General features: G+C 39.4%; 1 protein-coding gene and 1 pseudogene across 1 annotated transcript; one reads left to right on the plus strand and one right to left on the minus strand.

Moving 5' to 3' along the window:
* Window positions 1-273: 273 nt before the first annotated feature.
* Window positions 274-26,224, plus strand: kctd12b (potassium channel tetramerisation domain containing 12b). Its single transcript, XM_038299099.1, has 2 exons — window positions 274-1,164; window positions 24,903-26,224. The coding sequence occupies exons 1-2, from the start codon at window positions 321-323 to the stop codon at window positions 25,463-25,465; spliced, it is 1,407 nt and encodes a 468-aa protein (XP_038155027.1). The 5' UTR covers window positions 274-320; the 3' UTR covers window positions 25,466-26,224.
* Window positions 26,225-42,406: 16,182 nt separating this feature from the next.
* Window positions 42,407-46,569, minus strand: LOC119792449 (annotated as a pseudogene).
* Window positions 46,570-72,089: the final 25,520 nt, after the last annotated feature.

Genomic DNA, 72,089 nt, shown 5'->3' on the forward strand with positions numbered 1-72,089 from the left:
TCGTTAGAAGCTGTTGTGAAAGCGGAGGATTTCCTGCGCAAAGAGGCTCAATTTCATCCTTTTAGTTTGTGCGTAACGGACAATGATGCAAAGGATCTATTAGAAACAGTCGGAACCATGTTCTAGCAGACACACAGAAACTATTTAGAAAGTGCAGCGAGTTTGTTATAGCGTTTATTTTTTATTTTTTTTTTGTATTTCTAAGACGCACAGAGCGGTTGCGTATCATCCAGTAGTTTTTATCCGCCGCGGCCACAGCGCCTGTATCTCAGCTCAGCTTTTCCATTTTTCTTTTTAAATATCCCTACAAAACTGCATCTATGGCTTTGCCGGACAGTGGTTTATGTGGGGAGGAGGTCCCTTTCCCAGAGATCATAGAGCTGAACGTTGGCGGCCAGGTGTACATAACGCGCTACTCTACCCTCACCAGTGTGCCAGACTCTCTGCTGTGGGAGATGTTCAGTCAGAAGTCATCCAAGGGGCTGGCGAGGGACACCAAGGGGCGTTTCTTTGTGGACCGCGATGGTTTTCTGTTCCGCTACATTCTGGACTACATGCGGGACCAGCAGCTGGTTCTACCGGACCACTTCCCGGAGCGCGGGCGCCTGCAGCGGGAGGCTGAGTTTTTCCACCTGCCGGAGCTCGTTAAGCAGCTGGCGCCCAAAATAAGCAAGCAGAACTCACTGGGAGACGAGGGCTGCCCCAGCGACCCGGAGGACTCCTCACCTGGGATCGACTCAGCGCGCAGCCTGGGGTCCCTGGGGGCCGCGGCCGCCGCGTGCGCCAGCCTGGTCCCCAGCGCCATGGACGGGAAGCGCTCTGGGTTCATCACCATTGGCTACCGGGGCTCCTACACTCTTGGCCGCGACAGCCACACCGATGCCAAGTTCCGGCGGGTGGCTCGGATCATGGTGTGCGGGAAGACCTCTCTGGCCAAAGAGGTGTTCGGGGAGACCCTAAACGAGAGCCGTGACCCAGACCGCCCCCCTGAGCGCTACACCTCCCGCTACTACCTGAAGTTCACCTTTCTGGAGCAGGCCTTTGACAAGCTGGCAGACGCAGGCTTCCACATGGTGGCCTGTAACTCCACAGGAACCTGCGCCTTTGCCCACGAGCAGACAGACGACAAGATCTGGACCAGCTACACTGAATATGTGTTCTACCGTGAGTGACATCAGCGGCTTTATTCCCCTGGCCCCCCTCCACCCTGCCTCCAACAGACCCCCCCTCTCCTCCAGCCATCCCCTCTCTGATGGCTTTGGTCCAGTAGATGTACAGTGCTAGATGTTGTGTCCCCCCCCCCCCCACCCTACCACTTCATTTTACTTTGCAGCTTCCAGCTCTTATCCTTTGAACAGTTCCCAGCTGCCGCTCTGAATCTTCACCCCCCTTATTCCTGCGACTCCAATCCTTCAAACCCAAATCCATCCTCAGGTCCAGCTTTATGCCCTCTTCCATCGCCTGCTCATCTAGTTATAGTCCCCAAAAACTCAGCCGCAGCAATCCCCCACCCCTGTCTGCTCAGACTGATACCTTCTATGTATTCTCTTTTGTATCCCTCATTTGAATATATGTTCCATTTGTCCTGGTGAAGCACAACGACGTATCCAACAGCCAATTTCTTTCTTAAAAAACGTGCCCTGAGTGTGCCTATGTGACTATTAAACTCAGTCATAGGGGGGTTCAAATAAAAGGGCTGAATGAGTTGTAGTCATGCACAAAGCTTACTCAAGCAGATCGGACTCTCTGCAGCTTCTCAGAACTAAATAACCAAATAATTGGACATCCTATCAGCCTAGAGGGACATGAGCATCCCCAGCTCAAGATAGGAGTGTAATCTAATTTCCTTCGTTTTAAGAAAAATATTATTTCATCAAATGTTTCTGGTATTGTTTGGTTGGGGAATGTGCTCTTGTCAATCTGCATTTTTTTTCTTTTTTTTTTTATGGAAGAGGTTTTCTATAACATTGCAGACTAAAGTAGAAAGCTGATTGTGTGGAGTTTATATGTCAGAAGGAGGCAAATATAGAAGCAAAGAAAAAGTTTAAATAGAAAAAAAACATATAGAATAAGAAGCATTTATTAACTGTTTGATTGATTGAAGATATTTACAGAGATTAGAGGAAACAAATGTATTAATTTTGTTCTCTAAAATGTATTTAATTCAACATTAAAGAGATTTTTTTTTCTATATATATATAATAATATCTGGTACACCGCCGCTTCCTGCTTTACCCCCCCTCTGAGCTGGCTGTGTTTTGAGAAAAAACATTGATATTCTCAATAATCGGTTCAGTATTATTTGGTGGTTCTGCATATTTGATGATGGGGCTCGCTTACTGTAAGCGAAAGCCCAGTAGAGAGGGTAGGATTACCCTGAAGGCAGACAAAGCCAATTGTCGTCTCACCACAGTAGCAATGGTTGCTGTAAATACAGCTTTGATGAGCGGAGTACGACTTAAAGGATAGTTCTGTTTCTTAAGAGAGGTTCTATTAAATTTAAAAATCTCTTTTTGTTTGAATTTAACTTGAATCCAGATTAATTTCTCCTGGAGGCTGAAGCCAACAGTAAGACCAGAGCAGACTTCTACATAATGCACAAAAATTTGTTTTCTGAGCCTTTAAACTCTGGACAGAGACATGGGAAACAGAAGGAGGCGCATCACCGCTAAATTTGCAGGAAAATATAAAGAACGGATCATGTACGGTTTTAGATCAGAATAACTGCCTGAAATGAAAGAATAGGCATAGGAATAAAAAAAAAAAGATTTCTGTGTACTTTTCCTTCATTGTCTTGAAGCATTTGATTCGGTATGTGGAAGAAAAATATATGCTACCATATGCTACCTCTATTTCTGTGTAATTATCATCTGCTTTTTGTAAACTTACCCAGATCGAAGGGGACAACAATTAAAAGGTTTATGAAATAGTTTACGCATAAACTGTCAACATATTTTAGAAAATATAGTTTAGGGAACCTGGAAGAATCCACTTCGGTTTTGGCCCCTCTTAGATCAGCCATTACCTTTAGCCTTTGGGTCCAGCTCTTTTTGAGTAATGCGAACTGAAGAACCAAGAAAGTTACCTATTTAGTCTAAGTTAAGCTTTATTACCCATTGATAAACTTTTAACGGGACCACACTTTAGGAATCTTTAACTATCTTTTTAAATTGTAACACTAGGGCATCAGATTTAGCATCAGGACTAAAACACTTAAAGCAACTGATTATATAAAAGATGTCCAAGGGTTCTGCTCAGTGGATGTTCCAGGACACTAGTGACCTAGAATTAATAACAGCATTGTGTTTCAGTGTGATGAGGTGTTTTGGACCCTGTAGTCAGTGTGTTAAACCTGTTGCCGTGTGTAGCTTACATTGGGAATCACTAGAAAGAAAAGTGATTCATTGAATATAACTGGTTTATTTTTTCTTCAAAACAAACTACAAAAATTAACAGAGTGCTGTCTGAGAGTGTAAAGGCCACCTGCACCTCTGTTAATTTATTCAGTCATTAAAATGTTGCTCAGTCATAAAATAAACCGAATTTCTACTTAGCGTTCCTCAATAAAACAAATCTTTTTGGAAGGGAGCCCTACATCTCATTAAATGTTTAACTATCTCCCCTCAGGCTTCGGTTTCCATAGATCCATCTGTTTTCTCTTGTTTTATTTAAATTTTTTTGTTTGCGCATGTTTTTTTCCCGCTCCATTTTGTTTTTCTCAGCTTGGTCTCATCGAGGACTTGCATAGGAGACGAGCAGATTACAAAACCCTTGTTTCGTGGCCAATAATTGACCCACTTACAACACACGGTCCAAACTGTGAAGACGACTGGATTCAGAGTTCAGGCACTGGGGAACCTGTGTGTATTTAAGGCTTCCTGCCATGCAATGGTTTACCCCTATCTGCAGAATCTAAACAGATTTTATCTCCAGTATTTTTGCCAGAGAGCTTTCACAGATAGCAAAGATTAGGCTTCAGCAACAAATGTCATTTCATGAACTCTTATTTTCCTTTTCATCTAGACATGATTAATGCCAATTATTTCAGCACAATACCTGTAAATTAATCTCAGTGTGGCCTAGATAAACACATTGCTGATGAGCCCCAATAAAGTTGTGAGGAAGAAGAAGAAGTGGTCCCCTTCGGGGCTAACAGATGATTTTTGAATGAGGCCAAATTTTGTCCTCAGAGAAGAGGACAGGACAGCAAACAAACACAGCCGCAGGCAACATTCCTCTAGCACCCATCCTCTGCATGCTATGGCAACAATGGAGTACCAGGGTCAGTTATTAGCACACGCATGGAAAGACGGGCCCCTAGCGTTAAATTCTAGGCGCCGCCGTCCGTCTTTACCTCCAAGAACAGCCTCGAGGTTCAACATTCAACAGGACTGTGGGGAGTGTCTGCGCTTACAAGTTAAACAGTGATGTACACAGGGCCACACTGTGATGATGAACTGCTTTTCTTTTTCCAACACTGTTGTGAAACGTTCCTGAAAACTGAAAGATGCCTGCTTGTCTGCAGTACAGGAAGCAGGTTCGCTTTGTGTTTATCCAGTGTCACAATAAAGACATTTTACAATGACAGCCGGCTTCTCTGTCTCTCTAAAATAACAAATGACAGAATAAAATGTACTATTGACGGTGTTTATGAAAAAAAGAAAGACATTGTGCAGCACTTTTAAAAAGCTTTCATATCGCTTTAACCTTTTCATATTTTGTTACTTTATAAACAGGATTTTTTTTTTATTAAACAAGTATAAAGATCATTGCTTTTATTTAGTTTTGCAGATTAATGTGCCATTCCACTTGTGCTCTGGCTTTATGTTTGGGGTTGTTTCCGGCTGGACAGTGACCCCCCCAGGGCTTGGTGACAAACTGCAAACAGACCTCTTGTGGCTGTCTTTCAAATGTAAACCGATTCAGCTGTGGATTTCTGTTTATTCCTGTAGATCTTCCATCATTCTTGGGTAAAAAGTCACATCTTGGTAGGTTTACATTTGTCACATCTTCCTATATTCCTTAGACTCAGAGATGCTCAAAGTTTAAAATGTGACTTAATGTCTGCTTTATTCCTTGCTCTTTGTGATGCTTTTGAAAAATGTCCTCTAATAAAACGTCCAAGGCCTTAAACGAGCAACTGGACTTATCCTGATATTAAATTGCACTCATTTGGAGTCAATTCAACACATTTAACACTGAATTCACTTTTCTGTGTTGCCTTTTATTGAAGGGTATCAGGAAAAAAAAGGTGAATACAAATGTGCACCACTGTTTATATTTTTATTGGTAAAATATTGTCTTTTTTTCCTTTACCTATGTTCTACATTAAGCGTATTTCATAAAATATTATAATAAAGAGGGAAAACATTCAGTGGGTGTTAAGACATTTTGAAAGCAATGTAAGACAATTTTGTTTTAGTCTGTTTTTGTGATCAAACCAATCGTCGCTGCAGGCAGCTTCACTCCTTTCATCTCAGACGGATTCTCTATTAGCCAGCTGGGTCATTTCTCCTGTGTTTGGGAAATGAAAGGATGGTAGAGGAGGAGAACAGCGAGGCATGCACATGCCTCAAAGGAAAGGATGGGGGGGAAAATGGGACAAGGCGAATTGGAATACTTGGGTTGAAGTGAAAGAAATCTGGAAGGCTATTTAACTGTCAAAGATTTGCTGCTCCCAGCTGATCTCTCTTCTTCAATAGCTCCAGCATTAGCTGTCCTTTTGTTTAGAGACTGTCAGGATTGTACTGATAAAGTCCTCACAGGACGGTGCTACAATGGGCTTCTTTGCTGTTTACCACTTTAGTCCCGGTTCAGAGATTCTTTTACCAACAACACATGACACACTATCAGCTAGAGCCGGGGTCAGGGGTCGCAACCATTGTGATGTTATTCCTGAGGTATACGAGGGGCGTTCAATAAGTAATGCCCCGGACCCACTTCCAGATGTTTGATCGACCTGAAATTTTGCATGTGAAATCATTTAAATCTCTATAGATTAAATATCAAATTACAGCTCTGAACTAATTTTGGTTTCTGACTTACAGGTGTTCAAACTGAGTCAAGTCTGTGTTTTTGCATTTGAAAGGACGCACCCAACAGGAGACGTTTGATCAAATGAAAGTAACTTATTGTGGTAATGTCCCATAATATAACCTTGTAAAACATTTTGCAAGGTCATATGACGGGCATCATCACCATAAGTTACTTTAATTTAATGAAAAGTGTCCTGTGGTGTGAGTCCTTTCAAATAGAAAAACCGGATCACTGCTCGACTCTCAACAGGCTCCATTTCAGACTTTACTCAGTTCAAACACCTGTCAGTCAGAAACCACAAATAGTTCAGAGCTGTAATTTGCTATTTAATCTATAGAGATTGAAATAATGTCACATTCAAAATTTCAGCTGGATCAAACATCTGGAAGTGTGTCAGGGGCTTTACTTATTGAACTCCCCTCGTATGGAGGGCCAAAATATATCATACAATACATCTCAAAAATGTGACATATGTGTGACATTTATTCATTTTTTATCTAATATTAAATTCAAATATTAAATGTCTAAGTATATAACTACAAATATATTTAAAATTAAAAATATTAAATGAAATTTAAAATAATAAATGTGGGTAAAATTAATATTGACCTTTTGTTAGAAATCATTTTAAAGTAATTGGATGTATTTTCAGGGGGTCACCAGCCTGTTGCAATAATATTTTTGGGGTTACAGGGTGAAATGTTTGTATGAGAACTTTGTGGAACTTACCAATGAAATTCATTTGAAATATTTTAAAATTCCATTTATCTTATTTTTTAAGGTGAATCACTTTATTTTTATTTTATTTTTTAAATGAAGAACCCGAAACAGTTTTAGAGAGGATTTTTTTTTTTAAACCTGCATGTTTCAATGATGGAACGTTTTCGGAGTCAAACAGATTTTCTTTCTTTTGCACAAACTTCTGACAGTTTAAAGAAGCTTATCAGGGTTGATCTTTGAAAATTGTGGTCCTGGTTCCAAAGCAAATCAGCATCAGATCCACAAATTATAAAGACATCAGATGATTGTTGAGTTTCTACATATTTCTATGGGGTCAATGATGTAGGGCTACTATGATAACACAAGCCCTTTCAGCATAAAGAAAGCGTATAACATGAAGATGTACCATCTTTATGTTATTTTTTTTTTTTTTTTATAATTACCAAAACAAACAAGAATGTTTGCTGATTTATGAGCTGATTGGTATCCTGGCCCCAGTTTCACAAATTAGCTTTGTTTAAAGTCAGCCTGATTTTCATAAGGATTAATTTTTGTTTGCTTGTTTCTTAAAGATAATTTAAGCTTCATATTATGTATTGTTTTGTCAAAATATCAAATTTTCACACAGCATCTGAGCAAGTGGTGAGAGGCTTTTTAAAATTAAAGTGACAACAGCCTTTGAAAATATCAACTTTTTTCTAAATATCTTCTATGGATGAAAACGTTTTTGAATTCAATCAAAGAAAAGCTATTTTATCAGATTTATTTTTTAGGTTTTAGAACAAAGTAAAAACGTCAACCTTTAACAAAAAGGGAATCATTACATTTTCATGGATTCAGTCCGCAGGGGGAAAATAAATGACAAAAGAAGTGTCCATGGCTGAGAAGAATGATAATGAGGGAACAAAAACAATGTTTATCACATCAATTACTCACTTCTGTTGTTAAAATTCTAAGTAGAGATTACATTAAAAAAATGCAACAAAAAAATGCTAGACTAGCCATCAACTTGTATGAAAATTGCATCGTATCTGAGAAAAAACTGTTTGCATATTTGTCAAAAATCTGTGTCCAGTTGACGTCTTGAAATAAGGGAAAATATTCTTAAAGATCATTGAGGGATTTTAGGATTATGCAGCTTTATTCTTGCTGAATGAAATCAGAAGAAAAAAAATAGATTCATTGATAAAGTGTGTTTGCTGCGCAGGACGTCTGCATAATAGAACTTCTTTTATAACTTTTGATTGATCCTTTAAATGTCTTTGAACAGCACTTCATTAAATTCCCGTTTTACCATCTCAGCAAAATCCCAGACATTTTCCAAGTCCTCTGGCAATTCTCCCTTTGCAGTATTGAATTCTAACTTTCCCTCCTACGCGCTGCTTTTAATAATTCATTAGAAAAATTATTCAGAGGTTTTCCAAACTGAAACTGCTTTGAGTCATTTGGCATCAAGGTTGTAAAACACAAATATACTCTCACTTCTCATGTACATAGTGGGGGAAAAAAGATGTGTTTTTCAGTCAGTGTGATGATAAGATCCATCGCTGTGGGGATGAAATGTCACTTTCGTCTAATCTGTGAGTCAGCTAAAATGCACCTTTTGAAGATTCCCAGGCCGTATGATTTTTTCATGAATGTACACATCATGTGTTACAGTATCAACGCAGACTAAGTCACTGAGTCATCCTCCCAGCATCTTATTCCGACTGTACAGTCAGATTGATCTTCATGTTGTTGTTTTTGTTCTGTCAGAGCATTCTGCTGCTGACCATCTGTGACTGTCTGCTTACCTATGTTTTCTGTCAGTCTCGATGCTTTGCCTGCTGTCAGATCTGGATACCAGCTCATCCTGGCGCCATCTTTTTTAGTTCTGCCCATCTTTGTGCTTACGTTGGTTTTTGCAGAAGAGGTCTGAAGGGTTTGTTGGTCAATGCATTAGACGGGTCAGAGCTTGAGTGCTAGGACAGACAGGTGGGGAAGGGGGAGGGGGCAGAAACAGGTTCACTCCCTTTTCTTTCAAACGTGCTGAAAAGGCAGCTGGCATCTCTAATCCTGAACCGACACAAACATGCACAGAGGGGGGGAGGTTGGTAGGAGGAGAGAGTCTCTGGTGTGAATCTAATGACTCGGAGCTGTGAGTTTTTCGATGTTATTATCTGTTTTCCTCTCAGTATTTAAAAAAAAGAGATAAAACTTCTAAAACGACATAAAAATGACTTTTTCTTCTTTATTCTTTCATACAACGAGAATTTAGCATATGAGCATTGGTGGTTCTAGACAGAGGCCATTTGGCCCTGGCCCCTCTGCCTTTATGACTACAAAAAATGGTCTCTTATATCAATTTCATTTTTCTTACATTTACAATTAATATTTCACTTATGATTCTATCAGTGTTTCTCAACTTCTAGTTCTGAATTTAATTAAACTGATAATTTTTATTTCAGAAAAGTCCAAAACCAGCTATTTATGAATCATAAATGCACATTAAAATCATATTCCAATGAATATCTATAGTCTATTCCCAAAAACTATATAAAAAAATATTTTTAAACCCATATATTTCACTTTGCTCCAATATATTACTGAGAAAGGAGGCAAGTCTTATATCTTAAAAATTTTCAAATATGTTCTCTTAATTGTTACACCTGTAGAAATGCAGAAATGCAAAGGGTAATTAAATTTTTTTTTTTACATTGAGCCCTTGATTTTACGTTAATACATCATGTTCTACTCACTCATATGAGTTTTCTGTCATTTGGAGCTGTTCTGAAGATACTCCGTTATATCCAAGTTAATTCTTCCTACGGGCGACCAGGTTGAAGACTTAAAATAAACTTTTCATAATTTATCATTTATGGTATTTATGGTAAAGCATTCATAACATGTAGGCGAATCACTGTCCTTCAGACATCCGCAGTTATATTTTTGATATTTATATCTTTTAAAAACAAAGCGGTGCTTTGGGTGAGTAGAACATGATGTAATAACGTAAAATCAAGGCTCCAATGTAAGAAAAAACCCCTTTAAGGCACATTAGTCCTTAAATGTTTTGCTTTTTTTAAGAGACACATTGCCTGCAGGCCACATTGCTATCATGTTAAAATGATGAGCAGAACCCAGTTTTTATTTTGACAGTAAGTTTGCTCATGGTGTTGCATCACCAAACGTTCAGCCAATAAGGTGACATCACCACCTTTGACTAGGAGTAGATTTTTACTTGGTAACTCATCATTACAATATTTTGTTTTTCCCATTGTTAATGGGTTTAATATTTTGTTTTACAATATGAAATAAAAATGTTCAATTGAGATAACATCAAATTAGAATTTAACTAAATGATGCGGACATTTTACTTCTTTTAGATCAGAGCTGCAAGTGGTTCTTTGGTTCTACGCCTCACTTAAAGCTATAGTGGAGGATGTTCTTTTTCAGGGTGGATCATTAAACTAAGGTGTCAATCATTTTGGTGATGTTTACGTGAGGCCGTCCTACATAGTCGTCCCCATTTTCACTTACTGGTGGTGAGTCTGACATAGTGGGAAAATTGCACATTTTCACCTCACTTGTATGAGCGATGCAAACAATAAATTTTAACAAAGCGTGCATGATGAGAAATGGGCTAATGCACGCTCCCGCACGCATTTATGGCAAGTCACAGGGTTGTGCATGTGCATTTTTATTTATTTTTTATTTGGAGAAGGTGAGTCATTACAGAATTCGCAAAAATCCTCCACTATACCTTTAATATATGAAATGATGAGCTTTTGTCATCATGTTTTTTCTTACTTTTTATGTACACATATATGTGTTTGTAAAAAAAAAAAGAAAACAACCCTCCCCCCGGTGAATTTGATCTATAACTGACACTGCTGAGTGTATACTTCATCATCATAGTGTGACTTCTGAAGGCTCATTTGCACATATATGTAAGCTTCCATGAGCTTTAGCGACATCATGGTTCAGAAATCCTAGCATGTATGCAGACAGAGACAGAGTACAGTAGAACTGGCCTGAGGCATCTTCATCTCGCTGGTGTTGCGTTATTTATAGTGAGTCGGTTATTTAGGCCAGATGTGAACCTGATGTGTCTGCTGCATGGGCACGCACACATGTTCTGTCACCTTAACTTCAATGTCGTATCCTGCAAACAGCAACTGTCACAGAACAGACAGCAGCCCAAAACAATAAGAGCTATCAGCCCTCATTGTTTCAGAGAGACAATGCAGTTAATGCAGGAAAGTGTAGATTAGGAAACATAAAACAGATGTGAAATTGTGTGAGCAGTTTTGGGGACAGGATAAATGCAGACATCTTCTAGCCAAGGCAGAGAAGGGTTGATGTGGGGTTGTAACTGACAGCTGGAGCAATGGGAGGCCTGTTGAACTTCTGCTTAACTCAGTTACAGCTGCCATTAGAGACATGTTGCTTCATTAATCACAGAAAGAATCCGGTTAGTAAACACAACGCTGTCCTGATAAATGAAACTATTAAATATTCACTTTTTTTTGTCATGAAGATACAAAGTTAGGGTGACATAACTTCTTCTGTTAAAAATAATTATGCCATATTTTTAAATTTTCTTTTGTTTGTATTACATTTCTTGAAGTATATTCAGATTTTTCCTAAAAGTCAGCTGAACCAGACAAAGAAATAAATCACAGTAAAAGGAAATAGGATTCTAAATACAATTTCAAATAAATACTGTAATTTAATGCATTGTTATGCTTAAATTTTTTTAATCTTCATATATATATATATATATAAAAAAGACATAATCTTGTACAAAAAACCAACATGGAGGAAGATAGAGATGAAATAGCAGGAGTGCAAGACATAAAGGATGATTGCAAATGATTTTATTTGTATTGTTTAATCATTGCACAGATACAGTTAGATAATAATTATTGTAAAAATATTCAAATATACTCAGATTTTCCCTAAAAGTCAGCTGGACCAGACAAAGAAATAAATCACAGAAAAAGGAAATAGGATTCTAAATACAATTTCAAATAAAACATGTCATTTAATGCACTGTTATGCTTTTATTTTTTTAATCTTCATATATAAAAAATACATAATCTTGTACAATGAAAACCAACATGGAGGAAGATAGAGATGAAAAGGCAGGAATGCAAGACATAAAGGATGATTGCAAACAATTTTTATTTGTATTGTTTAATCATCGTGCAGATACAGTTAGATAATTATTATTGTAAAAATATTCAATATTTTCAACCAACAATTTTTAAGAAAGGAAACTCATATTTAGCTGATATAGGTCCAAGTGTTTATTTCCCCATAATATTGATAATCATAGCTCACAGAAAATGAAAAATCTATTTCAAATTGATGACATGCTTGAAAAAAAAAAACATAAAAAAAAAGCCTCATATAAGTTGAATATTGTAAATTCTTTTTTTAGGATTCTAAGTGGCCTAACTGTTTTAGGCTAAGGTAATGTCATTCCTAATATTTTTTCCTTTGCTTTAAAACAAATAGCAAAGATATTTTGCATCTGGAGTTGCGTAGGTGACATTCTTACATAAATAGGACTTTGAATTGACCTATTCCAATCCAAATGTTTGTAAAGCAATCTAATTTTATCCACCTGGGGCCTTGGAAGTGATATGAATGCTTGGATTTAATGACTCAGAGGAGCATAAATCAACTCAATTGATTTAAATATTATATATCTCTGCACTAGTGTTGTTCCAAATAACAACACAAAAAGCGCCTTTGATGAGAGTTTCGGGTCTTATTTCCACCGGAACCAGGATCAAAGGTGGACAACGTCATGGGGTTTGATTACATTCACTTCAATCACTGAGAGATAAAGGTCGAAGCTGTGGTTTAACGAAGGAGTAAGATGTCAGATGTGTTGTTAGGACGGGATTCACCTCAACCATCTGGAACCCTAAGAGTTAATCTGACATCTAATTATCAGTAATCTGGGCAGCCAGGATTGTCCTTGTTGCTGCCGTTAAGAGTATAGACAGGCTATAGTGGGCTGCTGAAAGAGAACAACAAAAGAAAACTTTGTGTATTCAGGCAGCATAAATAGGACGTGCTTTTTATTTTATAATGTTGAAATATATTCTAAATAATACAAAGCACACTGGTTTGTTAGTCATTTATGCTGGGCTCAAAATATGACTTCAAGGTTTTCTCTTTCTCTGCTCCACCCTTTTCCTCCCATGTTTGCTTTCCTCCATTTGGCAGCTGCACTCGGTCTCCAGCTGTTTACGTCAGACATTTCCTCCACATTATGTAGAATGACAGATTTGTAATTGCTCCGAGACTTGTGAGTGCACTCTGGAGGTTTTGATACAGGCAACTGTGCTTATACACCAGCATGTCAAGCGAGTGTGAGGAAGACATTATTATTATTACCGTGTCTTATCACCCCCCCTCCCACAACCCCCATATGTATTTGCTTGACAGAAATTAATGTGAAAAGACAATGAATGATTGAGCTGTAGGAGGTTGGCCTCGCACTGTTATTAGACACGATACAGATCATGATACAGAAACAGAGTAGGAAATTAGAGCTGAATATGTTGTGATTACTATGGAGACATGGTGCATTTACCAAAACGCTCCTTTCACATTTCCAACAAACTGGTCATAAGTATCCTTTCACACAAAAAAAGCTACTTTCACTCTATGAAACCTTACTATGCATTTATGGAGCTGCGGCTGGGTGCACTTTCATGATGGCGTTACCATAGTGATGGCGATGTCCTCTTGTTTGCAGCCCCCCCCCCCCCATCTGAAGGGCCACATCACCTGTCGGTGGCTGAGGTGAATTTTAAAAACTTACCTCGGAGTCATTGATTAGGTCATATTGACTCAGCTGCGGTTCGTGTTCACACTATGTTTAGATCTGGGTTTCACTAAATTAGCTCAAATTGAGCTATTGCAAACAAGTTTAACATTTGCATTTCTTTTGGTACAAAATTTCTTCCAAACAGCAGGATTTTTATGAAAAATAAATCAAATCTCAGCATTTCAATGACAGGTTTTTGTGCAACTGTGTGTCTAAAAAAACAGCTAAATTTGTTTTTTTAGAAAATGAAAGTTGCACAAAAGAAACGAGGAGCTATTTGACCTGGAACTGCCTGCCTTTAGTGCTGGCAGGGACTCCTCTTCCATTGTGCAAGCTACTCTCTCCTAACCCCATTCCACCAAAGCTTATTCTGCTCGTGCTCTGCTGCAGGGGCATGTGCTTTCAGTAGCCATAATCTGCCAAGCTCTGCTCCCAGCACTTTCAGGCAAGGATCTCTGGCAGCACATCTTCCCTAGGAGATGAAGCCCTGCACTGAACCTGCTTTAAAAACTGTAGTAGGAGAGGTGCAACTGAAAGAATAGCAGACCACAAAAAAAAATGAAAAATGGTTTGTAAAAATAAATTTGAAGCTGCTTTTCCTTATTTATAACATGAATATGTTCTTTGGTCACATAAATATGATAAACTGCACATTTTAACTGATTTTTTTTAAAACAGGAAATGTTTTAATATTGTTGAAGTTCAATTTCCACTAGTCAAAATAATTTATGATTGGTCTCCTACCATTGCGTAGGTGTTGCTTATTTTAAAACAGGATAAAACATTTGCTTTGTTATACCTAGGCTCAAACATTACAGCACGTTTCAGGTTATCACAGATTGAAAGCTCCTCCAATGCAGCTTCAACATATTTTCCTTTTTTCCTCCCTCCAAGGCAACACCAGTTAAATGCATTTGGTAAAATCAATACTGCATCTTCATTGTGGTAACATCCAGCATCTATGAGCTTGGATTCTTATGTCGTTATCAGGCACAAATATAGACAGCTCCTGTGCTGCAGGACCAAGACAATGTTGTAGCAACAGCAATAATCCAACGATAAATAACTTGATCAAATACTAATTTGATATTTTCTGTTTTTACATGAGCTTTCAGGACATTAATTGTGTATTTGACTTATTTTATGTTGTAGTTTGAGACTGTGGGAAAAATAAACATGACTCTGGAAGACCAGGATGTCACACACTGACAATGATCATAATAGGAGGTAACTATGTTGCTTATTATTTCTGAAACCTAAAATAATACCTGATTGTGTTCAGCAGTGACATTCAGTCTTCTAAGGAGCCTGTTTTTTTTTTCTCTTGTTCTTTGCGGTAGCTCAGCAACATAAGTAAACAATTCTTCACTGTGGCCATTTTGGCACAAAGAGGAAGTAGCAAAAATAAAAACCTTTCTTTAACAATTCAGCCTTCGATTCTTAAGCCATTTTCTTTATTTCTCCAGTATTTTACAATGGAAATGGAAAGTTTTTTGTAGGTATAATCCCCTTCAACTTTAGGGCAGGGGTTGGCAACCCATGGCTCAGAGCCGCTTGCAGCTCTTTAGCGCCTCCCTTGCGGCTCCCTGGACCTGTTTCCAAAATTTATGATCATTGATTTTTTTTTTTTTTATGGTGTGCAGGAGGTCAAATTATCATTCATTGTTTTCCAATGCTGTAAAAATTTGTATAATAAATATATTTCAACAATAAATGTAAAAGTTTCTTTCAAAGAAAATTTGCATCATAGCCATAGAGATCAGTGGTCATAGCCTACAACACGTTTCAGTGCGGAGCGGCGCCAGGTAAATAAAGCGATGGGTGTGTCTTGGACAGGAAAAAAAGGACCTGATGAGAACAGATGATTCAAAGAAGAATAGAGCGAATCATTTGCTTTCATTATCAATGCGGAAGGATTGCCTGCATGTTTGCTTTGTAACGAGAAGTTGTCAAATAATTAAAAGAAGTATTTGGAGAGGCATTTCCAGAGAGGGCATCCTAAATATGTAGCCGACCACCAAGTTGGGAACTTCTGGATAAATTAGAGGAGAGCAAAGATTTTTAAGGGCAAAGAAATTTAAGAAGTGGATTGCATCTCCAAACTCCACTACTTCTGCTCGTTTTGTTGCAAAAATGGAAAACCGTTCACAGATTGAACAGGTAGCACTCTGATGCAGGGATGGGAAGTTTCTTAAATTTTTCCACAAATCCTCAAAATAAAAATAACACTAGGGAACGCTGGTGACAGCGCTGGTGACTCCTCCCAACAGAAACATGTTCAACATAGAAAGATTCCTTTATCGTGTTTCTAGAATTTTGTCAATGCACCAAAACCTAAACTGCGCGGTGATACTGTGTGTGTGAATTCCACGCGTTGAGAGCGTTCACTGCTCACCTCATGCTACTATGTGACATTTGCTCCAGGATAAACATTTACTCATGAATGCTTATTATATATTTAGGCCCACGTAGTCCTTTTTTATAGTGGGCTAATACACTTAGAGCCCGTGTTTTCATACAAGCCTCATATAAGAGTTTTACATTTTTGCAGCTCCAGAGAGATTTATTTCTTAGTTTTTGGTCCAAAATGGGTCTTTGACCAGTTTGGGTTGCCGACCCCTGTTTTAGGGGCATGGTTAACTCGAACTGGTTGAATTTGCACACTGAGCTTAGTTTTAAGTGTAGCTGCAGATATAGAAACTGGCAGTCATGTCTGTATATTTTCTGGTTCCTTAGAAATATGTCCATAATTCAGTTATTAATGAAATACATGACAAAGTAAAAGGGCATCTAAACTCAAACTCAATTACTTGAAAAATAAAGCTTAATTCCTGTAGGTAGGTAGTAAGGCTAACCACACACAGCCTTGGGTTAGCAGGTGGTGTTCCACCATTGTAACATGGCCATTTAGAACAGTTTGCTCTGTGTGCACAACATCGGAGCATTGGTGGTTCTTCTTTATGGGGAGTGGCGGCCTAGTGGGTAAGGCATACTGTAGGGCTTTTTAGCCCACTGCTCCCAAAGGGAATGGGTTAAATGCAGAGAAGTAATTTCGCTCTGGGATTATTAAAGTATAAAAAACAACAACACAAAAAAAAACTACGGATGTGACAGAAAAAACATCTGTTTTTTTAAGAAAAGCTATTATGGCAGCTAATCGTTGAAACTTCAAACAATAGAAACAGCTATTTGGGGGCATAAAAAAGGGCCATCAATCTGCAACCTGACTGTTACGGTCACAGAAAAAGCTATTGCATTATGGACTGTGATTGGTCCGCTCTGTTTTAGACCAGTGAATATTAAGTCTCCCCGTCCAGGGTTCCACCATTACTCTTCCTATTTTAAACAGAGAATGAATCAAATATATCTTAAATTATAGCCCCTATCTCCCGTTTCTTACTCCTGTCCTTCACCTTTTGCAGGTTCAACAATAAAAACTTTATCCAGGGTAGAAGCGAAGACTGCTGGGCTGAATGCAGACAGCCTTAAGGAAATCACTACTGGATGAAAATACACATGAATGATGCTGGTCAAATTTGGACTACAGCCTTCTAGAAAAGAATGAAAAAAACACCAAAAAAGTTACATAAAGCTAGTTAACGCCAATAACCCAAAAGGGTTCATGTGAAGTTGTGTTTTTGTTAAACTTCCTGATGAGAGCTGTGCTTATACGTCATGCAAAACATTATGGGCTACTCTATAGCACCTAGGGGCAGCTAGGAATGTCAGAGGGTCGTGTCCCTACCCAATCCCTCCCTGAAGCACAGTCCGTACCATCAGCTCATTTGAGAATGCACATCCAGATAAACATCTGGGGTTCCTTAAATAATGCAATTTCGGTACTAAAAAACTTATTTATATCCTTAAATCAGTAAAGAATACTAATACACATCTTTAAAAAGGACAATTTTGATGTTTATATTTTCTGCATTTAAACTGCTTCTCTGACGTCATCATCGGACATGCTCAGAGCAGTCCAGCAAAATATGATTAAACCATGTTTATCTGCATATCACTTGTTTCTTTCTTTAGGTTATGCACTATATACCATAAGGTTAACAAAAAAACAAAAAAAAAAAACTGAAAAAGACTGGATTTATGTTTATATCCACATCCCAAAAAGTATGCTCCCGGAAGTAGCACAGGATCCCATTTCCAGTACAGATCGGGCACAGGGGAGCGGTAAAACAGAAAGGATTTTTAAAGGAATTTATTTTCTCAGGAAATACATTATAATATGCTTACTATTTTTGGGGAGGGAAAAACATAATTTAAGCATTTTTTTACAAAATAAAATCAAGGGCGACCCGAATGTAAATCTGGTTGCACATGTGCAAATGAGCTGATGGTATGGATCATGCTTCCGGTACGGATTGGGCAGTGACAGTGACATAAATTGATAAGCACTAGGAAGCATTCTGCTTCCTGATTCTCACTGCTTCCTTACTGCCAGCCCTTTCAGGTAGAACTAATTATGGTGACAGCTGAAATACTTCGGTTTTAACTTTAGTGTTCTTAAAGATTTAAGTTATTTGGACCAAGCTTGAAAAAGAGGCACATACCAGAATCCAATTTAAAATGTTAAACTGTTTATTTGTTTTTTTTATTATTATTTTTATACTGTTTACATTTTCTATTTAAATTAGAAACACTTTACATTACATTTGAGCGTGACTATTTTAGCGATAATCAAAAATAAATGAACAGGCTATATCCTTGCCGGCAATTACATTGACAGCAGTGACTTTCAGCATGTTCTCTTTCAGACTAGAGCTATGAAATTTACTTTATAATGTTTTACAAAGTGACATAATATCCATCCATCCATTTTCTGTCAAGCTTGATCCCTTCTGCGGTTGCGAGGGGTTCTGGTGCCTATCTCCAGCTGTATGACATTATATAAACCTAATAATGGTTTCTCTAATTTCAAGAAGCGTCTTATTTATCTTCCATGTGATTTTTTTATGAGCCTGTACGTGACAATGTTGTACATGTAATACAACTTGCAGCAATTTCAGGTAAGTCTATTAAAAACCCACCGAAGACACATTTGCAAACCGAGAGGCGTTAAACCCAGGCAACAGGGACGCGTTAGCGTTGCCATTAGTGGTAATGATGGTAATGAAGGGATCTGTCACACTAAACAGATGGGAGAGGCTAAAAGACACAAGGAACGAGGGAGGGGAGAGTGTGTGTCTGAGTGTGGGTGTGTGTGCAAAAAGGCTTTAGCTTTTGCGTACATCCCTAGAGAAGTGGCCCGTGGAAAAAAAAGTTGAGTGCACTCTTTTTTCAGTTCTCCTCCATACGGCTTAACAGTGGAGGAAAGCATGGAACCCATCCCCCAGTGGATTATTTCTCTGACACTGTTAAGCCCCCCCCATACTCCCACGTCCAGGCATTTCTGAAACACATGTATTCATTATGAGAGACCCTTAATGCACCAAACACCCAGGCAAAGCACACCACTGGAGAACCTCTTCCCTTCCAACCCCCTTCTTTATCTGCATTGTTCTTCTGCAAATGCCTTTTATTTATCCCATCATGCACAAAACCGTCCACACACACCCACACTAACGCAAACAGTAAGCACACTTGGGTTTATCTGTGCACGCCTGAGAAAACAGAGAAGACAGCCAGTTACTCTGTCGTACCGGCTGGAGAACTCCGTCATTTTCAGGTGTTCAGAAATCCGAGGCAGAGAGAGAATTATTTGTGACCACTTCCTTGGACACAAGCAGCTTTTCCAGTTATATAAGACAGGTTGGTGAGCCCTTACAGAGGAAAGCAGGCCACTCTTGTGTTTGCAGGGCGTGTCCTCAGCTTGGTCTGTGGCATATTGCGTCTTTGCATGAACATCCATGAAAGCATGTGAGAGAGATTAGCTATTTGTGTGCCTTCTCTATTATGCAGCATGCAGCATTTTTGTGTGACTGCTTCACAGAGAATGGGAACGCCAGTGATTTAGAACTGTGTGCCTGTGACTCCTCGGATGATGCATGAACAATGCTTGCATTATCAGCTCTCTGGGTGTGTACCAATGTCCAAACTCATGTGAATGATTTGGAAAGAGTTCTTGAACTTAGGTCAAAGCATCCAGACTCAAAAACACACTCACACACACATAAAGTAATCTGAATTAAAATAAAAACATTTAGACAACACCTGTTAAAGTTTATCTACATAAAAAACATACAAAAGTATGCAAAGTATTTGTTCTGTTTCAAATAAATTATTTGGCCCCATGGAACTTTTTGACCTTTTGCCACCTTTCCGGCTTCAAACATTTTTTTTCCAGAAGAATCAACAAGTGGAACTAAATTAATTGGATATTTTAAACATTTTTATCAAATAAAAAAATGGAAGCCCCTTTACTTTCAGTACAGCTATCTCTATCTAGAAGTCCATTGAAGATCTCTGATTTTGGTAAACAAAAAAAGTTCCCAAGTTTTAAACATCCCACTGAGCACTGTTCAAGCGATAATATTGAAATAGAAGGGATATTATAACAAGTCTATGAAGACCCAGCCGTCCCTCTAAACTTTGAGCTCAAGTAAGGAGAAAACTGATCACAGTTGCAGCCAAGAGGCCAATGATCACTCTGGGTGAACTGTAGAGATCTACAGCTGAGGTGGGAGACTCTGTCCATAGGACAACAATCATTGTAGTCAGCAAATATCTGACCTTTATAGCAGAAAGCCATTTTTTAAAGATATCCATAAAATGTCTGCTTTAAAGTTTGCCACAAGCCACCTGGGAGACACAGCAAATATGTGGAAGAAGGTGCTCTGGTCAGATAAAACCAAAATCAAACTTTTTAGCAAAAATTCAAAATGTTATCTTTGGTGTAAAAGCAACACAGTTCTTCACCCTGATCAGACCATCCCCACTATCAAGCATGGTGGTGGCAGCATCATGGTTTGGGCTTGTGTTTCCTCAGCAGGAACAGGGAAGATGGTTAAAATTGATGGGAAGGTGAATGGTACCAAATGGGCCAAATGCATAAGTGGGCCGGTTTAGATGGAAAAATGCCAGGGCTGAAAATCGTTCCCAGTCCCAGCCTGATCCAACCTCACTGAGCTCCACCTGTTTTGCAGGATGAATGGACAAAAATTTCCATCTCTCGATGTGCAAAACCGATAGAGACCCGAGTACCCCAAGTGACTTGCAACTGTAAAAGGTGGCGCTACAATGTATTAACCCAAGGGGGCTAAATAATGTTGCAAACCCAATTTATCAGTTTTATTATTTGTTATAACAGTTCAAAATATGATTGTGATCCCACTTATCTTTCATCATTAAAGCTGCAGTCTGTAACATTGAGGAGAGAGCAGACTTCGACTGAAAATTTGAAGAAAAACAGGTTTCACGCCACTCCCCCACCCTCTCTGCTTCACTCATTCCCCACCTCCAAGCTCCACCCCTCTCACAGCATCTGCGCGGCTACCACATGCAACCAGAAGGCGTGTGTGAGCTGTGATTGACACTCCATCAGACGCTCCTCTGGCTGTGATTGGTTGTTTTGACTCGTCCCGAATTATTCTTTCCAGATTGAAATACAGGCAGTAGGCGGTACCAATTGAAGCAGTTTTTTTCACAGGTTACATATCACATGTACTGCTGTCTGGGCATAGGGACAGTTTTAGCCAATATGACAAAAAAGTGATTTTTAAAAACTTACAGACTTCAGCTTTAATCATATCTTTATGTTTAAAGCCTGAAATGTGGCAAAAAGTAAAAAAAGTTCAAGGGGTTTGAATACTTTTTCAAGGCACTGTAGAAAAACAAACACAATATCACTCCAAAAAGAAATACTGCTACAACTTAAAGGAATTGCCTCAATTGGTAGCAAGTAATTGAATTAAGTTGATCCAACTAACTGAATAAAAATGAGATCTAAATTTTAAAGATGCAATGTATTTGTAAAAAACAATTAAAAGCCATATTTCCTTTTTTCCCCCTTAGAAAAATGAAGCACTATTTTTTTTAATCAATGATGCATAATCCCAGTAATAAAAACAAAAGATTGAAATTTAAGATAGGAAATATGCTTATATGTGTAAACAAAATCTTGTGGTTAAAACATTTTGCAAGGCGGTAAATTGATGGAAATGCTTGACAAATCTCACATTAGAGTAAAATAATTGGTTATCCTCGTCCCTACAGTAACCTTTAGTACACAGAGCACATGAGTAGGACTGCTGTATACGCTGCTGTTTCCATGCATAAGACACCCGTCTTTGGATAGAAATAATATAAAAGAACTATCCTGAAATTTCTTCTTTAAAAGTGACAAATGGAAAGTATGCTCTGACCTATGGATCTACTCTGAGGTGTTTCACCCTTAAAGAAGTAAAACATATACAAGAAGAGAGAATGTTATTAGTCCCCAGAGTCTCTCGGGAAGTCAGAGGCAACATGAAGTTTGGTTTTCAAATATCTTGAGGTGCAGAATGTAGACAACCTCCTCTGCCTGAAGAGACCCCATCAGCGACCTGCAGGTTCACAGTGGGATGAATGAAAAATAAACATGTAATGAAAATTTTTTTAAGTTTTATTCAGCAGCTTTCATCCCAATTGTGCCGCTACTGTTTCTTTCTGATAGGCACACAAGCAAAAAGTGATGAGTCTGAAAAAAAATGAATTTGTCTTTTACTCCTAGTGTACTTGATATGCTATTTCCACACGCTGTGATGCTTTTTTATCACCATTATGATCCAACACACTATTTTAACACACTCTTTCAGTACCATGTGCTCACTTTAGTTCTCACACAGTAACAGGAAGATGAAGGTTAAGATGGTAGCCAGCCAGCAATTATTTGATATTTTCTTCACTTTTATTATTTTTTTATTATTATTTATTAGTACCTCTTATTTAATGAAGGAAAAACCCACAATGGTCAAAAAAATGATTGAATCTGACAAATATACCAATACATAAAAACTCTATGGAAATGAGCAAATAAAAGTCAGACGTTACTTTTCAACCATGCTTATAAAGAATAAGTTCAAAAACAGTCCTGGACATAAAGTCATGGTACCCATAGAAATATAATGTGACCAAATAGATATGTTAAATCAAGATGTATTGATTTATGTATGTGACCTTAACATTATTTTGTACAGCAGTGCAGTCTAGTAATGCAGGTTAACAACATTAATAACATATAATCCAGATCTGATCTGTTGAGAGTTTATGATATTCAGGGTGTGATGATAATAGAACATAATTTGAGAGAAAATGAATACTTCCTATTCAACATGATAAATTTAAAAGTTTTACTATGCAATCTAAAGCAATTACCACAAAGCAGATCAGCTGTTCAGCCTGAGCATACTGAAAATCTTTGCTCCAAAATAGCAGCATTGCTGATGTAAAAATTCACGCAACTCTGCATCTAGCTATTTTACATCTATTGATTTGATTGCTGGGTCTGATGGTTTTTAATGATGATAGAAAAGTTTTCCCATTATTTGAAAACTCCCAAGCTTGCTGTCACCCTGAAGTACTACAGTAAAGGAGCGTAGAGCAAGTCCTTACACAGGTTTAACTGCAAGACTGAACCTTTTTAATGTTTTCTGAGCCGTAGAAACTTTTTCTCTCAATTCTAGACAATGTCTAAAGAAAACATCCTGAAACCCAACTGACCACTCCCATTTATATTTGGGTTTCTGCCCGGTGAAAGGAAGACGTTTTACTGTCTACTTATGTTGGTCTTATATTATATTAATAACTAACTTAGGGTCTAAAGCCATTAACATAAAGATCTCATATAAAATGCTGCTGTATCTAAACATGTGTTAAATATTTAAAGGAGGAATATGGGTTGATAAGAGAGCCTCAGACAGTGTCTCTCAGATAAGATAGTCTGTAGATGGATTCATATTCAATATGTCTGCATATTATATTATATTATATACACTATATTGCCAAAAGTATTTGCTCACCTGCCTTGACTCACATATGAGCTTAAGTGACATCCCGTTCCTAATCCATAGGGTTCAATATGACGTCGGTCCACCCTTTGCAGCTAGAACAGCTTCAACTCTTCTGGGAAGGCTGTCCACAAGGTTTAGGAGTGTGTTTATGGGAATTTTTGACCATTCTTCCAGAAGCGCATTTGTGAGGTTGCACACTGATGTTGGACGAGAAGGCCTGGCTCTCAGTCTCCGCTCTAATTCATCCCAAAGGTGTTCTATCGGGTTGAGGTCAGGACTCTGTGCAGGCCAGTCAAGTTCATCCACACCAGACTCTGTCATCCATGTCTTTATGGACCTTGCTTTGTGCACTGGTGCACAGTCATGTTGGAAGAGGAAGGGGCCAGCTCCAAACTGTTCCCACAAAGTTGGGAGCATGGAATTGTCCAAAATGTCTTGGTATGCTGAAGCATTCAGAGTTCCTTTCACTGGAACTAAGGGGCCAAGCCCAGCTCCTGAAAAACAACCCCACACCATAATCCCCCCTCCAACAAACTTTACACTTGGCACAATGCAGTCAGACAAGTACCGTTCTCCTAGCAACCGCCAAACCCAGACCCGTCCATCAGATTGCCAGATGGAGAAGCGCGATTCGTCACTCCAGAGAACGCGTCTCCACTGCTCTAGAGTCCAGTGGCGGCGTGCTTTACACCACCGCATCCGACGCTTTGCATTGCACTTGGTGATGTATGGCTTGGATGCAGCTGCTCGACCATGGAAACCCATTCCATGAAGCTCTCTGCGCACTGTTCTTGAGCTAATCTGAAGGCCACATGAAGTTTGGAGGTCTGTAGTGATTGACTCTGCAGAAAGTTGGCGACCTCTTCGCACTATGCGCGTCAGCATCCGCTGACCCCGCTCCGTCAGTTTACGTGGCCTACCACTTCGTGGCTGAGTTGCTGTCGTTCCCAAACACTTCCATTTTCTTATAATACAGCTGACAGTTGACTGTGGAATATTTAGGAGCGAGGAAATTTCACGACTGGATTTGTTGCACAGGTGGCATCCTATCACAGTTCCACGCTGGAATTCACTGAGCTCCTGAGAGCGACCCATTCTTTCACAAATGTTTGTAAAAACAGTCTGCATGCCTAGGTGCTTGAATTTATACACCTGTGGCCATGGAAGTGATTGGAACACCTGATTCCAATAATTTGGATGGGTGAGCAAATACTTTTGGCAATATAGTGTATATATATATAATTTTTTTTTCATTTGTTACAGCTATACAATTTCAATTATATGAGTTCAAACATTTCTTTTCTGTCTCTCTTGGTGATGTTAGAAAGAAATATAAACTTTTACAATGTTTATTTCAATAGTTTTTTTGTCATCCACAGGAAATTCACCTTCCATTTCTGAGGCAGTGACCACAGATCTACCAGCTCCTGAGGAAGTGCTTCCTTTCAAACCTTCTGCTCCTCTCTCTGAATCGACCAATGTGGAACTCAGCAGCACTGGCAGAACCAAGAGCCTTCCAGAAACCAGCTGCTGCTCTACTCTGGATCTTCAACATCCAATCCCTCCTCCTCCACCTCCTCTTCTTCTTTCTGCAGACATTCCTGACCTTCCACTTCCATCACCCCCTATCCTTCCTCCCCCTCCGCTTTCAACCAAATCTGCTTCTACCTCGAGTCCTCCTCCTCCTCCTCCCCCAATGCCTCCCCTCAGAGACAGCCCCCAACGTCCCACCACCCTCAATATAAAGACGCTGCCACGGTCCACCGCCAGGGAGAATGGTGGCCCTCCACATCGGGTGGATGAAGATGAGGACGAGAAGAAGATGCTGGAAGAGGATCTGAAAAAATGTATTGAAGACTTCAAAAAGATCCGCTTGCCCGCAGCGTTTCCTGACCGCAAGAGGCACTGGCAGAACGACCTGCTAAAGAAGTACAATGCGTAAACGAGTTATTTCTCGATCTGATGATAACAAACCCAATGAAACGTTCTATAGACTGCTGGGACAGGCAAAGACAAGATGTGGTATACAGATTTTTCCTGTGTTGCTTTTTGTTATAACACCTCAATAATATGATTAGATAAGGAAAATCTTTGTAAATATCAAAGTGAGTCTTTAAGGAATCATTTAATGTATTCACAGAAAAGCTTTCTGAACCAGTTATGTCCAAAATAAAAATTAAAAGCCTTCAACTCCTGATAAATAGTTACCAACACAGCAGCAACAACTGTTACTAGGTGTTTGGCATCACCAGCAGTGAGTCTTTTACATTGCTGTGAAAGGATTATTGTCTATTCTGCTTGCAGACATCTCTGCAGGTTTTATGTGCACAGATGGTTTGTTTAACAACATGCTATTCAGATTTAAGTCCAAATTTTGACTAGACCCGTCCAAATTGTATATTTTTTCAGAGCTATGTAGAGCTGGCCCACCAATGGGCCTTTTGGATACCTTTCAAGCATGGTTGATCTTAAAGAGTTTCAAGCCAAAACTTTAAAGAAAATATTTAGATAAAAAGCAGAACATAAGAAAAATTAAAAACATCTTGACAATTAACAACTGTGGTGGTATGATGGCCTGGGGCTATTTTGCTGATTAGAGACCTGAATGTCATAGTTTAAAGGAATTCTAAATGTTTTCCTTTTTATTTTTGCAAGTTTTGATGCAACTTTTTGAAAAGACCCGACCTATCCACTTAGAAAAAAAAAAAATGCACATGCACAACCCTGTACCCGCTCCTGAGAGGGAACGTGTCATAATGGGCTTTAAAGATCTGACCCACATGCAGAGAAACACTCAGGGACCAAGGGTAAAAGTTTAACAGGTTTATTGTAGGTTAGTAAACACTGATGAAGATTGAAATTGGAAACAATGCTGGAACTCAGCGGACTTGTGAACTGGAACCGGAAACTCTGAAGGGGAGATCACAGTGATCAGTTCAGGGACACTGGGAAAATAGACTGAGGCTTGAATATTGCTGGAGAGGAACTCACTTTTCGGGGGCTCTTGGTTTATCCTTGGATCCAGTTTGTGGGGGTTTAATCCAAAGAAGAGGGAACTCATTGAAGAGCAGACAGGCAGACATGTTGGAACCAGAGGACTAAAGGAGTAGACTGTCACTTGGTTTTCCAGGAGTGGACTTGATCATGTGGAGTCAGTAAATCCTTCCAGGGGTAGAAGGTCCAGGCTTATCCAGTAACACAGGAAGTCTTCCTGCCGAAGAATAAAGACAAAAAACAAGTTCAGACTAAGAGAATCAATGCTAAGGTTAGACTCTGATAATCTCAGTTTGGCTAGAGTACCCAATACTGGCAAACAGTCTGGCATCGAGGTGGTGACAGCCCGCTGCTCAAGTACTCCTCTGGTAATGACCCAACGAGCCGCAGGTGTGCAGGGAGGCCAAAATAGGGCACCGCCTGGTGGTGGAGAGAAGAAAACACAAAAAAACAAGTCACACAAACTGGAATCCTAACAGAACGCCTATTAAACGCCTGCGAGAGCGTGCACAAGTCTAGTTCTCCTTGTGCACGCTCTGTTTGAAAAGTTGCTGTTTGCATCGCTCATAAAAGCTTACTTTCCAAAAGAAGATTTGCTATTTTTTTCACAAGACTCACCACTAGTAAGTGAAAATGGGGATGATCACGCAGGACAGCCTTACGTAAACATATCACCAGAATGATTAACAATTAGGAGGACCACTTATTTAGATGATCCACTCGGAAAAGGAACATCCTCCACTATACCTTTAAGATCAGAACAACAATTTTATTTCTTGGTCTGGGCCTCTCCTGGATTAATCTTAAATGTCCTCTTTGAGCAATTTTGATAGGTTTGTTCCTTCTGGAAAGGTTCACTACTGTTCTATGTTACATTTTACTTCAAAAAGTCTCAGGAACGGTTCTGTAATCTTTCCTGACGGATTTTACTCTGGATAGTTTTGATTTTAAAAGCTGCTTGGTAATCTGAAACATCTCAGTATAACAAAAAAAAGCTTAAACAGAGTCAACATGCAATGGGGAAGGAACCTTTTCACAACAATGTAAACTGTTTAGAGAGTGTAAGCAAGTTTACTTCATATAGAGCTCTAAAAAACATTTCTACGGTTAGAGGAAGTGTTATGCTCAGCTTAATGTGATGTCAGTTATCAGACATTCATGCTTTCTTCTGTGTTATGTTGGCTGATCAAGCAACTGGAAAATGCTGACTAATAGTCAAGCTTTACAGGATTTGACCTTAATGACCCAAAATAAAGAAAAGGAATGAGATTTCTGGAGTTAATCTCTATGAGCTCACCTCATCAATATTATATGGATGGCTTCAAAGCCTTTCTACTGCTCTAATACATGAGCTCCATATTTTGCCTCATTCTGTGTTTATCTTCCAGTTAGCAATGGAAAGAATTCAGAGAGAGAGAGTGGAGCCTATCAGAAGCAGAGCGGGTAATTACAGGCAGGGCTGAATGTGGAATAAGAATGACAGTAATGGCTAGATGAACCACTGTGCGCTTCCGTTTGTTCCTCTGTCTGCACTGCATAAAATGAACAATTACCTGGTGTCTGTGCGTCCTTATTTTTTTGTGCCTTCATTGTGGGAAAAATGTGATAAGCAAGTTCGTATGAAATGAAAGAATAATTGCCTTTTGTCTTTTCAGTTGTTCTGAATGGTGCATAATATGCATGAAGCTCAGTAGGTGTGGCTAAGTAGAGCAGACAAGAGGAGAAAAGCAGCTCGTGAGGAACAATCTGAATTGCTTTAAATGTGTGCAGGAGCCAAAATATTGCAAAGAAACTGTGACAGCTGTTCCTCACAGAGTTGCTTGTGACAGTTCAAGTTGAAATCACTGTTACTGTGGGCATGACGGAAGTACAGGAAAGGTAAGTTTATTTGTATAGAACAAGACACAGATTATATTATTACAGATAAGTAAAAGGAAAAGAGGCAAAATATATACATGATGTCAAATGCAGCAATACAAAGTTTGATGCTTAAGAGCTACATCAATTTAAACCTATGTAATCACTAGTCTGTAAATGGTTGGAAAACCTGATGGAAAAGCACAGATGAGAAGCTTCTTTCTTGGTTTTGTTGGGTGGTCATGGCCATTCTTAATCTGTGGGGGCAGTTTTCAGGGTCCCTATGAGGAAAAGATCTGTTCTTGGGGTGGGAGTTCGGCTTAGGACTACACTGTGAATTGGGTTTAGGTAAGGTTTAGGGTTACGTATGTGCTGGCAATATTTAGGGTTTAGGGCATGGAAGTCAATGCATCAAGTAAAATGAAATAGAAACAGCATAAAAATAAAACAACAAACCGGTCCCTAGGCGTAATCGGAGACAATGACACACGAAGTGTGCTCCTGATGTCCAGTCTGCTCCGTAGCTTTGTTTTCGTCGCTGTAACCACAGAAAATCCCGCTTCACAAAGATAGGATGTTACAGATGGGATGAGTCTTGAACTGAATTAACCTGTGTCAAGAGGCACAGATGCACCGACTGATGTAACTGGGAGAGAATACCGCAATTTTTTATATTTTTCAAAATAAAACATCACTCAGACTCTGATCATTGCTAAATTATATATATATATATATATATATATATATATATATATATATATATATATATATATATATATATATATATATATATATATATATATATATATATATATATATATACACTATATTGCCAAAAGTATTTGCTCACCTGCCTTGACTCACATATGAGCTTAAGTGACATCCCGTTCCTAATCCATAGGGTTCAATATGACGTCGGTCCACCCTTTGCAGCTAGAACAGCTTCAACTCTTCTGGGAAGGCTGTCCACAAGGTTTAGGAGTGTGTTTATGGGAATTTTTGACCATTCTTCCAGAGGCGCATTTGTGAGGTCGCACACTGATGTTGGACGAGAAGGCCTGGCTCTCAGTCTCCGCTCTAATTCATCCCAAAGGTGTTCTATCGGGTTGAGGTCAGGACTCTGTGCAGGCCAGTCAAGTTCATCCACACCAGACTCTGTCATCCATGTCTTTATGGACCTTGCTTTGTGCACTGGTGCACAGTCATGTTGGAAGAGGAAGGGGCCAGCTCCAAACTGTTCCCACAAAGTTGGGAGCATGGAATTGTCCAAAATGTCTTGGTATGCTGAAGCATTCAGAGTTCCTTTCACTGGAACTAAGGGGCCAAGCCCAGCTCCTGAAAAACAACCTCACACCATAATCCCCCCTCCACCAAACTTTACACTTGGCACAATGCAGTCAGACAAGTACCGTTCTCCTGGCAACCGCCAAACCCAGACCCGTCCATCAGATTGCCAGATGGAGAAGCGCGATTCGTCACTCCAGAGAACGCGTCTCCACTGCTCTAGAGTCCAGTGGCGGCGTGCTTTACACCACCGCATCCGACGCTTTGCATTGCACTTGGTGATGTATGGCTTGGATGCAGCTGCTCGACCATGGAAACCCATTCCATGAAGCTCTCTGCGCACTGTTCTTGAGCTAATCTGAAGGCCACATGAAGTTTGGAGGTCTGTAGTGATTGACTCTGCAGAAAGTTGGCGACCTCTTCGCACTATGCGCGTCAGCATCCGCTGACCCCGCTCCGTCAGTTTACGTGGCCTACCACTTCGTGGCTGAGTTGCTGTCGTTCCCAAACACTTCCATTTTCTTATAATACAGCTGACAGTTGACTGTGGAATATTTAGGAGCGAGGAAATTTCACGACTGGATTTGTTGCACAGGTGGCATCCTATCACAGTTCCACGCTGGAATTCACTGAGCTCCTGAGAGCGACCCATTCTTTCACAAATGTTTGTAAAAACAGTCTGCATGCCTAGGTGCTTGAATTTATACACCTGTGGCCATGGAAGTGATTGGAACACCTGATTCCAATAATTTGGATGGGTGAGCAAATACTTTTGGCAATATAGTGTATATTAATCCAGGAGAGGTCCATATGATCAGAGTCTGAGTGATGTTTTATATATATATATATATATATATATATATATATATATATATATATACATTTTATTTATTTATTTTTTTTGCGGCCCAGTACCAAATGACCGAAGGACCGTACCGGTCCGTGGCCCGGTGGTTGGGGACCACTACCATAAAGGATAGTGCAACTGCCTTGACAATGATCTTTGCTAATATAGTAGACTACAATCAATTTTAGCCTATAAATACGTATTGTTAAAGCATCTTAATAAGAAGTCTTTATAGGAGCTTTGTTTGTTTTCAGGGTATTTACGAAAGTTTGGCCAAATGTGAAGGCAGCAGAATTTGAACTTGATGTTGTTTCCTTCAGAGATAAACATCACATGATAAATATTTAACCAGATGCAATCAGGACTCTGAACACAAAAGAAAAGCAAGTTATCAGAGGTGGAGAAATGTTGTACTTGAGATGTCACCTAAACTTTGTCTTTTTTCAAAAGTAAAGTAAGTACAGTGTTTTTCAAAGACAAAAATAATTTCCTACCAGAATGATGTCTCCTTAATTAATAACATTAGTGATAAAATTCAGGAGTCTGCTTTGAATGTAGGACTGAGGCGACTTTAAAATGCTTCTTGCACAGTCAGATAACTGATTACTTGTTTGTTTACCACAACTGTCTTGTTTATGACACAGAATCCTAGAAAAAATGTTCCAGGTCCACAGGATGTGTGAGGGACAGCATAGGAAACAGCTTTAAGGAGCAACGCTGTAGTCATTCAGCTGACTGCACATCTCTGAATATATATTTACTCATCAAAAGCAACAGCTCTCCTGCTGGCTCATTATGAATAAACGGTATTGAATAAACGTGTTATGACATCTTATTGAGCAAATACAATTTGACTGTTCAGAGAAAAGTTTTTATGAGCTCTGCTGAATGAAATCAAGGTTTAGAATTTGAATCACTCTTAATTCGAATGTTTGTCATTAAGGACAAAAAGCGCCAAATTTCAAACCTAAAAAAATATGACTAAGTATGCGGGACTTTATTAAAGCTCTATCAAAACATCGGGGGCTTTAATTTTTTAATAAAATGTTAGTCCTGTTAAAAATGGACAGCCATTACCTCATTGTTAAAGCATCATATTATTAAGTTTCTTTCATACACTGTTAATTGATAGTTGTTTGATTGACTTGCTTTTGCTTTCTACTCACATCTTATGGAGCCTTTTTATTCTTTAGTGCAGTTCAAATAAATGATCTGTTGCAGGTTGTCTTTTTTTCATCTTCACTGCCAGTTAATTACAAAGATGATATTTAGGATGACACAAAGAGCCCTAATATCACACATGGTTGTCTCCTACAATGACCAACATAAAAATGCTTGAATTGCTTTCAGGTTCTGTACAACTTCTGTGGCTTTGTTTGAATAAGCACTGACTGTCTAGTCCTCTTTAGGTTCTTTGCTGTTTTTCTTTTACCAGTCGTTTTTTTCGGGCATACAGTCCAAACGTCTTGAACCACTCATCCTTTTGACAACCTGTTTCATCTCAGCCACAAGCAGCAAATTATATGCTTGCGTTTTTAGATTATTAATACTTGAAACCAACATTTCTGAGTTACCATAGCAACCCTGAGTACCACCAATGGTATATCAAGTACCTCAGTATGAAGCAAATGGTTTTAATGCCTTGATCACAATCCTTTGAACCTGTTTAAATAACAACTTTAAGTGAATAATTATCCAGCATTATTTAAATGTGTTTTATTTTATAGCAAACACAGTGACATCCATCCATCCATCCATCCATCCATCCATCCATCCATCCATCCATCCATCCATCCATCCATCCATCCATCCATCCATCCATCCATCCATCCATCCATCCAGGATTTCGATAATTATTACTTTGGCATGGTATAAATACTTCCTCACCAGAACACAAACATTTTTACTTCCTACTGCTTATGTTATTGTTTCTATATATATAGTGAAAATAAATTTTAACTGCAAACTAGAAGACAAGGAAAATTTGCCCAGTTGGAGCACTTTTTATTTATTTTATTTATTTATTTTTTTAGAAAAAACTTGTTAGTGGCAACTAGTTAGGGGCATGGATGAAGAAAAAGGGGCTAAAAAATATTGCGGGTGATGGATCAAACCTGAGACCCAAGCCAATTATCAGTCAGCCCCTCTTTATTAGATTTTAAATGTTCATGTTGATTTTTTTATTAGCTAAAATTTTTTTTATTTTTTAGCTCTATGAAGGACTGTTTATTTCAATCTTAAAATTTTAATTTGGATCTAAACTAGACCAAGTCAGTATGTTCTTTTTTCTCTCCAAATACAGTGAGCTAAAGAAGAAAATTAACAAAATTTCTGTGCATAGAAAAAGTATATATATTTTGAATTATTTAATATTTGTTAAGTGTAAAAACTTCACTTTAACTTTGTACTTAAGTAAAAGGCAGAACCTGTAACATTTCTCTTTAACTTAAGGAAATAGGTTCAATCACCATTTTTACTTTTAACAGAGCTGTTCTGCATAAAGTTGTCAATACTTTAAGTTGAGTAAAGATTGTAAGTATTAATGACACTTCTGCTGATGACAGTCCAATCTATTCTCCAAGTGATTAAATAGTGATTACTGACCAGCTGTGGACAATGCTTTAATGGTTTCATCCCAACATTTTTAGGCTTTTATTAAAACAAGAACAGGACAGTGATGGAAAACAAATTTTCCTGTTTTTAGCAGTTGCACCTTGGAGATTGTGCACCCTTGTTCAAGTATGGACTGTAAAAACCTGCGGCTTCTAATAAACAGAACATTTACTTCACAGACAGGATTAGATACTCAATAAAACGGGCCTCATTTCTAAACATTTAGAACCACACAAAATTCATTTCTAGACACACCAAAATCTAAGACACGATACTAAACAGAGTGACAACAGTTAAATATAAGCAGCAGTTTTACTCACCTCCAACTGATGCAATAAACATGTCCTGATATATAAATCAGTGGAGGAGAAGATTGGCTTTAGAACATCTTTGCAGCTTCACATTTTATTTCTGATGGTTCCTTTTTTATGCTCATATCTAACACTGTTTTTTTTTTTTTTTGCTGGAGTTCCTCCTTCTATATTTTTCATCTATATTACATTGGTATTCCAATTCCTCTTGAATTTAAAAACCTCTTTGATGTTTTCATCCGTGTCTCCACTATCCTTTCTATTTGTCTAGAAATAATCAGAGAAGCATGAGACCATCAGATTGGTGGTTTTATTAAGAACAAGATGGATATATACGCGGTAGACGTAGAAAAATATTTATATGTGATTTAAGTGTCATAATAAAAATCTGGTGAGCAACAAGCAACAAATATCATTCACAGCTTCTGCCACAATTACATTGATTATGGTCTTGCTGGATGCTGTTTTTCTTTTTCTATGTTATGGTCATTCCAATATCTCCCTCTGACTCTTCTGAACCTCATTTAGTCAAACTATTGCCTTTACTCTGCCGTGTTCCTGTTTAGGTGTAATGACGCTGTCTTATCTTGGAGCGTCTATTTGTGCTGCACCTCATTTCCATTGCATATAAATTCCTGCTTTGTAGATAGAGTTCAGCAATCCTAAAATGTTGGCTGAGAAATAATTGTTTACCGTTAGATAAACAGAGCAGTTTTCTTTAGGTGCATTGCTAACATCTAAGCTACAAAAGCTACACCCTCTTGCTCTGAGTAGAGGGGGATTAGTAGTAGATTAGGGTTTGTCACAGCCTTAAAGACTGTCTTAACAGCAGGCTACTCTTCTTGGAAGATAAACTGTTTCGACAGTTTACGCCACTAAGTCAGTCTTAACTAAAACATTTCACAACAACCCAAACATTTAGTCCTTTTCCAGCTGGCTGCAGACTGCAGAGAAATTTCTAAGGAGGCATTGCTCTTAGACAGTCATTAAAGAGCATTGCCTTCATTAGCTTCCTTTTTCCTGGTATTTTTTATCAGTACGGTGTCAGCGCTGTGGCAGGGTTCCTGGGGCTCAGATCTGTGGTGTCATTACGCTGCATGTTGAGTCAGAGCCCATGCTGTGGATCAAAAACCAGTCTTTCAGATTCAAATTTCCAGTTTACAGTCACAGATGCCACAAGTTTTATACAGACAAATAAATGCATCCCTAACGGAGTAGTGTCTAATTTGAAATTTAGCTTTGTCATATAAAAAAGGCTTTCATTTCCAAATTCTCTTTTATCTTTTGTCTCTTTCTAGTACAACTTTTGCGTGCTGGTCTTTCGACTTGTTACGGATGCTCCATGAAAATTTTATCTCTGAAGTCGAAGCAGGCTGAGCCCCGCAACAAAGGCGATCCTTTTCCTTTGAAATATGGAGGTAAAGCAGTTTGGTGGGTTAAGGGAACACAGAAGAACAGACTGACAAAATATTACGATCAGTAAGATCAATAGAAAGTACAGCAATAATCATTAGCATTAAACAGAAGCACTGAACACCAGGTGGGTTTCTTTAGTAACGTCTTGAAGCTGTAAGTAGGTTTAAACATGATGTTCTGTCAGGATAGGCTTTGATTTTTAGGCAAAGACTTTCCTTGATCCTGGACTTCCTTCACTTTAATGATGCCATCTTTAACAGAAGTCTCCTTATGGAGATGGGTAATCACCACGAAATAGAGACATGCTGTTCATCAAGTTATTAAAACAAGAATCAGAATGGACAGTTATGAAGGTTTGATTTATAAGCCTTGAGTGAAAAAGGCTGGTGTCTTAGAATCATCCATGGCATTTTTAGCATCTATATTCCAAACTGATACTTCACTCATTTCTATTTTCTTTTTTACTTTCATATTTTCCTCCTACATTTACATAAAAGACCAGATTTCTTTGAAATGGACAGTAATGCATTTACATCTAATTTCTTCACGGCATGAGTTATCTTCAGTCAACGCTCTTGATTATTAAAGAGAAGGCTGAAAGGGATCCTTTCAAAATAAATTAAATAAATAAATAAAGAGTAATGCTCAGAGGTTTGTGAGATTTTTTAGTATTTCAGCTGTCAGGAAAAGTTTCCCACTTAAAGATTTTGTGAGATGAAATGCGGTTTCAAGGGAGATACACTGTTAGAGAAGAGACGACCATAATTATTGGAGTTTAGAAGGGATTTCAGAGAAAGGCAGAATTTCCGAGACAGCAACCAGTTTGCATTTTCATTCTGCAGTAATCTTTTAAAGCAGGAGGCGTCCAAAGTGAGGATGGCCAAAACTAATTTATTATTTATGTTTTGCCTCCAGAAAAAAATCTAACTTTTAGCTATCTAACCTGTATGTAAAAACTGTTTATTAATATAGAACATTTTATTTATTTCATTATTTTATGTAATTTTATGTAAAGCCAAAAAAAACAACATCTATTGTAATCACCATATTTCTGCTTTTATTTAATTTTTTAGTAAACAGAACCTCAGACACCATCCCACCCCCACTGATTAGCATAGGCCAAATACAGCAAGAGCTAGCTGTGTTCCCTCCAAAAACAATGCAGATTTTGAGGAGAGCTTTAAAAACTCAAGGAAATGAAAATTAGACATGTTTCCATCCGAGCTAATTAACAAGGCAAAGCAAAGTGTAATGTTGTCATACGCTGATGTTCTGCCTAGCTGTAGTAAACAGGAATTTGAGATAGAAAGCTAGCACGGACCACAGATCAGGTTTTTATAAATGGGTTGTATTTCGGCAAGTTTTATCGACTTTATTATGACAGCTAATATTAGCGATGGTTCATCACAGTTATTGAGAAAGAAATATGGGCGTGCAGGTGGAGCATGACTCATGTACAAAGGCCTTAGTCCTCAACGCGGCTGACCCGGGTTTGTAACCAGGCCTGTGGTCCTTTGCCACATGTCTCACTCCCTCTCTCATACCCCCTTTCCTGTCAGCCTACTGTAGAAAACAAAAACCTAGCCACTAGTGCTGCAAAAACTCAGAAAAAAAATGAAAGAAATGTAATTCTAATAATGCATACCGGACAATGGTGGTGGAAACAGCTGATCATTCATGTGAGGTAAACTTATTCAGTAAATAAAATATTTAATCTGCTCTTTAGCTCTTGTTGAAAAAAGGAAAACTGTAGTTAACATGTTTTTGTTGAATAGAATTATGCTGTTACCATCAAGCTCTAGCATCCATCCATCCATCCATCCATCCATTAATCCATTTCCTTCCTCTTTATCCTTGGTCAGGGAATGGAGGCAACAGTCTAAGCGGAGATACCCAGACCTCCCGATCCACACACACCTCCTTCAGGTGCTCTGTGGGGCCCCTGAGGTGATACCAGGCCAGCTCAGAGACATAGTCCCTCCAGCTGGCTCCTTTCGATGTGGAGGAGCAACGACTCTACTCCGAGCTCCTCCAGGGTAACTGAGCTCCTCAGCCGATCTACATTCCCAACCTCACCTATGGACATCTGATCTGGGTAATGACTGAAAACAAGATCGTGAATACATGCAGCTGAAATTAGTTTCCTTTGCAGGGTGGCTGGGCGCACCCTTCGCGATCGGGTAAAGAGCTCTCGTAACGTTATACTTTAAAATCAGCCAAATAAAAAGGTTGATGAAAACACGTCTTGTTGTTTCTAAGCATACATCTAAGCATCTAAGTTTGTAACTCCCCATATAAAAACAACTTCTACCCACAAAAAAGTAAAAATATATATTTTTTAAAATAACTTTTCATATTTGCAAAGCTTTACAGATGTATTTCCTACTAAAAGTAAAGATATTAAACCTTGTTTGTTTAATTTCTTGTGAGAAAAAATCAAAATGTTACAACAATTTTCATTCCCTTTTTTTCTTGAAGTTATTTTAGTGGCCAGTTACTTCTTTCAAATATTTTTACGAGGCCAGCTTAGAGACCTAGTGACCTCAGGTGATTCACCTTAATTTAACCCAGCTTGGTATATTCTTCAAAATATTGAAGATATGAATAATAATCCTATTATCATTGTTTTTGTTTCACCTTGGGTGACATTTCTTTCAGAAATTTAAACAATGATCTTGATTGGTTGTGACACTTGTTTAAGATGCAGATCTTTTGTTTGTACCTCCAAATCATCTGATAAGTCCTGTTTGTGTTTCGTTGTAATTGTTTTTTTTATCAAACCAAGAAAGGTATTTTCTCATCTCCTCTACCAGCGTGTTCTCTGCACAATGATCATACCTGCCCTCTGTGTGCAGGACTGTTGCAATTTCTGTCAGCCTTTGGAACACACAAAATAAATCCCATCTGTTGCCAGAAGCACCAGCTCGGTCCTCATTTAAATAAGGTGGTCAGTACCAGTTCTGAGCTAATTGCACATGCATTTTTTGTTTTGTTTGCTCAAGCGATTTTATGCACCTCTTTTGGTGTCTTAGTAAATCACTCCTTATGTCAACAAAACCAAAAACCAAAATCAGTTCAAAATACTGCAAACCCGCAGAGCATGACATGCCACACTGTAGCAGATTGTGTCTCCCATGAGTGGACTCTTCAAGAGATAAGTGCTAAAACAGATCATTGTAGCCTGAAAGAGGAAACGCAAGGTCAAATGTGAGTAAAGGCGGACATAAACATTATGTCACATTATGTGACATAAAATTGTAGCGGACATAAACATTATTTTAAACTGACATTTTCAAAACACAACTTGTAAAAGAAAAAAAGAAGTTTCTACTTGTTTTTCTACTTCAAGATACTGTTAAAGTCCAAAGGCTGCATCTACTCCTAGCAACCACCTCTGGGAACCTGAGTCTCTCACGGATCAATGCTGAGTCTCTTGCACGTCACTGATGGTTTCTCAGGAAGCCGAACTTCAGCTGTTTGTGTCCAGGAATAGCTGATGACAGTCCACTGGAGAAAATAGAAAAAAAGAGGAATTAACTTAGTAGGCCTCATCCTTTCCACCAGGGATAATGTAGTGTCATTCTACTTCCAAATTATAACCCAGACTTGGAAAAACAGCTGTTCCCTGTCAGTTTCAACACATCCTTAAATTCAACTTTCACATAAAGTGCCGTGTATAAACTGTATAAACACACCATCCACTCATTTCTTTCATTTCCCAAGAGCTTTTACCCTTTAACCATTTTGAATTGTAGCACACCTACCAGAAAGTTAAATTTTATCTGACAAGAGCAACATTTCCCACATTTACTGAGTCCCCTACATTGTTGTGTGGAAAACTCTGACATAAACATTTGTGGGGCTGAAGACTAAAATCTGTCCATTGAGTGACATTCCCACCTGAGATGCGGATCCTGGCACCTCCTCCAGAGCTGCGACGTTACACAATGTTAAAAGGCTCAGAACATGAATACTTTCTGGAGGGCAATGTAAATAAACTCCACTGAAGGAAAGATAAAACAATCCCCCATACCTCTTATAGTTTTTAGATTGGGGGTTTGTGGGTCCTTTCTCTGTGTGTTTGCAAATGTATGCTAGTTTAAGGAAAACATTGAAAATCCAGACCACATTTCTCACCAAGTGTGGCTTTGGCAAACGTGTCCCTGCACTTAAATGTTTCTTAAACAACAACGTGTAATTTGATGGAGAGTGAGGAAGGCTGGTCATGCATGCAGCCAGTGACACATGCTGTGGATGGAGGCAGTGAAGGGAGGAGTGCCAGAGGGAATGTGTCAGACTCCGTTCACAGCTTTTCCATTTCCATCATTAAAACCTGGAGCCTAATCCATGCAGCTCCTTTAATCTCTTAATTCTGTGCCCATTTTCTCTGCAGACTACATTCCTGTTCCATTCTCTCATTCTCTGCCACTAATTCATAATCATCACCTCTAACACATAGAAACTCCAACAGTGTTTCTCCCTTTCAACCTGGAAATCTTTTACAGAGAATCGTGCACATTTCTGCTTGTGTCCTTGATTGTTGTCAACCCCTGAGCATGACTAATAGTATGTAAGATGATATGTAGCAACCACGCTATGATGAGGGGAGGTGGTATTATTTGGATGGAAACATCAGATGACGCGATTACCAAAAATGACATAAAAGAGCGAATTTGCCGGGTGGCACGACAGATGGCCTGACAGTCCTATCCGTGAGCCAGAGAGCTTCGCCTGCTACTTCCACTGTGGAAAACATGACATGGCTGGTATGAATGTGAGGCACACTGCTACACTGCTGGGTTTTCGCAGAGACTACTGCGTGACTGGAGTCATCAGTGCTCATGGGAATTATAATTTACCAAATATAGAAACACATATCCAACAGGCTAAGCCTCCTGCAGTATATAACTTATTTATAAGATATTGTAATAACTGTATGAGTGCACATCAGAGCTGTAAAAGCCTGCTCAGCACATAATTTGCCTTGATTAAGATTCAGCCTCATCTTTTGGACAGCTCAGCCGCTGATTAATGCTTTCTGTGGCGCATATTGATGCACAGTGTCCTCTATAATTTCCTCCATTTTCCAATCCATTGAATGTAGTTTTAAGCATAGCATTGAATGTTACTCTGCCCATAGTCTGCTCCTTACATGTGGGTGATTGTGGATGAAGAACTGTTTGGTCCACACTTTCCTCCAACTGGCTTTGTTCTTCTGCTTGGTGACCTACAGAATATTAATCAGATCAAACTACACTGAAAAATAGAAACCCTGAAAAATAGATACCTTGGGTGGATCAGAAAATCGTCTGACTTGAGGCAAAGCTTTCTGCAAGTGAAGCTAGTTTCTAAAACAAACTCTGGTCTGTTGAAAGCAGAGTAAATTTTGCAGGTGTGAATACACCCCTAACACATAATAAGCAAAGCACTTTATCCAGTGAGAACAAATCAGCTTCAAATCAAAACAACGGTCCTTCTTTTTGAAGCATTCTCAAAAGCAAAAACAAGACCCTGAGACCAGATACGCTCCTCTCCATGACCATGCATTGAGATCCCATCTATGAAGACTACAAACAGGATGAGTGATATGAACCAGCGATGAAAAAGTCCAACCTCCACTGAGAACAAATCTGTAACAAGTCTTCAGATCAATAAAAGACATTTGGAATGGTCGACCAAACTCCCTCTCAATGCAACTCTATAGGGAAAGATCTGAGCCAATCGGAGCCTACTTTTCCAACGTCCAAGAGTAGCCTTCCCGATGAAGGCTTTCCCATAGCTGGAAAACACTCATTGGTCCTCATACTGCAAACATAATAAAATAATTGTATTTTTTGTGTAGACTGAGAGATATAAAAAAAAATAAATAAATAAATAAATGGAATCTCCTTGATCTATTGCAAATCTGACCAATAAGTGAATAAAAGTACAACTGAAAAATCCTAAATAGACAATAGCAAATCCAAACAGGTAAAATGCAGACTAATAAACCTCATAGAAAAAGTTCAATAATAAAAACCCAAAATCATTATTTTAATGGGAACAAACTTCTATTTTTGGTTCTTTGTGTGCTACGAACAGAGCAGAATGTTCATGAATAGGCTGTGTGAAGATTCTCTAACAATCTTCAGAGCAATGTTTCTGAGTTTCCTCTTAAATGTATCCCTTGACCTTTCACCCCGCTCTCCTCACTATTCTCTGCAGGACCTTTTGTCTTAATATCTTCAGCTGTCTTCAGGTGTTGATTTTTGTGAGAATTGGCGTCCCTTCAACCAGGCGAAGCAATCAGAGATCCCCTCTCTATTCTGTGTTGTTGCTGATGCTGAGAAATATATGCTTACCTCCAGCATTTTTGTCCCCTCTCTATATTGATAACTCAGCCCTTCCTAGATCACAGAAACGAGAGAGAATGCTGACATTTAACGCTAATTAACCTTTAATCCTACTTGCAGACACTTCACCTTTAACTGCATTTTTAAGATGGTTAAATCTCACTTCTGAGTACCCATAAGCTGCTGTCTTATCTGAAAGGCAGCCTAAACACTAGCATAGCGGATATTTGGGAATATAGAGAAACATGTTCTTGAGGATAAATACATATTTTTCTTACCTGGAAAATCAGTTCAGATAAATTCACTCTAGGATAAATTTTGTAATAACCTCTGTTATAGTAGAAACCTGCTTCTTTCCATTTTCTGGTGCAATCGGAAGCAAACTTGGAGCAAAATGTTCTTGCTGTTATTGTTGTCCACACCAATCTGCCTTTCTCTGCTTTTAACACTTTTTCAATTGTGTTTTTGGAACCTACCGTCACACAAATCAAGATTTGTGAGTCAACAAGTAATTTTAAATAGTTTGGTTATCTAACATAACCCCAGTTCTTAGAATAATATGAGCGAGGTGCCTCGCTATGGGATGCAGCCTCCTGCAGCCCTGATAGAAGCATCTATCTCAATCTGCCAATCCTGATTGGCCGGTGGAAGTGCCCGTCATACGCCACGCCCCGTAGCTCTGACTACTAAAGCGTGTGCGGATCCCGGCACTCCAATTCAACAAGCAAACCTCTTCTCGCCGCCCTGCAAGAAGGGTCGTCTGGCGAGACACCTCGCTCATATTATTCTAAGAACTGGGGTTATGTTAGATAACCAAACGTTCTTTTTCATAATATTCACTCGGTGTCTCGCTATGGGATATGGTAGCTCCCGTATTGCCAGACAGCTAATCGAACAAGAACCGGCCGATGGGGAAGGTCCGCAAGGTCAGTTATGACTCTAGGACCGCACTGGCCACGCACGGTCCAGACACGTCAAGCATGTAGAACCGGACAAAAGTCAGAGGCGAAGACCAATTCGCCGCTGAACAAATGTCCTGAACGGACACTCCCCGAAATAAAGCCCAGGACGCAGCCATCCCGCGGATAGAGTGTGCACGCAGACCCGCCGGGGGCTGCAGACCCCTGCTTCCATATGCCAAAGCTATAGCCTCCACCACCCAGTGGGCGAGGCGTTGCTTTGTGATCGGCTGTCCCTTAAGGGGCTCCGCCCAGGAGACAAAGAGCTGATCACTCCTCCTGAAGCTCTGCGTCCTGTCCATATAAGAGCGCACGGCTCGAACAGGGCCGCCTCGTGTGCGCTCGCTGTTCACCTTGGGAGGCGGCGAACGCCGCTAGCTCGATCGGTGAACAAGAACCAACCACTTTAGAAACAAAGGCCGGGTTGGGCTTCAGAACCATACGCGTGTATTCCGGGTCGAACCGGGTACTTGCGGGGTTCACAGAGAGCGCATGAATGTCGTTGACTCGTTTCGCAGAGGCCAGGGCCAGTAACAGCACTGTCTTGAGAGACAGATGTTTAAGACTGGACCCCAACAACGGTTCAAATGGGGGTCCCTTAAGCCCCTCCAGAACCACCGACAAATCCCATGGAGGCAGCAAAGGTCTGGAGATGGGGAGGAGCCTGCAGGCGCCCTTCATAAACCGACAAACCAAAGGGTGTTGGCTCGCCGTTTTGTCTCCAAATCCTATATGGCATGCTGCTATAGCTGTCAGATAAACCTTAACGGTGGAAAAAGCTTTTCCTTTATCAATCAGTTCCTGTAAAAACGACAGAATCGCTGGTACAGAACACTGAAAAGGAATGTAGTCCCGTTCAAGACACCACCGCTCAAACAGTCTCCACTTGGAGCCATATAGGCTCCTAGTAGAGGGAGCCCTGGCGTTTTGGATAGTAGTAATTACACTCTGAGGGAGTCCCGTAGTGGTTAAATTAAGCCACTCACGGGCCAGGCCCACAGCTGCAGTCGCTCCGGGTGTGGGTGGAACACTGTCCCCGCACCCTGCGAGAGCAGGTCCCTGAGCAGCGGCAGCTCCCAAGGCTGGGCGCACAGCATCTGGAATATCTCCGCCAGCCAGTGTTGCGCTGGCCAGTGCGGAGCTATTAGGATCAGTTTGTGATTGAATGCCCTCACTCTGGCGAGAGTGGGGGGTATCAGGGCCAGCGGTGGAAACGCGTATAGCAGCTTGTGCGGCCAGGCGTGCGCTAGTGCGTCTACGCCCAGAGGGGCATTCAGAGTGCTCAGAGAGAAGAACAGCTTGCATCGAGCGTTTTCCCTGGACGCGAAAAGACCTATCTGAGCGCGCCCGTAGTGCGCCCATATCTGCTCTACGACCTGTGGGTGCAGCGTCCATTCCCCGTACACTGGCGCGCCTCTGGACAGCAGGTCCGCACCCGTGTTCAAGTCTCCCGGGACGTGCGTCGCTCTCAGGGAGAGAAAGTGGGCACTGCTCCAGAGAATCAGGTTGCGCGCCAGATTGTGCAACATGCGGGAGCGCAGGCCCCCTTGGCGGTTGATATACGCCACTGTTGTCGTGTTGTCCGTCCTCACCAGGACATGGTGACCCGAGAGGAATGGGAGGAAGTGTCTCAGAGAAAGAAACACCGCCGAAAGTTCGAGAAAGTTTATGTGAAGGCGCTGGAGGGCCTGGCTCCAGCGACCCCTCACAGAGCTGCCCTCGTGAATGCCGCCCCAGCCTGATAGGCTGGCATCCGTGGTTACCACTTTCCGGGACGAGACTGTGCCCATAGGCACCCCTTGGGTCAGGAAGGACGGGGCTCACCAACAGCGCAGAGCTGTTATACAGTCCGCTGTGACCGTTATCCGCCGTGCGCCATGACGCACGGGTTCCATTGGGAGCGAAGCGACCCAGCGCTGAAAGTCCAGCATGTGAAGCCGGCCGAGGCGAATCACGAGGATGGCTGAGGCCATCAGACCCAGCAACCGAAGGCACAGTCTGAACTGGACAGACCTGTGCAGACGGAATTGTGCAAGGCACGCTCTGAAAGTCGTCACTCTTTCCTCTGACAGGCGGGCTGTGAACGGAACAGAGCGCAGGGATAAACCCAGAAAGCATATCTCTGCGTTGGAGATAGGTGGCTTTTCTCCATATTTATCACAAAACCCAAATCCATCAGGTGTGTTGTGACAATGTGTGTGTGAACCCTGGCTTCCTGTTCTGACTGCGCTAACAGGAGCCAGTCGTCTAAATACGTGGCCAGACGTATCCCCCGGCGTCTGAGCGGGGCTACCGCGGCCTCTGTGCACCGTATGAAAACCCTCGGGCTGAGAGACAGACCGAATGGTAGAACACGGTATTCGTAACACACCCCTTGAAAGGCAAATCGGAGATATTGTCTGTGAGGGGGATAAATGGGAATGTGGAAATACACGTCTTTCAGATCCACGGACGAAAACCAGTCGTTCGGTCTTACTAGACGCAACAGTGCTGCATGTGTCAGCATCCTGAACTTGTATTTCCGCAGGAATTTGTTCAGGGCTCTTAAGTCCAGAATAGGGCGGATTCCTCTCCCCCCCCCGTTTGGGGACGAGGAAGTATCTGGAATAAAACCCTGACAGACTCTGTTCGGGAGATACGACAGAAACTGCTCGTTTGTCTATCAGAGAGAGAATTTCCTCCCGTAAAACTCGAGCTTATTCTCCCTGTGCATGTGAGTGTATTACACCGGAGAAGCGGGGAGGGACAGTGGCGAATTGAAGCCTGTATCCCCGGGAAATTGTGCGCAACACCCACGGTGGAGCTGCTGCTGCTCTCCAGCTTTCCCATCTGAGAGAAAGCGGGGGAACATATTGCGGCTCCTGCCCCGCGCCCCCCTGTGGTGGAACCGAGAAATGATTCTCGGGCACCACCGGAGGCACGGTGGGGCGCTCTGCAGGGGGCTGAGCGGCCACCCTGCTTATGGAGAGAGCATTGTCTGTTTTGGCTTTTTTTATTATCTGCACCCTCGGCTCGTGGCCTGGCTGTGACAGATTTATTATTTTTATTTTGACACCATTTTTTCTTTGAACAAGGGTGTGTGACTGTGCTTGTGGACATTCCGCTCGGGGCGCAACCGCGCAGACCTCCGGGGCGATGTCCTTCTCCTCGCGGACTGGCTCTGGGATGGGCAACGGTGGCGTGGGGTGCGCACAAACAAGCCAAAACGGTGGGCCTGCGCAACGGGGAGCGGCAGGCTGCACCAACTGAGGAACTGGCGGCTGTCAGGCCGCCCTCTTTTTCTTCCTTGCCTGTGGGACCGAGCTCGCGGCGGCTGTGGGCGGCAGCGGCGGCGTAGCGGTCATGGAGGCAGGTTTCCCCTGCCAGCCGGCTCCGCGCTCCTTCCTCATCGGAGGGGGTGGACCTGGCGGTGGTGGCCGTCTTGGTATCTTAAAACGCGGCGGCTGGGAGGCTGCTTGCGCAAAGGTTTTGCACTGCACTGGAGGTGAAGGCGCAGGGGCTTTCCGAGAGAGACAAAGTTTGAGGGCCTCGTTGTCCTTTTTCTTTGCCTCACATCTTTGCTGCATTGTGGCCAATGCAGAGCCGAAGATGCCTTCAGGGACGATCGGCATATCCAGGATGTCATCCCGCTCCCTGTCGGTCAGGTTAGCGAGACTGAGCCATCGCGCTCGCTCCTGGACGACGAGGGTTGCCATCACCTTCCCTGTGGCCTGGACCGAGACACGTTGGATACGGAGAGACAGGTCCGCGATGACCGCCATCTCCTCCCACGCATCCGGGTCTTGCTCCTCAGCAGACGCGCCAAACAACTCCGCTTGGTAGGCAGTGAGGATGGAGAGGGCGCTGAGGGCTCTGGCCGAGAGGGCTGCTGCTTTGTATGCCTTTTCGGTCAGCGCAGACTGAAACCGTTCGGGCTTAGCTGGCAGCGTGGGGGGCCTAGGGGAAGCTGCAGACAGCTGGCTCACGCTGCCTGGGCAGAGGTGCGCAGCTACCGGGACTTCCACCAGAGGCATGGAGAGGAGGCCGTGGGCGTCCATCGCCTCGCAGTCGAGGGATGCTGCGCCCGAAATAGGGCTCCTGTTGCTGTATGGGCAGCTAGTCCATGTTTTGGAGAGCTCCGTCAGCAACTCGGGGAAGACAGGGAGAAGCTGCTTCACCGCATTTCGTGCCAGGGGAAGCCGTTTGCCTTCATAGCGGGACCGGGTGGGCTCCGCTATTGCGACCGGCCAGGGGATCTCCAGCTTCTCTGCCGCGCGTTTGCACACGTCGAGCAGGTCCACATGGAGGGAGGGAGCTGGTGAGCTCGCTCCCCTGTCTTCCTTGGCGGAAGGGCACGGCGGTTTAGGCTTCTCAGGCTGTGCTGGGGCCATGAAGGTGTCATCCTCTTCCTCGTCCTCTGATATGAGGAACGAGGTGTCGTCATCCTCCTCCATGGGGCTGACTTTCAGCACGTCTTCCTCGGGAAACGGGGGGGCATGGAGCTGCTCGCACTGGGCACCCCAGTTGAGTCAGTCTCCGGAGCTTCCCCAGCTGTGTCCACGTCCTCCTCCGCGGCTGCACCTTGTGCGGCGGTGGGGAGGAATGGATCACAGTCCGAGACGCTAAACTGGCGGGCTAGCCTGCGTCTGAGGCTCTTAACCGTGAACACTTTGCAGTGTCCACAGGAGCCGGGAATTTCTAGGGCCAACCTGGCGTGGTCGACTCCCAGACAGGTACTGCACACCGGGTGGGTGTCCTTCCCTGAAATTTTATTCCCGCAGCCACAAAGACGGTAGTCTCCCCTGGCGTGGGGGTTTTGGACGGTCGCCATTTTCCGACGAGCTGGAGTGCTGGTAGGGAAAGGAACCGTAGCTAGCTGGCGTGCTAGCGTGGCGGGGTCGAGGAAGTAGCTGGTGTGCTAAATGCTCGTCCGACTCGAGCGTCCATGGAGGGGAGCCGAGAGGGATTCCGCCGTGAAGAGAGACAAAAGGATACCGGTCCGGTCTGGAGTGAGCGGACGGGGCAGAAGCCAGAGCACAGTGCTAGCGTCCGGCGACGGAAACTAGCAAGGTCCGTCTGTGGGCAGTTAAGCTAGCAGAAGGCTCCAACGTGAGATAAGCTCTCAGGTGAGAAGAGGTTTTGAATTGGAGTGCCGTGATCCGCACACGCTTTAGTAGTCGGAGCTACGGGGCGTGGCGTATGACGGGCACTTCCACCGGCCAATCAGGATTGGCAGATTGAGATAGATGCTTCTATCAGGGCTGCAGGAGGCTGCATCCCATAGCGAGACAACGAGTGAATATTATGAAAAAGAACTCTTGATTTTCTTTCATCTTAACCCCATAAATGTAACTTTATGTAAATATAGTTCAGTTTCAAAATAGGGACTAATGAATACCCGATAAAGCTGATAGTCATGCATTTTTTATGTGGCCTTGAAGTGTGAGGCGAGGAACAACTATTTTAGAGACAAACAATAGTTAAAGTGCACGCCGCCCTAAAGCTGCATAACCCACAGCCGATTTAATATGACAACCTCACGCTGATACTTTATAAAATATTTCACAATTTAGCACCTTTTTCTTCTTGAGTTAAGCTCTGACATCCTGCAGCATTTGTTTCCACTTTCTTCATGTCTTTCTCTTTCATTGTCACACCTCAAGGTGAGGATTTTAAGCAGCTAGCCCTTCATGTTATGATTACTACCTGAATATTTCAACAGAGCATCCAAACGTTCCTTTTGACTTATTCAACACAGCGGACTGAGGAAGAAAGAGATTATTAGGGGCATGGGGGTTAGGAACAGAATGAAACATAAAGTCTGACTTGCAAATGTTCAACACGTAGGCACTGAAGTAGCAGATATACTACATTAAACAACGGCACTATTAACAAGTCTAGGAAGCCTTTGAAAAGCAAGCCCCCACAGAGATGTTAAAGTGTCGTTCTTCATGCAGCAGAGGAGTTGTGGCGAACAGGATGCAGATAGTAGATTTCTTGGCTCCTTACTCCGGCTGTGTCAGCCTGAGTCACTGTGCTCTGTTGGCATCGTGTACTGCTGAGGAGGCTTCTCAACACACCGGGGCTCTACATCATCATCAGTCTCTAGATTGTTGGTGGGTGTGTGTGCATGGGGTGTGTGTGTGTGTGTGTTATCTGCAAAATCTCCCAATAGGCCACACTGTGTCTGGAGCAACAAACAAACACTGCGGCAACAGCAGAGCCAGATTCAATTCCCTGCTGTTCCCAAAAATACCAGGAGTATTATTTTTCTTCTTTCTATTCTAACCAAAGGCGCAGCATGCATCACATCACGTGACACAGCTAACAATTAAAGCAAGTCTTCTAAAAAAAATGAAAATTAAAATAATCTAATATCTAAATAATATGTTTTAACACATTTTTTCTAGTTTTTTTCTCCTAAAAAAGCTGAAGATAGCAGATTTTGGGAGGATATTCAGGGGGTCTTTTATCCGGAGATCTCTGCTGTTATGAGGTATGAAGTATGAACTCCTTCAGTACCCTTTTTTTTTTTCAGAACACGTTTTAACAGCCTCATTAAGTAACATTAAAAAAAAATCTATCCATAAGGAACTATATATATATAAATCTTTTAAAGTTTGTATATATTTGGGTCAAAAGTTGTATGTAATGCATAAAACTGTGAAACCAGATACAAGATTCTATGAAAATTAATACAAAATGAAACCTATATTATTCTGCTATTTATCAGAACATATATGACAATAATTTTACATCCTTGGTAAAAAAACAAAAAATCTCATCAAACTCTTATGACTGACATTAACTATTGGAAGAAGCACAGAAAATACAGATTATGGTCTGATAAGAATAGAATATAATTTTATTCAATACAGTTTAGAGTGTGGCAATGAACTGTAAAGTAAACAAAGTCAAAAATAAAGTATTTCGAAATGCCTGCTTGTCAAATAAAGCAACACAGGTGGCTGGAAAAAAAAAATCTTGAACACCTCACTGTGAATATGTTTGATGATTAGGACATTTTCAGATATTGTTGCCTTGCATGCATAGTCTAAAACTTTGGCTTGGCAGTTTGGATGTTGCACAGAGAATATAAAATTGATTCCCTTCAGAGTTTATTTTACCCCCTTTGTGCATGAAGAATGCAGGTGGCCATAATGAAGACTTGTGAGTGCTTCTGAGGAAACCAATATGGACTAGTGCAAAAGAACTGTTTGGAAATGACAGCAGAATAAACCTGTCTGAGAAAACGATACTGGTTCCCTCACAAGTATCAAGTGCAGTGTGACACGGTAGCAGTAAGACTTGTATGTGGTAATGTATGTTTTATAAAACTATGTTAAATTTGGTCTGCTTGTGTTTGTCTTTGTCTTTTTGGTTTTCAACTAACCTAGGATCTAGAAGTAAAGTTGAATCAAAATCTAATTAAAAGTGTTTCTGTCACAAATGTTTTCCCCATAGCTCCCTTCTAGAATCCTCTGTTCACACCTGCTCCCAATCAGCTCATTATTCCTGTCTTTGTTCAGTCTCCCATTTATACTCTCCCTGTGCAGTTCCTCAGTGCTGCTTCCTCATCTTTTCCTGGCTTCCCAGGTGAGTTAACCATGAAGTTGTCTGCTTATTTGGTTCCATGTATTGTGTATTTTTGGTTTTTTGCCCCAGTTATTAAATTAAATCTTTAAGAACTCACCTCTGCCTCCTCGCCTCTGCATTTGTGTCCTCAAAACCTCAACCAAACCCTGACATATATAAATATATATTTAAATATATATAAATTTTAATATAAATTCAGATGACCCTTGACTGCTAAATTATTGCCAAACGTAGAAATTTTGATGTTTTTAAAATGTTTTATAACAGGCTATTTCTTTCATTCTTGTTTGGGAAATACTTTTTTGCAAGTTATACTTATTTTGCACATGAACATAATATATACATTTTATATTATATTTTTAATTATTGTCAATGCTTGGCTGTCTTTTTAAATATATATATTTTTTGCATTAATGGACTTAGAGTTATCTCTACAGTATGTAAGTTTTTGTCTCTATGTAAGGTTTATATGTGATTGATCTACGTCTATTAACATGTCTATGTGTCTTCTTAAGCTATGCTGGTTCTTTATAAGGTGCACATATTAGGTGTATATGCATTATGTGTCTGTGTACTGTGTTTAAATGGAACCCAAAACATCATGTAGCATGCAAACAAATACTTTTTGAGATAGATTAAAAAAGGCTTAACAGTTTAAAGCAGCAAAGAATTATTAATCAATAAGTTATAAAGTGATGGATTCCTATAAGTGTTTGTATTACTCAGTGGCAAGCTAAGGTTAGGATCTGTGCCGAGGGGCACATGAGCATGAGGAAGCAAAGCAGGATTAGATAATGTTAATATTCGTTCATTTTAGGTTTATCCCTGATCATTATTAGATTGTCCACCCGGGGGCTCAGTGCTAACTGAAGCCTTTTGTTACAGTTTGACTAATCATTTTATTATTTTTTATCATTTGCATTTCATGGCCTCTAGGTGCCATTACAACCAATCAAATGGATATACGGTTTGTTTTTGGGACATGTGAAGCAAGTGAGACTCTGCTTTGTTTTGGTCTCTCTTAGAGGTATTAATATTCATCCTCTGCTTCTTTTATGAAAAAGTCAGTCTGCTCTTAGCTCTTTTTTCTGGTTTGGCTCTGAAAAGCTCGTCTGTAAGCTTTGACAACAAAGATTCTGCCCTAAGAATCCCTGGTATGATTCAGTGTGATATATTTGGATGGCAGACATCCCATCAAAAAACATGAAATGTTTTTGGAAAATCCCTAATGTGTCACTGTACTGCAGTTCATGTCTGCCTTATACAGACCTTCCCTTACATTGTGGAAAAAAATCAACATCCTCCACTACCCTACGATTGTTCTAGTCTAATATTAACCTGGGGAGCAATGTAAAAATATAAGGGAGCTCAAAAAACTGTCTAGCTGAGCTGCTTTGCTACGTGATGTGTTTTCCAGTTTCAGCAGAAGACGCAGGTTCTCTCAGGTGGCCTATGTTATTATTAAAGTGCCCCAGGAATAATTACCTCTAAATTAATTGGGTGGGAAGAACAATGCACTTTATAGGAGACTCCTTTTGTGTTATCCATTATGTATAGACCCTCTGACTGCTTTGAAGTGTTCATCACTCCACTGTTTTCCTCCAGCAGAGTCGTGTGAAGTCCTTATTTTGGCCTTTGGGTGTATCTGCGTCTCCGGCAACATCAAGGTGAGTGGTCGAACTGAGAGAACACTCTGGCTTGTAGCCAGCATATGGACAGGATTCAATTATAAAACACCTTCGAAATAAATTGGAATTACTGAGATTTAATCAGTCTGTCACTGCAAAACGAAACTCTCACTGAATGCAACCAATTAATGGAAGAATTAATGAATTAATGGAGAGCTGAAAAAGTGAAATGTTAATTCTTTCTTGTTAAGCAAAGGCATTCTCTAAGCTGTTCAGTTGTTCTTTGTAAGCATTTGAATAAACTGTTTTTATGATTTAACCTCGCAGCTGCTAGATCATAAATTTAGCATTATAACTGTAAGACAAATGTTGATGATTATCAGTGTGGAAACCATCATTTCAATGAATCATTTCAGAGCATAAAAGGAAGTAACAACAAAGGTAAGAATACATAAGATGGTCAGTTATGCATTTATCAAAGTAAGACAAAAAGAAATGGGTGTGATTTAGTCTTCCTCTTTGTTCCAGATATTTTTGTCAAAGAATAAGAATACACTGAGTTAAAAAAAAAATTTCTTAACTAGTCAGTTATTAACTAACCCCATAAATGTGAATATGGAAAAAGTAGAACTTAGGTTAGCTTTCAGTAGAATGTGAGGTAACTTTCTATCACCATTCTGACGATACAACCAGACAGTATTCTTGTTAATCACAAGAGGCAAATGTGCTGCAGTTCGCTAGTACTGCAAAAGAAAGAAAATATGGACCTTTGGATAAAAACATGGAAGGTGATATACATTTTCTTTCTCCATACCAGCATTCTGTTTATCCTTTATTAAGTGTCTGATCCATATGACTTTGTGGTTGGATTCCTTCAATTGTTCTATTTCACTTCAATTTTTTGGAGCAAGTTTGACACATCCTTTTTTTTTCTTTACTTTCTGTTGTTTTTGACATTTGAATATCATTTGCAGTTGCAATATTGTTGTTTTGCTCTTTTGTTTTAGTGTTTCACTTTTTCTTGGCATTTTTAGCCGCTTTTGTTTGCTGCTGTCGATTACCAAGGTCTACTGATTAAACACCCTGCAAATGTGAGTTGGGCATCTGCTGTCAAAACTCCTAAAATGTACTGATTTAATCAATGTCAAGCAAGTAACTCGAAAAACTATTAGCTGTGTTGTTCTGGTCGCATTGAATTGATGGTTACTACGTAACCGGTAGTGGTCAGTAGCAATATTTAATAATTAAAAAAGAGATTTATTTTTTTTAACTTTGTGTAGACCACTGAAATACTAAAGTTAAATTGCCTTCTATTATTTTCCATCACTGCATCGCTCCCCCAATCAGAAATTAAGGGGATATATATTTTATAGATAATTTAAGTCATTCTACATAATAATGAATAAAATATTTGGCAGCCTAAGTAGCTATAATTGGATATATCTAGCATTTGATTTTATAAGGACCCATGTGCAGTCACAGTGTGCCATCATATATGCAGTACATACAATTCTGCAGGAATAATTGTCTAAATTTTAAAATATTTTTAACTTTTATTCAAACTCTAATTGAAACTTTTCTTGATTGAAATGCCTTGCTACTGCTGATTATAGGGATGCAATGATCTTGTTTACTTGATTTTCTATATTTTTGCCATTTAAGTTCTGAAACCCACAAAAGGAAAAACTCCTCCTGTACTGATGCTAAGGTAAAACTGAGCTAAAGTTAGCCTGGACCATTAAGTAAAGCAGAAAAAAGACTTTATGACAGATAATTATTTATTAATTGATTGTGTTTATGAAATTATTTAATAATTGAAATTCAGGTTTATGAAATCATTTAACTATAACTGAAATTCAATTGTCTTAACTTACTCTTGATATCTGTATACTGGTTTATATGGGGACATTGTATATGCCTAAGCAAAATGTTTTTATGGGTTGGTGATGACAGCCAAGAGTCTTAAATGATTTGATGTGTTTATTTGAACTGGCTAATAATACTTCTGACATGATGGGTAATATGGCGATGCCCCGTGACCGCAGCGAGGTACTGCTGTCTGGTTTCGATGTAGTGTCATATCCCCAGGGCTGTGTGCAGGTTTGTTTGTGTGTGTCTTAGCTTCTTATATTGCAGGATGTGACTGGCTCATGCGTCTCTGTTCGCCCTCTCAGGCGGAACTCTTAAAAGAGGCAAGCCCCTGAGGCAAATGCCAGTTTGTACTAACTTACTCTTGTACTTTGTTGTGCTCTGTTCCTTAGCTTACCTCTTGTGTCCTTCCAAAAAGTAACCAATACCCTGGACATGAACCGCCCCCTTCTCTCTCTCCACTTGCTGCCTCTTCCTGGTCAGTGGCCTTGACCTTTTTGCACACAGACACCATTACTCACTTGCCTGTCCATCCTGAACCAATCCATCATTGCCTCTGTCTTCTGCCTCGAAGAAGGGAATAAACATCATCAGCAAACTTATCCACACACCCCAATCTGTCAACCTCAGGCTCTGTAGATATATTTTCCTCACTCTGTGGATCTTCTTCAACTCTGACAACAATCAGACTCAGCTTCCTCCTCTTCCTCTTAACATATCACCAAACTTCAGACAATTACCTCAACTCCTAAGTATTGTCCTGGTACATGCTCTTGCACTTTTAAAACCTTCCTTGGTTGTCCATAGTTGTTGCTTGTTTAAAGGTGGTCTTTTGATTAGATTTATAGGATTGCTAAGCAAGAAATGTAGAGTAAAATGAATTAAAATCATTCTCATTCGTCACTTGGAATGCAAGTAACATTCCCTAAAAAACAATTTGCCCTCGCCATCAATTACCTCTTAGGCCAGACATACACTGTACAATATTTTGAATCGTTGTGCTCTGCTACAGCTCAAACTGTACAATAAAACCCCAGGGTTTAAAAGCTAATGATGTATGTTCTTACACTGTACTGCCCGACACTCTGATGCGATCTAACTGCTCACACTGCAACGTCCAAAGACCACAAGTCGGACTCGGTGTCGAGAGATGAAGCTGGTCAGCAGGGCCAGTTCTAGCCCTTTGGTTGCCCTAGGCGAGATTGAGTTTTGCGCCCCCCCCCCCTCACTTTTGCCGTGCGAAATACCAGTACTGTTTTCAGCATCTGTTTAGTGCTTCATTGAGTTGTGTTTACAGTTCCACAAAGAGTGCTGTGCGGTGAATTGTGCCTACAGTTGTGCAAAGTGTGTTTGTTTCAATTGCAAATTGAGTGCAAAGCAGTGTTTGTTCTTTTAGTTTTGTGAACTCAGTGAGTGGATTTGCTATAAGTATTAATAGTTTTAGAAATTGTGCTATAAGAATCAAGGTTGTGTTTAAGCATTCAGAAAAAACTGTAACTTAGCATGGAGTGATGCATAGACAAATACCAGAATAGATTTCAGTACCTTTTCTTTTTTATTATTTTAAATAATTTATTACACACTCAAAGTTAGGACTGTGCAAAAACACTTTTAACCATCTGTAAGGACACTTAGGTAAAGTATAACTAAAAAACTGGATTGAATCAATGAATGAATTTATTTCAGACAATTAACAAATTTAACACACATTAAACAAATATTAAATAAATCAATTTCAGAAATTACCAAATGACAATAAAAAATAATAAATTTAAGAAATTCTTCAACCAAGGACTACATAAAAAAGTAATTGATAATCATTAAATTAAATTTTCTGTTCCAGTTCAATTAAATCATTTGAACATAAATAGAAATGAGATAAACAAAATTTTCCTCTAAATAAAATATATCAGGTATATTTACCCTGATTTCTGACATTGATTAGTGATTAAAGAAAGGATTAACCCTCTACAAACAAAAGTGCTTTTATGAATACCATTACAAAATTAAAAGTTTGAAGTTGTTGTTTTTTTTGTTGTTCACATATTCTATGATGAACAGCCATAACTTCATATATTTTGATGATTATTTGTACATCCCTTTTGAATACTCAATGCAGATAATCACTACAAAATATTTTATTTATATTAGTATCTTCTACCCATTCTCAAGCTAATAATATAGCACATAATTCTGCTGCATATATATACTGAGAAAAAATGATGTCAAGATTAGGGATGGGGATCGTTAATATTTATTGATATCGATACCTTTATCGATACTCCTTATCGATCCGAGTCTTTATCAATACCACTATCGATACTTTTCTGTTATTTGGTGGAAAGACGATGCAACAATTTTTTTTACAGAACTGGTATTGCTTCTATTGCTTAACAAGTGAGCATAACAAAAACGTTTCTAGCCTTCAATAAACATGGCTAATGTAATAGGCCACTTCGAAATGACATAAAACTAACTAGAATATATTTTCACAATTGTTGGTTAATGTATTGTCTACTGTCACTTTTCATCATGTTTTTAGTGAGTAGGAAAATATTTAACAAATAAATAATTGTATTTTAAATTAAATGTAATTTTTAATAAATGTTGGCATCAGTAGTTTAATTATATATAGAGCAATATACAACTGTATTACTCATGTTTCTCGCCAAAAACAAAATTTCCCGTTTTCTTTACGTTACACTTGAACGCATCATGATAACCTAATTGTCGTTTTACTGAGCCAATCTGAACACATCATCACGCAGCACGTCTGAAACTTTATTTACTTTTCAAGCTAACTAGCTTGTATGCTTCCGATTACAACACGGATTTCACAATTAATATTTTTAACTGACCGGACAAGCTACAAAGTCTGTGTGCGCTTACCAGTGATACTCTGAGTGGATGATTAAGACGGGCCCGACCGCGAGCAAAGTTAAGCAAGTACGTTTGCTTACAATTTCATTCCAAAACATTGGTGGACATGCTGCAGTGATTGACGTCACGACTTCCGGGTTGGAGGGCGCTTGGAAAGTGATCAGAATCCTTTCCGTTTTTCTCTTAAATGTGAAAAAATAAATAAAAAAACGGTGGTATATTTATTTGTTCATATTTTGCTATTTATATATACGTAATGTTAAGTCAAACTGACGGACGCTTCATAACCGGTTTAATTCGCTTTTTTTTTCTAATTCTATGATTAATGGGAAGTAAGCCTAAGGGCGACGCTAGAGGGCGCCCCCAACACATTTGTCGCCCTAGGCAATTGCCTAACTCGCCTGTAGCAATCGCCGGCCCTGCTGGTCAGGCTCGTAAATCTGGAAGTAGAAGAAGAAATACTCCCTTGTCTGCACATGCGCAGTGCTTGAGATTCTGGTAAACTGACTCGTAGAACCTCGTTACTCTGGTTAAATAGCAGGATTTTCTCACTAACACCTAAAAAGGGCCGAATGAATTTTAAACATCTTTGATTTTCTCCTGATCTTACGATTCCTGATCGGGTGGTGGTCGTGAAACGCTAATCGCCCCTTGTCACCCCCTGTATACTACACAACACAGGATGCACGATGAGGCTGAAACTAGAACCAATCCAAAAAAGTACTGGTACAACTGGAGGATCAGCTTAAAAAGCAGGGCCGTGCAGAGACCACTAAAGGGGCAGGTGCTCAAAAAAAAAAAAGGGCACATCTTATCGCGTTTTAGGACAGAATATTAACAAAGTCACATAGCTTTCAGAGTTTAATGAACAATGATAAATTACAAAATTGTGAGACATACAATCAAAGCTAAGGGAAATATCTACAAAGAACATAGAACTATGCATATGTAAAATATTTTATTAGTAATTTCTTTCTGCAGGTCTATTTTGTTATAGGAAAGTATTACAATATTCAAACCTGCAATTTAGCCAAAGATGTAAATCAGAGCTGGACCACCAGACATATTTTGTCTTTACAGAATTAAACTGTTAAAAATGCATGCAAGGGCACAATGCAACCTTTTAGTGTACTGTAATCTATAAAAAAGAATGTCTGCCTGGTTTGCTGTACTGACAGTGGAGATGGAGACGGTCCATTCAGAAAAGCAGAGCTGCTGCATCAAACTTTAACGTGGAACTGCAGAAAAAAAAGAACAAAACAAACATTTTATTAATGCATGTCACCATGAGAAAAGCCTACTCTGTTTGTGTCTTAGTGTATTTTGTAAGTACCTATACACATTTTCTTCAATCTTTCCTCTTCGTTTTTTCTTGTCAGTTTCTCTTTTCTTTTTTTCCTCATTGTCTCATCTTTTCTGTGTTGAGTGAAGGTCAATGTCTTATTTATTTCAGTCTCTTGCCTTTCTTTTTCCCCCAAACTAAATCCAAGATTATGATGCAAAAACGTATTTTCCGTCATAGTGATTTAACTGTTTAAAAACAAATTTCCAACGTTTAAGTATTTTTGCTATTTTTGTTCTCTTTTGTTCACAGCAGCAGTTTTCTGTTAGCCATGTCTTTAAAAATGTTAATAACCTCACTGTGAATGATTGGCACATCCTTCTCGATTGCCAACAAAAGAAGGTCTGACAACCGATCCTCCTTGCATAAGCTGCGCAGTTTTGTTTTCACCAGCTTCATACATTATATCTATCATATATCTATCATGGTAGTTCTGGATGAGTTCTCCTTCAAGATACATTTACCTAACGCTAGAATAAATGAAATGTACATCATGCAGCAAAGGAAATTAGAAAATCAGACATATATCCATTATGGAGATGATAGGTTTTTGACGGGCGATGTGCCCCTATTGCATAAGTAATACTGAAGAATGTCCTACTATCATTAATGACACAGGGAAGCTTTTTAGTTATCTTGCTTTGCTAGCAAAGTCATTAGCTAGCAGCTAGCTCATAGCACAAGAACAACAGCCTAATGTCTGTATGATAAAAATACTGAATCGATAGATAAGAACAGCTTTTCCTCACCTGGCTGTCTCCCGCTCAGTAGTTCTTCAGAGAAAGGCGCGCCGCTTCCTATACTTTCCTCCGTTTAAACCGCTACTCTTTGCTAAAGTAGAGAAATTATACAATGTTCAAAGTTTTCCGTTGTCTGACAAGTAGCAAGCCTACTCCAGTATTTTCACCAAAAATTATGTTTTTTAATTAATAAAAAACTGTTCTGTAATCATTACAGAACAATTTTTTGTGAATTAAAAAACATAATTTTCAATGTAAAAGACTAAAAGCACAGAGTAAACAGTGTTTTAGATCAAACAATACTGCATCATCCATGGGGCTCATTTGGTTTCACTTACATGTCTATTCAGGTTGACTTTGGAGAGGCGGTGCAGACTGAAGACATAGCCATCCGTCCGATCATGGTTGATCTTGCTTAGGGCCAAATGAGCAGCGGCCACAGTGTAATGTGGAATATTCGCTACCTTTAGCTCCGCAGTTAGCCACCTTATCTGACTGTGCGAGAGGCAAGTGCGTCGTCACCGGCAAAAGGTCAAAGGTAACAATGTGACCAGAGGGCTTATTGTATTGTTTTTCTTGCCAAAAAAAAAAAGATAATAATAATAATTTCAGTACATGTGTCAAATAAAAAAAAAAAAAAAAAAAAGGGGGCCAAAAGGGCACATTGGGATCATGGAGCAAAAGGGGCAGGTGCTCAAGCCCCCTTAGCCCCCCCCTCTGCACGTGCCTGTTAAAAAGGGCAAATACTCGTACAGTGCAACCCCAGCTAATTCAAGTTTTTCTCCTTTCCAAAGTAGAGGTACGGTTTGGAACTACCTTGGTGCAGTGTGTAGCCTACTTACTAGTTTAAGGGCCAATCATAGTTTCCAGGGTTACCAGAACACCAGAATTTAGTATCTTATATTGGCAGTGGCCTGCAAACATAATTAAGGAGCCTAAGTTACTTTGAAAGTATTGTGAAAACGATTTACAGAACTTTTGCTTAATTGGTCTTCACTCATCATCTTGAATCTACCGTACCTACGTCTTTGTCTATTCTGATTTTATAAGGTTGGTGTCATTTACATAAACTTTAAAACTGCTCTAGTCATCTTGAATATTTTGAATGTAATCTTAATTCCTGTCTCTGATATTCATGAACATGTCACCATGGTTATGTTAATTGAAAAGTAGCTTTTGATGCCAACAAAAGTTATTAGCTTTGTTTTTTTTTCTCCTAAATAATAAATCACAGTCATGAGCATATGTTAATGTCTGTGTATCGTTCTGTTTGTTGCAGGATTCCTACTATTTTTACAAAAGATTAAAAAAATATATATATTTGTATATGAGTCTGTGACATATTATTCAGCCATGATTACAGGATATTCTTGCTCTGTATTGTTCACATGATAGCTTCAACATCAATAATGAAACTATATGAAAATACCAGGATCTAAACACAATAGATAATTCATGGGGCCTTTGACCTACTTACATATTCTATCTCTGCTAAATTTATACTTATTCACTTGTTGTTAAACATACCCCAGTAGGCTTCCTATGGCCTTAATTATGTAGTCTTAGTTTAAATAGTTCTAACTTTATCAAAGCAAAGTCGGGAAATCTATTCAGAACAGGACAAACCTTCATCCTGTTCTGTATATGCAATACCTCTGCAACATCTCTGCAGCGATTCACAGCATGTCTCTAGCTTTCCACACCACACGTTCCTCTGAACAAAGTCTACAGACGGAGGATCTAAACCTCCCTGAACTACTTTTTTATCACATTAATGTGACCTTGCATGATCTATTGATCTGTATATCCTCTCATTTGAATTTTCAAAAGGCCCACTGATTCATGTCAGTCATTTCAATATCACACCTCTCTTGAGTTAGTTTTTTTTCTTTCAGTTTTGGGTCGAGCCCAGATAATTGGATCCTGTGTGCAGACTGAGAGTCAGAGAGAGCGAAAGGGGTTGGGGGAAATTAAAATCTTCCGTGTGCAGTAAATCAATGCTTAAAAACACTCTCTCTTATTCTCAAAAAGTGCCACACGTGCTCAGAAAAGCAATTAACCCACTGCAGGAATTGATTTAGACCACTGTTGCTTATCTCTTTTAGGCACGGTTGAGATTTTTTACACCCACAGGGAAGATCAAAAGCCTTTTTTTGTTTCAAAACCCAGCGGCATTTCAGGATTAGTGCTGATTTTATCTTCACCAAGCAATTACCTGCTATGGTAATCAATGGCGGGCTGATGTCTTTAATAGCATATAGTATCGCCTCCTCTGCAGGCTGTGCAAATGAAGGCGATTCATCACCACAGGACCACGCTGCTCTGCAAGAAATGCTGAATCAATTCTCACATACTGTACACATACCCATGCAGCTTCAGTTGTTGCATTTAGCTCTGTATTCTGACAGAGGTCACAGACTCCTTGATGCCTCTAAGATGAAACATTTCATCAGGAAGGCTTGAGTCAGGATTTTAAATTAGAATCTCGAGTAGCTCTTGTGAATTTTTTGTTCACACCCACAGATTTCCAAGTTGCCTGCAGAGTTGAGGTGTTTTACATTTATAATCCTATAGAATGTATGTTCATTGCTGCAATCTAATATGTAAGTGGGCATGCAAAGAGAGGAATAAAAGTCTCTTTCTGGTACATTGAATTAAAGGATGTATTGCTCCAGCGCAGCTGGGGGGCCGTCAAACTAAAGAGAGACAGCTTCTGCTCCACTGAGCTGAAGTGAACACATCTGCAAGTCTCTGTTTTCACTTTCTGACTATGTCTTCTCTGTGTGCACACCCATGGATTCAGGAAATCGTTAATAGTTGTTTCGATCATTGTGTGACACCTGCCAACTCCTGCAAAGCTGATGTCTGACACGCAGGCATTTTAGGCAAACCCTCTGCAGCTGAGGTCCATTCAACAGGAAAGAGCTGAGACAGGCGAAGTCAAAACAGGAAAGATTGGCGATCAACTGCTGACAAGCTGGACAGACATGGGGTGTGAGTGGTGGTTATAATAGATGGATATGTGAGGCAGTGATCCCCTTTTGGCTACAGGACACCTACTGGTTGAAAAACATCTAATAGGTAATGTCATTTTAGCAGCAGTGTGGTGTTGTTATCAGAACCAGAGTATTACGGCAGAAGACACTGTTGCAGGGCTAGAACCTGCTGTAACTCCTTGGTTTTCTTTAGCCGCCTCTGTTTCCTGCTAGAGGAGGTTTTATCAATTAATGTCTGTCTTTTTCCATATGCAACCCCTTTGTTAGAGTGTGTATGGCTAGAAGGCACATGAGTTATTCCCCAGGAGGTCAGTAAACTGTATGTTGAACAAAACTGAATGCTGGGATCAAAGTAAACGTAGTGGCGGATGATTCAGTATTAATATATATCACAGGATAATTTTATTCAATAATATTGATATGACTGTTGAACACATTTCTGGTATTTCAATTAACAATATTGTTTATAATTGCAGTTTGTCACCAACTTTTGTTTTCGGTTAAATATTGATAATATATTATTAGCTTGTAAATTTGCATGTTCAGGCGAATGACCTTAGATGTTCAGATAAAAATTGATTTTTTTTAGCGGGTTTTTATAAGGCTGGGTATACATTGTATGATATTTTCAGTTTTTGTACTCGGCTACAGCTTAAACTATACAACGAAATTGCAGGGTTTAAAAGTTAGCAGCTCACGATGCATGTTCTAACACTGTACAGCCCGATGCGATCTACCTGCTCACATTGCCAAAACCCACACATTGGACCCAGTTCCAAGAGATGATCAGACTCTTCAATCTGGAAGAAGGGGAAGAACTCCCTTGTTTGCACATGCATAGTCTGTGAGGTTTTTGTGAAACTTGGCCCGATTGAAGAAATTTAGGCAGGACTGGAGAATCGGCCCTAAAAGGGCGAAAAATCGTACAGTGTATGCCCAGCCTCAGAAAACAAGCCAGCTACATTTGCTAGGTAAGTTGTTAAAGGTACTCTGCTCACAGAACTATATCACAATGGAGTCTTAAAAAGTATGTCTTTATGGACAGAAGTATTTACAGTATGAAGCATGCGGTAGGTACATATATAAAAGGTGGAGCTCTTTAGTAAAAAAAATTAAAGTGTTGTTTTTGAAGTCTATAAATCATTTTATTTATAAAAAGAAAAATCAAAACCAAATTTAAATTCTGAAAAAGAAAATATTGCTTAAGAACATTTAATAAAAATTCCATTTTAATGGATGGCTGGTTAAAGGTTTATCCTTTAACAACGGCACCTAAGGAGCAATGGGTGGTGATGATGTTGTTGAAACCTTTGGTAGAATTTAAACTTAACCTTGAATTCTTTTATCACATCAGGACACATTATTGTGTTCATATGCAGCATCTCCATCCCCATCAAATCCAGTCTGATAAGGTGACTTTATATCTTCTTTTATTGGCAGATTAGATCTTGTTCCGTCTTTCTCAGGAGACATGCAATGAGCATCTTAATCTGGGCTTCACTCTACACAAATGGAAACAATATCCTTCCTGCTTTTTAGCAGCAAAAGCAGATTGGCGGATAAACTCTAACGCAGATAAATCCATGACTTGCTTCTCAGGCGGGGTGGCGTTTATCCGACATTTTCTTTGGTTCAATCCCCAAGAGCGAGGGATTAGCTGTCTCTCCATGTGCCGCCCAATTTCATTTTTTATGAGACAGATGCTGCTGATAAAAAAGCACTACTGGTTGTCTCAATTTTCCAAGTCCAAATCATGGAAATGCAATAGTAAGTGCCAAGGGAATATTTTGTCCCAAAACATGTGTTTAGATAATAAAGTTGAAAAATAATACATCTACATCAGGAAAGAACCTCTTCACTTCATGTTGGCTAAAACAGCTCTTACCAAGATGGAGAAAGGTAACCACAAAGCAGAGCTAAGCACAAAAAAGAAAAGTGGCAATAAAGCAGAGCAATCTAAACAAAATCTACAAAAGCAGGAACAACGAAGAGACTTTAAAGACACCACAGACACTTAAAGAAATAAAGTAACAATCAATTATTGTACTATAGTGGGACAAAATCAGACCTACCAAATACAACCCAATTTTAAATAACATTTTCTGGACTAAATCAAAAATATGACAGATCAACCACATTTAAAATAAAAAAAAAAAGCATCTAAATTACGTTGGGCGTTTGGGGGGAACAGATGTATAAAACTTAATTAAATGAAGGAGCAGTTTACAAATGATAATTTTCTTTATTGGGGGAAAAACATCCTGGATCTATGGTGAAAAAGAAACTTGGGTTTTTGGGTTGTTGTCCTTTTGCATTATTTAAATGTGCTCAAGCTTCCTTTTTTTACTTGGATGTTTTCCATCCGGATCCTCTGGTAGAGAACATAATCTTTGTTAAAATCACACTAACACCACCATGTTTGACTGCAGATTTGATATTTTGAAAACAATTTAGATTTTTAAACTAAAACCTATGTGGGAACCCTGATAGCTGAGGTCTATAGTGCTTCAGAGGCTGTTCTATTGCTGATGGCCATGTTTTCTCTATCTTTGAATAACAGTTCTTACCACAGCTTGTTGGGGATTAGATAACAGCTTTGAAACCTTTTCAGATTAATAATTGTGACTTATGCTCTTTTTCTTTAAATCAGGGCACCCTTAAACTCCTTCAGTTTAAGTATTGTCTATTGTATTTAATTATTGTCTTAATTCTCTGTCTATTACAACAAAACATAGTTACGTGAGTTATAAAGAAAAAAAGCTTTATTTATTGCTTTATGTCATTGTTGATCAGCCAATTTAAAGGAGGGTCAAATGTTAGAACCTCTCTTAGAGAGATGAACTGTAAAAATGAATTTGTAAAACTTGAATTCCCACCCAGAAAGTCTAGCACTAAATGTTATGTGTTTTTTCTGATGGATTGTTGATGGGTCTTTCTGCACTCCAAAGAGGAATGGGATCAATAAACCAACTCTGAAGAACTTGGTGATAGGATGTTGCTGACATTGATGCATGGGTAATTACCAGCCATTCAAAGCATTTCATCACTACGAGGGGTCAGTGCAAACTACTGCACTTCAGCCTTGTTGTTAATCAAATATAAGGAACTGCTGCCAGCATAGCAACCACAGATAGCTACAGTAACACTATTGTGGATAGAAAAAGGTCTCAGAAACTTTACTTGAAAACAAGGCTAAGGTCAAACTTATTTACCTTCTAAAACAGTTATTTCCAAACAATTCTGTCTTTCAGCAGTTTGGCCACTGAAATCATATTTCAGGCTTTTAGGAATTTAGCTAAAACAATTATTTTTTATAATGTATGAAAAGTTAAGGTTAAATGTATTTACTTAAACCAGCTTCAGCAAACCAATGTGTATAAAATGTTGTGATCAGTGTATCAGTGTGTTATTGTCAGGACTCCTGTTTTTGTGTTTGTGTGTCTGTGTTTGTCTCCCTTCATCCACCAGGAGGCGCCTGGTTCTGGTCCGCCTTCTCACACACCTGCTGATGGTTTCCTCTTTAACAGAGCGTTCTTAAGCTGCTGACTGCCACTACCTCAACGCCAGAGTGTTTGCCATTTTTGGGTACTCTAGCCAAGCTTTTGTCTTTGCCTCTCGGCAGTAAGTCATCCTGCAAACTGGATTTCTCGGACCTTCACTCCCTGGAAGGATAAACTGAGCTTCAAACTGAGCTGGGGTTCAAACAGGAGGTTTGGATCCACTGTCCCGAAGAGATCGTTTGAGCTTCTCACTGAGAAAGGGATTCATCTACACTACGACCCGTTCAAGTACTGCAGGAAATCTGAGTGGCAGTCGGCTTCTCCGTTCACCAACAATCAACCGCATTCTGGGTAAACCCTGTTCCGCCCTCCACCGAATCAGACAAACACTGGAACCACGGCACACAGACAGGAGTCAAGGATTCAACAACTTCTCTGGAAACGTGAGTTGGCAACCAAATCCTCTTCTCCAAGTTCACGAGTCAAATTCCCCACTGAGCCTGAACTAACCGCTGTGTCTTCCCCTCACTTTACAGTTCTGGTTGAGTAGTGTTCAGAGCAACACTTCTCCCCCTGTTTAACTTTTTCAATAAAACTCGTTAAACCTTTTCCCTGGTCTCTCTGTTTGGTTTTCTGCATTTTGGGTCAGAACTTTGTAACACCATGACAGTTATTAGTTTTGACTGTTAAAAAACTATGAATAATAATCACATTGTCCTACTGATAAATGGTTCAAAGTGTCTACGAATCAGCGTATAATGAAATTCAACAGTTTAAAATTAATTTTCTCTGAATTTAACCAACCAGTGTTGAGAAAAACATTAAATCGTGACACCATCCACTGTTTCCTGGTTAGCCAGTGAGAAATGTTATACATAAAAAATTATATCGAGCTCAGAAAGAGAAAATCTTAATCTTATCCTTCCCTCTTTCTGAAGGTGAATAGAAACTATTTAGCTTATTTTCCCCTTCACTCTTGTTTAGTTATGCAGTCAAAATATTTCACCGGCACTTCTCTCCCAGTCAACCTATAATTTATTATCTCTAAATTTGATGTGATACCTGTTGCTTTGCCCGTTCAGGCTGTATTTATGCAGCCCTTCTCTTGCCATACTCCCTTCATTTGGATTCATTTGAGTAAAGAGGCCAAGTAAGGCTGTCTCCTAACTTTTTCAACACAAGTTTGAAGGTTTTAGCCTAAAAAAATCAGTTTTAAATTTTAAAAGTCCTTCAATTCTTTCTTCTAGGGTTGCAGTTATCATTTCAAACATCTTTAATTCACGTCCGCATGCCTACAGTTGTAAATGCACATCGGCGTGTTCTCTTGGTACTATAGTATTTTGATGAATTATGGAGGAAAAAAAATTAAAAAAAGCAAAACAAGAAAAAGCTTAACTCTTCCTTTTCTTCTTATATTTTTTTATATGGAATGCAGCATAAAAATGAAATATGAATCAAAGTATTTGCAAAGTATTTTCAAGTTAACAGAATTTGTTTTGGTGATGAGATGCTACAGATGACAAGCAAAAATATGGATGACCTAAATAAATCTGGACAAATAAATAAATAAATATAAGATGTGAAGTAAGAGCATGACAATGAAAATAACAACAGTATACTATTCAGTTAGATCTTATACATATGTACTATGTGAGTAAATAGAATAGAATAGAATGGCCTATTTTCATTCTAAACTAAGGTCATAATTTTTTAAAGAGAGCACCTGAATATAAAATTCACACTAGTAAGAATATAGGGAAAAAAACTGCACTGAAAATGAAGGAAAGTAAATAAATATTTGTTAATGAGAAAAGGGATCTAACATTTACAGAATATTTACATTTTTCCCCGCTCAGCTTTATATGAATGATTATGAAACAGATGAACCCCGAAACAACCTCCAGTCGGCTGGTTACCTGCAGGGGATTCTTAGAAGGAGAGGTTGCTGAATGGTAGACAGGCGGCGTTAACAATCCACTCAAGGTTCGAACCCATGGAGGTTTGTGAGGTTTCCAGACAAACAAAGGATTGAAGAGGCATTACCCCAGAGACACAAGGTTAGTTCATTGCTGAGTGGTTGTAGGCAACAATGAAATAGGACACAAACTGTGAAAGGTCAATATGAGCATAGTTAAATAGAATCATTGGATATTTTAGCTTTGGTTAGGAGTCCTATCAAAATCTGACTTACGGTAATAAATTAATAATGTGTAAAAGGTGAACAGCACAGCCAGCTTGTGGAAACGTAGGGAAAACAAGAGGAAAAATACAATAATACAGTGACCACTTTTTCTGAAGATACTTTGATTTGATTTTTCTCTCCAAATGTGCTTGATAAACCATATTACCACCGATTTTGGATCTAATCTCCACTTAAACCAACTGACCTATAAGAAAACTATGGATTCCTGCACCATTTTTGGTTGCCTTTAACCCTTCCTGACTGTATGGGTCTTCTTAGCATCAAGCCATTTATTATCGTCTTAAGACATCTGTCATATAGTTAACCAGCGATTTTCCACAAGCACATTATTTAGAATACACCTGCTGATATGCAAAAGTTTCTGTCAATTTAAGTAACTTTTATAAGGCTATACATTCTTAATGATGGAATGCATGAGCTGTTTTAGAAACCTTAGGACATTACTTCATTGCACTAAAAACCTTTATTGGGTTATTTGTTCAAGCCTAATCAAACAGAAAAAAACACTAACACATTAAAAGACATATAAACAATAAAAAAACTCTTCTGAAAGTAAAACATCTGAATACATTTAATGTTATAATAAATTCTTGGACAACAGTTTTTTTTTTGTGGCCTTTATTCAAAGGTGGGGAATGGGGTTAAGAGCGAGCGGGAAAGACGTATAACAAAAGTCAACAGGCTTGCCTTTGATGGCCATTGAGTATCTTTCTCTGTCTTGACTTCTTTTCCACTTTTTTGCAAAAATAAAATTGTAATAGGAGGTTTATTAGTGATTCCTAGACTTTCTAAAAGTAGAAGTTGAGGCAGATCTTTTAGTCATCAGGTTCCTCTTCTGTGGAACCAACTACCAGTTTTAGTCCTTGAGGCGGACACCCTGTCCTGTTTCAAGACTAGGTTTAAAATGTTCCTTTTTGACAAAGTTTAATAGTTAGAGTGGCACAGGTTATCCTGAGCTCTCTCTCCTTAGTTATGCTGTTATAGGCTTAGACTGCTGGAAAGCATAGGGACCACTTTCATCATTCTGCTTTATTTTATCTCTGTTCTCCCATTCTGCAGTATTTCTTAGTTGAAACGTCAACAGTATGTGCTCTCTTTCCTCCGTTTGGCATGAAAACTGTCTCAGAACTTGTGTGCTCAACTGTACTATCACCTTTTCTAACATAGAAATTTTTTATAGATCAGTGCTTCTATGTTCTTGTTATATGTCTGCTTCCTGCCTCCTTCAACCCCAGTTGGGGTTAACAGAAGGCTGCTTATACTGAGCCTGGTTCTGCTGGAGGTTTTTTCCTGTTAAAAGGGAGTCATTCCACTCCGCTGTTGCTGCATGCATGCTTGGTGTGAGGGATTGCTGTTGTCCGAATGAGTCGATGCAATCAGCTAGTTTTTCTAAGAAAACTTTGAGCTAATCTGACTGTATGGTCTGATTGAGTTGTCTCTGTAAAGTCCCTTAAGTTGACATATTGTGTGAAGAGTCACAATATAAATAAACTTAATTTTACTGAAGTGAGGGCAAAAATCTAAATCATAGACTGTCAGGGTATGTGAATATCCAAAATTACATCAAGTATTGACATTTTTTTATTTTTCCCTGAAACGTATTGTGACACTAAGTATCACTGCAGTCCCAAAGAGTCAGAATGTATTAACCTCAAGCAGAGAGACAGATCTGGACAAATCAAGCATGCTCTGATTGACATGTTATATTGCTGCAACAAGCTGCATCTTGGTTTCATGTAAATAGAGCTGTCAAGGCATTGGTTTTTAATGGAATCTGTAACTTTGTGTAAGTTTGAACACAGAGTTTCAAAATTGCACAAAAGAAAACAAAAATACTAAAATCAAAAGCAATACTCTGAATATTGATCGAATAAAGCATGTTTACATACTTTTTCACAGGATTGGTTGTGTTGCCTTTAAGGGTACCAGAGTAAAGAGGTCGTAATGCAAATAAATGCCACATGACTTATAGAAAATAATAAATCACTTCACCATTTAAGCCTCAGTAAAATGCAGCAGAGTTTGTGTTCAAAATATGACCAAATATGGAAAGGTTCAACAGGTGTTCATATTTTCTCTCTATTTTAAATCTCAGCTTCATGTTTAATGTCCTTGGTTCCATAAAGCAAAATGTGAAGGCCAACTGTCTAGACTAAGCCTTCCATCTACAAAGAGTTGAATTCTTGTATCAGTTATTGACTGCAGGAGTTTACAGTGTATGTCAACCATGACCCAAACAGAAAGTGAAAGCAGATGTAGCAACAGCACCTTTCCACTGTTTATAGGGGCCAATGCAAGCCTTTTCTTATCTGTTTAACTGTGCATACCAGCTTAGTGTCTGCAGGGCTGACATTTATTTAGCCTGAGGCAGGCTGTTCACAATAGAGTGAAATACATTTTCCCGCACGTAAACAAAAGTGTTTTTCTACATGCAGTTGTGAGGAGACATCTCATAACTTCGACGTCAAAGGAAATGAAAGTTAATAGAACAATATGCAAACAACACTGCAAAAACGATCTAGAAATAAGTAAAAAATTTCTTAAATTAAGTGTATTCACCCTTAATTTGAGCAGGTAAATGAGATAGTTTGCCAATGGAATGAGTAATTTTACTCTTGAAATAAGATAATTAGATAAAATGCACTTGAAATAAGACAATGCAATTGTGTTTTCTTATTTTAAGTGTAAATTCTCTTGTTCCATTGGCAAAATGTCTCTTTTACCTCCTCAATTCAAGAACAAATGCACTTATTTTAATAAAAAATGACTTAGCTAGATTAAAATTTTTTGCAGTGAAGACAAATTTGGTTGTTTGCAGCTGGTTTTCAGGAGATTTGTTCTTTCTTTTTCTTTGACCCTCTTAGGATGCGCTGCCTCCTCAGACATGAGGCTGGAGCGTGACAGGTCGGTCCTGTGTAGGATCAAAGCAGCCTTCACTGTTGTTCAGTAAAAGGAAGACAGAATGCAGACTGTCACTTCTGGCTCACCGGCTGCTGCCACTTCTGCAGAGTCTCAAAAAACACTCTGACATCTCTGTCATCACTGTTATCTCTGTCATCACATTATTTCTCTCCTTCTGTTGTTCTGTAAGCCTCCATTCCGTCTCCTTTCTTTCTGTCTTCACAATGAGCTGAATCTGCAACCTTGAATTGACGATCAAAGAACATTAGTGCTGGTAAAATCTACAAGGAGGCAGAGGAGAATGTTTATGTAGCCATTTATAATCAAATTTCCTTTGACTTTCTCAACAAAAGAAGGCCAGAGATTGATTGGGATTGAAAAGAATTGATTTGGACTGAATTATGAAGCTTCAAGAAAATAAAAAACAACAGCTCTGTTTGCTGAATTCAAGCAGGGATGATATTCTGGAAGCACTCTGACGTATTTTTCTGTGGAAATACTAATGAGATGCAATTGCTTAAACTCTCTGGTGGCGGAGGAAATTTTTCTTTGATATCAAATAGAAATAGATCTTCTTATTATCCGTCTGCTGACTCCATGCTAGATGATTCATTTTTAGAATCAGCGAAACACGTAACATCACTTAGCCGGACGCATTGCTCTATTTCTTTGCTTCTACATGCATAAAGTGAAAAATATATATAAAGTTTAACAAAAAATATAAATAGTTTAAACCAGAAGAAAGGGTTTGTCGAAAAAAAAAAAAAGATTTATTCCTTGAAAAAAAGTCTGTTCAAAAGAAAAAAATGTAAACCTGAAAAGTTTGTTTAGGAAAAAACAATTATTTAAACCTGAGAGATAAGTTTCTTAGTTTCTTTTTTTTAAAGATATTTTTTTAGGTCATTTTATATATTTTTTTGAAAAAAAAACTTTTTTTTTATACAGTTAATAAAACGATAAATTTTTTCTCACCCTTTATTTAATGTTTCAGATTACTAGTGACAATATTTGCTAAATGCCTAAACTTAAAGAAAAAAAATTCTAAAGCGTTTTTCAAATTCAGAGGCAGAAATCTATGACATCTTTAAAACACTGGAGCAGCGGCGTAGGAAGCGGGGGGGGACGGGGGGGACATGTCCCCCCAATATAAAAGCCAGGTGGATATGTCCCCCCCAAAAATTGTACCGCAAAATATTAGATTTTGACAATTTTTTAACTATCGTGCTTTTATTTTGAAGGCGCAGCATAGCGTTACGTCACTGTACTCCCCCTCCCCTCTGTGAACTGTTGAGCGTTTGAGCACTCAGAGGGAAACAGCGATACAGGAAGTCAGAAACTTGTGAATGAGGTAAAATGGTCTGTCGGGAATGCTGCTATGAATATTGCTTATTTATAACGTCTTGTTGTCAGTTCACTTTCATATATAGAAACTGAATCTTTTTGGTTTAGGCATCTTAGTCTTGTAGGAATAGGATTAGGGCCACTGAAAAAAGTTAACTGATTTTTAATTTTTTTTAGTTTAACATGGGGGAAAAAGTCAGAATTCTGACTTTAATCTCAGAATTCTGACTTTTTTCTCAGAATTCTGACTTTTTTCTCAGATTTCTGACTTTAATCTCAGAATTCTGACTTTTTTCTCAGAAATCTGACAGATGATTAATGTTTCTAATCAATTTACAGTTTTTTTTTGGTGGTGGGGGGCGGGGGTACTATACAGATATATAAAAACAAGAAGGTCTAACTAAAAAATAACCAGAATATATGTTTAGAGTAAAGATTGACTACTTGTGTTTACACAAGCACACAATTTCAAATCTGCTGAGCTTGCTGTGCAACAAAATGTAAAATATACGTATAAAGAAATATAACAGGAAGTACTGCTAAAACAAACTAAATGTTAAATAATGTAGATATTGGTTTAAAAAATTCTTCAGATTTGGAAATTTGGAAGGAATACATAATTCTGAAATTAATCAACAAATCTGGTAAAAAAATAAAATAAATAAAAAATAAAAGTTGCACTTTTTTACTTGAGGAATTTGTTGAATAACTTCATAATTATGAGTTTAACTAGTTGGAGGTAATGCTACACTTCTCTGCTTCCTGTCCTGCTCATAAAAGGTAAACATTATAAACCCACCATTAATTTTCTACACTATTTGGAAAACACAACACAAATGTAATATAACAAAAGTATGTTTAACAACAAACATGTTAGCATCAAGCCATAGCCATGTCTCTTTTAGAGACTAGATCTCTTGTTTTAATGACCTTCTGCTCCTCCATTAATGAGGGGACCCTTCGGGCACGTAAAAAGTT

Source organism: Cyprinodon tularosa, unplaced genomic scaffold (genome assembly GCF_016077235.1).
Source record: "Cyprinodon tularosa strain WSP-4 unplaced genomic scaffold, ASM1607723v1 ctg42, whole genome shotgun sequence".
In the NCBI taxonomy this organism is placed as follows: Eukaryota; Metazoa; Chordata; class Actinopteri; order Cyprinodontiformes; family Cyprinodontidae; genus Cyprinodon; species Cyprinodon tularosa.

Excerpts from the sequence above, each read along its gene's own strand:
- kctd12b (XM_038299099.1), top strand. The coding sequence starts at position 321 with ATGGCTTTGCCGGACAGTGGTTTATGTGGGGAGGAGGTCCCTTTCCCA. Across the intron at positions 1,165-24,902 it reads CACTGAATATGTGTTCTACC|GAAATTCACCTTCCATTTCT; the intron begins GTGAGTGACATC and ends TGTCATCCACAG.